The 72,089-nt window shown below is 36.3% G+C and overlaps 1 protein-coding gene across 1 annotated transcript; it reads right to left on the reverse strand.

Annotated features, from left to right (window-relative positions):
* Positions 1 to 24,240: 24,240 nt before the first annotated feature.
* Positions 24,241 to 49,060, reverse strand: LOC132303177 (probable glucan 1,3-alpha-glucosidase). Its single transcript, XM_059800331.1, has 6 exons — positions 47,308 to 49,060; positions 37,175 to 37,448; positions 36,959 to 37,094; positions 28,012 to 28,222; positions 27,696 to 27,902; positions 24,241 to 25,094 (listed from the first exon to the last, which is right to left on the reverse strand). The coding sequence occupies exons 1-6, from the start codon at positions 48,880 to 48,882 to the stop codon at positions 24,726 to 24,728; spliced, it is 2,772 nt and encodes a 923-aa protein (XP_059656314.1). The 5' UTR covers positions 48,883 to 49,060; the 3' UTR covers positions 24,241 to 24,725.
* Between the last annotated feature and the right edge of the window lie 23,029 nt (positions 49,061 to 72,089).

The raw sequence follows: 72,089 nt of genomic DNA on the forward strand, positions 1-72,089 counted from the left end.
CTTAGAGCTTGTTCATGCTGAGCAGAGACGGCTACTCCTTCTTCCGACAATATAGGAATTTCTTCATGATTTAGCATTGGAGTTCTTCAGTTGTTGTTTTTCAGTATTGGAGTTTATTGGGGTCCACCAAATAGATTCCCGAGTTGCATAAAAAAAATGGAGAAGTTGAATGTATCAGAATAATTTTCTTATTTATAAAATTTTATTCTAACGCTTCAGTTTTGGATTATCTTCTTAGTTTCGTTTCAGCAATTTTATTCCTGTTTATCTTAATTGTATTCTGTGTTCGTTTATTGCTAATTGATTTGATATCCTCGGGTAATCGGGCGTGGGCCTGGCCAACCCGCATCCGAAAATTCAGGGGTTTTACATTAGCTGTTCGTAGACCAATTGTCATGAATCACAAGGGAAATAAATTTGTATCCAAATGGGATGAACCATATGTTGTTCGCGAAGTTTATACTAACGACGCATATCTCATTATTGATGAAGATAGAGTAAGAGTGGCGCCCATTAATGGCAAATTCCTAAAGCGCTACTACTCATGAAGGCTATGCTCCTAATCGTATGAGCTTAAACTGCACTATGCTCTTGGCCCGCATGAGCTAAAACTGTGTACGGCCCCAATAATGACAAAAAAACAAAAAAAAACAAAAAAAAACAAAAAACAAAAAAAAAAGAGTTTATTTTTAACCAAACTACGTTATTGACTTGATCCCTGTAAGGGTATGTAAGCAGCTTAGAGGTTTGTTCCAAGTTCAGTTATCCTGAAAAAAAAAAAAATAGTATACTCCTAGCCCGCAAGAGTATAAACTGTGAACGGCGAAACCAATAAACAATGACAACATCTTTGTTAAAAACTAGAGATAATAAATCATTTGATTTATTGCTGAGATTCAAAGTTACAACTTTTGGGGTTTGAAAAAAAAAACAAAAAAAACAAAAAAAGGATGATGATCAATATTAAAATTCCATAGCTCTGATTTTATCACGTTCTTGCCGTAATATCTCTTCTAGTTGTTTCACTACTTCAAGATCATGATGAGAGATGACATTAGCTTCTTCCACTAATTTTCAATCTTCCCAAAGTTGGGTGACAACTTCATTCTTCTGAGATAACTGTGCATCCGCCGTCGATATGAGGACTTTAAACCCCTGAGTCTCTTCCCTAGCTTGTTGCAACTCCTTCACTAACCTGGCTTCTTTAACTTCGGCTTCACTCAAACTAGATCGAAGTGGTTATATACGCTTAGCACTATTATCTTCTATAGACCTAGCGTTGGTGAGCTGTGTATCAATACTGACCAATCGTTGGGATTGAGAATCTGAAGTCATCATACAAGCATAGGAAGAAGATGTAGCAACATAATTGGCCGCATTATTCGTATATGAGTCAATTCGCCTCTTCAAAGCTGAATGGTCTCTAGGGAGTTTTGCGAGTCCCTCATAAAGTGTTTGAAGTTTAAGCGCTTGAGACAATATTTTGTCAGTAGGAATATCGCGTATGATACCCTTTATGAAATCAATAAATAATAAAGTAGCACGGCGATGAACACCAAGAACGATCTCTTCCGCATTGAAGATTGACGTTTCGGAGGGGGCAATGTGATGCAAGGGTGGACCCTGTTCTCTTATAGGCAAGTAAGGGATAGCCATATGATCTATACCAACCTTTTCAACTGCCTCCATAGTTTGACTAGTCACTTCAGCAACCTCCAAAACATCCGAGTGTTGAATAGCTCTGCTTCTTTGTAGTGAAACCTCTGTACCTTTTTCCTATCACAATTGCCAATGCTAAGGTAGACGGTCCATAAATAGATTCTTCACTACATGTTGGGTTAGCAACAAAGACGACATCTTCCCCAAGAAATCCCTCATTGCCTTTTGTTTATTAAGAAAAAAAAGTGATGGTAATTCGCAAAAAAAAAAAAAAAAAAAAAAAAAAAAAAAAAAAACTGTATAGGTTATGAACTGCTAAGTACCTCATTAAAAAATTGATCAAGAGAAGTGGCAACGCATTCCTGTACTGGATCAAGTCTCACTTTGTCAGTGAAATGCTTCAAGTTACGATCCTCATCGCAAGCTCTCACATCCTCATCTGAATCCATTGCTAACTGACGACGGCGACGGTTATTAATTAGTGGTGGGACATCTTCTGCTATCTAGTGATGACTACTAGACCCTCCAACAACATCATAATTATTATGAGATTTGATGGTTGCCTTTGGCAATGGCTTAGATGGGAGGCTTGACTTCAACCCCTTAATTAAAACCTTCCTAATTTTAGTTGGTTTCTCTGATGGAGAAATCGTGCGTTTAAGTTGCTTTGAGATAGTTTCTTTCTATGTAAATGGATCAACATAGACTTTGGCCCACCATTCAGCATATGCTTTCATGACCCCAAATTTCTGAAGATTGGAGCTCGAAGGAAGCAATACCTTACACCCAGTATAGAAACAGGTGGACAATCTCCATAGTTTCATAACCTCTTCTAATTTACCAGTACGAATGTCTCTCTTCAACTTCCCTGGGACATCTTGAGGAAAGTGAAATTATCTGTTAAACCTATGCGGACTGTAAGGCTCAATGATGAAATGGTTACCTTGGCACAATGTCAAATAACTCGACCGAAGGGAGGCAAAATATTCAAAGATTGAGAAATTTTACTGGCTATATCATCCATAAATAGTCGCTCTGGCTTAAATGTTTTAGATAAATGAGATAATTTGACACCTTCATAAAATCTGAACAAATTTTGGGCTTCTGATTCATCGAAGTGCTTCGCTGACCCTTCCCCTTCGAACTGTAACATTTGACGAACATAATTGTGCTCTAGAGAAATAAAATGCGTGTTGAAATATTCGGCTAGCCATCCATACACATAGTGAATGGGAAATGACACCATTGAATTCCATGGGGTAGAGGAAGAAACAATATCGTTCAAGCCCTTGTAAATGCTGGCCAGGACCGGAACAGAAAGACAAAATCTATCACCATCCGCAATCATGCTGGCAACTTTGAAAACTCTTGGGCGAATCATATTTTCAAGGCTGGAAGGCAGAACGAATTTGTATAACCAACAAGCTACAAAGGCAACTAAATAAGTTTTCTTTTTCATCCCCTGTTCTATTCCAAGGCCGGTGAATACTTCATCCGCTTGCAAAGTCCAAGTATGAATGGTGGTGATCATTCCAGAAGGATGATTATGAGTCTATCTGGGACATTGGGTTTTGTTCTTTGATGCTTTTCTTTTAGATTTTTCATACTTTATTGGGCCTTTAAACCAAAACTTTACCCAATCAGAAATCTTCTCAGTTTGCTTCGTTGTATGCTGTTTACAAAGATGGTGGAAGGCAGGAAATAAGTACCGACAGTAAGGAGGAAGGAAAGGTTTACCGTCTTTATCTGAATCTGATAACTCTTTCACAGAAGGGATAACTTTTTCGTATTGTTTGCCAGAAAAAGGAAGACCTTCTATCACATACAAGTCACGAAGAGAAATTGACAATTCGTCTATTGAGCAATGGGGGGTGTTGGTAGAAGAGCACCAAGATTCAAAGAAAGCTTTAAGAACAGGCCCAGGGCGATCATATGTGAATAACGAAACAAATACTGCACTATATAGTCTTTTTTCTTTAAGGAATTTAGCATGGCGACCCATAACATCCTCTGACCATTCCCAATATCCATCAGTATAGGATAAATCAAGGATCTTGAAGGAATTTCCCCATTTAGCTCCTTTAGCCGCATCCTATGACCCAAAAGTGAAAAATGTTCTGGCACCTTTATTGGTTCGTGAAGTGCAAAGTGTAAAATCAGAACATTTGAAATCGAGCTTATCCCATTATTCTGATTGTAGCCAAGGTTGGAGAGCTCACAGGAAGATATGCGGGACCACTCTAGCAAATGATAGTACGAAGGATAAGAATGAAGCGGTTTCAGTGCAAAGCGGCCAACAAGAGAAGTTCTGACATCCAAAGTAGTTCCTTTCTCTATAGTGTCGTTCTCTCGCTCCAAAATGGTGATAGTATGGGGCTTGAAACTCTTGAAAAACATCATGGTTGACTAGCACCCCTTAAAAATAAATAAATAAATCAAAAAATCAAAAGTGTGGATTGGCATGCATGGAAGATTTTGGTTCCAAAGGAACAATGAATCCTTACTGACTAGATGCGTTCCGAAGGAACAATGGGTCCTTACGGACTAGTTGTGTTCCGAAGGAACAATGGGTCCTTACGGACTAAATGCGTTCCGAAGGAACAATGGGTTCTTACGGACTAGTTGCGTTCCGAAGGAATAATGGGTCCTTATGGACTAGATGCGTTCCAAAGGAATAATGGGTCCTTACGGACTAGTTGCATTCCGAAGGAACAATGGGTCCTTACAGACTAAATGCGTTCCGAAGGAACAATGGGTCCTTACAGACTAAATGCTTTCCGAAGAAATAATGGGTCCTGATGGACTAAATGGGTTCCAACGGAACAAAGGGTCCTAGAAGGACTAAAAGCATGAAAAAAACATGATTTGAAAAAATAAATAAATAAAAAAAAATACCAATTATTTGTGTGTGTTCAAGCAGAGGTTGCAATCCAACACAGTCTTCAAAAGTTGTGATCTGACAAGTCTTCAAAGATTATTGGAATTGATGTCAAACCCTATAATATTGAGGGTATATATAGGCAACAAGATATCTCCAAGTTGTATTGGGATTTGTATAATTCAGTTCAAATAGGAAAGTAAAATTCCAATCCAAAGTTGGATAGAAAAGTAAAAGAGGAAATCTTACAATTCAAAGTTGGATAAAAATAAAAAAAAAAAATTAAAAATTAAAAAATGAAAGTTGGATACTTCAAGTCCCACTTGAAAAAGGGTATAAGTCCTGTCAAACTTGGGACTCGAAGTGGGGGCAATTTGTTGGCACTAAAATTTAATGGGCTTTGGTTTTAACAAATGGACCCATAAAATATGGGCCTAATGTTTATTTAAGTTATTTAATTGGTCCAGACTTGGTCCACTTAAATTTTTTAATTAGCCCAACCCAGATGATTAAATGAAAAGATAATTATTCCTAATAAAATATATGTAGAATAATTATTTTTAAGGATAATTATCATAATATAATCGGCCCGACCCAGTTATGATCTTTTCCTTAATTAGGAGATGACACGTGTCATCATCTTATTAATCCAAGAAGCCTATAAATAGAGGCCTGGAGGAAGAAGACGGGGGTACAAAAAATTGAAGGGACACATATTCAGAATTCAGAAGTTCAGAAATCCAAAGACTCAGAAATCCAAAGACTCGGAAGTCAGAGACACAAATTCAGAATCCAAACCCAAAAGCGAAAAACATCAAGCACATCCAACGACTGCCGTTCTTCATCAAATTCTACGGTGATTCAAGAACAAGCTCGTGCAGCCCTTGGATCCAACCAACAACAAAAAGGAGATCAAATCAGAGGACCATTCTTTTTGTAAAGAATATTACAAAGGATTGCACTCCATCTTTGTCAATTAATAAAATATTATATTTGCCCATAATTTGTTTCTATTGCAAACTTACAAAATTTGTGTGTACAATGGCATTGTATTCATGGCATGACATTTGCTTGTTTTGAACTTGAAATGAGATTGTATTTTTTTTTTCCGGCTTAGCATGACCCCACTCCCTATTGCTCTATTCATTGTTTGGATTCATAGGGTCACAAGAGGTGTGTCTTAGGCACCACCTACTGAGCTTTATGCTCACCCTATTATTTTAACATTTTTCAGGACATGGGAAAGAAGTGGCGGATGACGTTCCACCACATGCCTAATTTGGATTAGAAGATCATTTTGCTATTTTTGTATCTAAGTCTCACTTGTTTTGTAAAACTTAGTATATTGTATTCTGTACGAAGACTCATGGACTCTTGTTATTGTAATTATATTCATGGACTGTAAGTAGATGTAATTGGAGTAAAATTCTAGTATGTGAGCATGGGACTATGTATAAGACAAGTACTCCTTTATTCTAGATGAATGGGATAATGATGATGGGCTATTTTGAGGAGGTTGTTGATATTGTTGTATTGGGAATGTTTTATATTATTTGCATTGTGTGCTGGAACAGGTTAGATAAATTTTGAAAGTCCCCCTTTTAAGCAGAGGTTATGCCGATTTTTTTTATTTTATAATTGGTATCAATTTAGGATCGTTTCACTTTTGGCTAAGATCAAGTGAAGTACTAATTTTTTTTGGGTCGGCCTTTTGGATAACCTTTCTTGGCCTTTTGGTTAAGAAGAGTTTCAATATTTCAGTTTTTATAAACAAAAAATTACCTAAAAATTATTTAAAGAGTTTAATTCGAATTACAAATTACCTAATAAAATTTATAAAAATTAATTTTAAAAGTTTAATTCAAATTACAAATTACAAATCTATACTATTATTAAATGTAAATTATTACCTAATAAATTTCAAATAAAATATTTATTAAAATTCTAATTTGAAATATATTTCAAATTATAGAAAGTATAAAAATTATTACCAAATAAAATATAAAAATTACTACCTAATAAAATTCAAATAAAATATTTATTAAGAATTTAACATGAAATACATTTCAAATTATAGAAACTCTAAAAATTAATTCCTAACAAAATTCAATTAAAAATATTTATTAGAACTCTAACACGAAATATATTTCAAATTATAGAAATCTAAAAAAAAAAAAAAAAAAAAAAAAAAAAAAAAAAAAAAAAAAAAAAAAAAGAAGAGTTTCTATAAAACTCTAAAAATTATTACCTAATAAAATTCAAATTACTTATTTTTTCTATTTGTTGTTTCTAAAAAAATATTCTTTTTATATATAAGTCTTTTTTTCCTTGCTACACGAAATATAAGAGAATAAATACAATCCAAAACCACTTTTTTTTTTTTTTTTTTTGGTTCTAAAATTAAAGACGCGTTGTTGTGGAAAATGGTCATTTGCTGCATTATCAAATGATATCTTTTGAACAAAATATCAATTTTTTCTGTTTGGGTTTAGAGGTGAAAAAAATGACTTGATTGGACTTAAATCGAGAGTCAGTCCAATTAAATTTAGTCATAGATTTAAGGCAAAAGCAAACAAAAGGCAAACTTGGTTTTGATTTGTCCAAAACTTCGTGTATCAACAATTATTACTCTCAGGGAAAAAAAAAAAAAAAAAAAAAAACAACAACAACTATTACTCGTGCACATGCGATGCACGAGATGAATGTTTTGTAACTTTTAGAATTTTTATTTTCATACATATTTTAATTGTTTATAGTTTTATAAAATAAAAAAAATAGGCAAAATAGTTTCAGGCCAGAATGCCTTAGAGAATTGTGTAAATTAATAGTTTGTCGTGCCTTTTAAGTATCTTTTAAATTTTCTAATATATTTTGTTTTTTTTAGGTGACAATTTACAAATTGTTGACACCCTTTTGGATTTTATAATATTTAGAATTTTTATAGAGTATTTATTTATTAATCTTTTGTAACTTATAAAATTCTTATTTTCAAATATTTTTTAATTGTTTATAGTTTTCATTCATCCATCAATGGAAAACCTTATTTTGTTTTTTTTTATGTGACGACTATTACTCTCTAAACATTGTTGATATGAATTCATTTAATACCTGACAATATCATACAACGAAAACTATAAACAATTAAAAAAATATATGAAAAGCAAAATTCGATAAGTTATAAAACATTCACCATGTACATCACACATGCCTTTCCTAGTATATATATATATATATATATATATATATATATATATATATCTCCCATCTCTAGTTCAAAATTATCTTCAATATTGTTCTATCATCATATTTACTGAAAAATAAATAAAAAATAAAAAAAACACAACACTACTATCATATCATCGTTTAAATGTTCTCATCAGATACGGCAGTATTTCTAATGCACAGTTGAAATTCTCTCATCTAATACTGCATTATTTCTAACATTGTTAAAACGTTGAAACTCTAGTCTACACTATTTTTATTATCGTTAAAACTCTCTCGTCATTATTTACAGTATTCCCAGTGAAACTCTGTAGTTCCCATCATAGTTGAAACTCTCTCATATATTATTTATATATATATATATGCATATACTGGCATAGCCACAGAGGGACAAGTGGGGGCAACTGCCCCTACTAAACTTTTAATTTTTTTAAATTTTATATAGAAAGATTTTTAAATTTATATTGTTGCCCCTTCTAAAATTTAACAGTGCACGCATAATATACTATATATATATATATATATATATATATAACCAAAAGTTCATTCACGAGACGAAAATAATCGTAACACAATTGTAAATATATATAATATATCAATCAATTTATACTTTCCCAAAAAATATGATATTTTTTTCCACTTTTCCAAAATATTATATTCTTTACTACTTTCCAAAAAAAATATTTCATCAAGATATTCTACCACACTTTTTGACTTTAGCATAAACAAATAGATTATTTCTATTACATCTTCATCTTCAACATTTTTCAAAATCCAAACAAAGCAAGCCAACAATCATTTACTCAATTGTACTGCAGTGCGGCAGACAGGTAATTTGATATATATTTTTTTATCATCTAAATTTATTATTATTTGATATTATAATTTAAATTAGAAAAATTATTAGTTATTACTATCAAAATTATTTTAGGGCTTGTTGTTCTTTTAAATTTTAGTTTGTGTTTTTATTTTTTTCACATATGTGATATATTAGAACAATTAGGTAACTATATTATTCTCTGAAACGGCAATGAATAATCTGAAAAATCGTTGTGAATGTACTAAACAGAAATATTGTAAATTAATGTTTTAATTTTTACATATATTGTTTTGGTTCAAATTATATATATACATACATATATACATATATATATATATGTATATATATATGTATATGATATACAAATATATTTCATATGTTTGATCTAAATAGGTAAATATACGAAGTAGTATACAGACATATTTATAGGGTAAAATGGTACAAAATTATATTTCCTTTTCAATTCTTTTTTTGAATTCTAGTTTATTCCAAACACAAAAATAAAATTCCTTTTTGATTCCAATCCATTTCCTTTTCCAATTCTAAATCCAAATCCCAAATAATTTGGTTCCAAACATAGCGTCGTCTCCTTCTCATGCACTACTAGTAGTAGAAGTTGCGTCTCATTGTTAGACACAGAAGGTAGGTTGCTAAAATGGAAATTTTGTTGTCGTCGGTGCATCATAGGAGCAATCAGCAAGTATTACTTCTTTTGTACGTTTCTGGCAATGATGTATTAGGGTTTTGCAGGGTGTTGTGAAATTTGTTCTCTCCTTTTTGTTTTTATTATCATTAAAACTCTTTAGTCATTATTTAAAACTCTCTCGTCATTATAATATTTAGAATTTTTATAGAGTATTTATTTATTAATGTTTTGTAACCTATATAATTCTTATTTTCAAATATTTTTTAATTGTTTATAATTTTCAATCATCCATCAATGGAAAACCTTATTTTGTTTCTTTTTATGTAACGATTATTTCTCTCTAAACATTGTTGATATGAATTCATTTAATATCTGACAATATCATACAACGAAAACTATAAACAATTAAAAAAATATATGAAAAGTAAAATTCGATAAGTTACGAAACATTCACCACATGCATCGCACGTATCTTTTCCTAGTGTGTGTGTATATATATATATACATATCTTCAGTCTCTAGTTCAAAATTGTTTTCAATATTGTTCTATCATCGTGTATTTACTGGGAAAAAAAACTACTATCATATCATCGTTTAAATGCTCTCATCAGATACAACATTATTTATAATGCTCAGTTGAAATTCTCTCATCTGATACTGCATTATTTCTAACATTGTGATACTGCATTATTTCTAACATTGTTGGAACGTTGAAACTCTGGTCTACACTATTTTTATCATCATTAAAACTCTCTTGTCATTATTTACAGTATTCCAAGTGAAACTTTGTAGTTCCTATCATAGTTGAAACTCTCTCTGTGACGACCCTGGTTTTTAGGCCAGCGTGTCCTGTGATGAACCGTAAGGATGATCCGATAACATATCCGAATGCAGAAGCAAAAATAGAAAACAAGACTCTAAGAAGTCAAAGTGATCTTCCATGAGGTCGTGGAACTCAATGAGAACTGATGCGGAAGCAAAAGGTCAGAAATATGACAAATAAGCCCCCAGGGGCAAAATGGTCATTTTTAAAAAATGTGGATTCGGGTGCCACCGAGAACACCGCTGGAAAGACAGCGAAAAATTATCAAATCTAGACTCAAGAATCACCTGATTCAGAGTCCGGATGAAGAAGATATGAAACTCCAAAGTTTCATAAAAACCAACTTTCGGGTTTCAAAACAGTGCGGCAAGGGTAATTGACAGTGGGTAAAATGGTCTTTTTAGACAAAATTAGATGCAACTGAGCACACCAATAGATAGACTAGGAAAAATTAATGAATCTAAACTCAAGAATCACTTGATTCGGAGTCCGGATGAAGAAGATATGAAACGTCAAAGTTTCAAAAAAACCAACCTTTGAGTTTAAAATCAGTGCGGCAAGGGTACTTTACAAGGGGTAAAATAGTCTTTTCAGATAGAATTAGATGCAACCGTGAATACCGTTGGATAGACAAGCAAAAACTAATAAACTTAGACTCAAAAATCACTTGATTTTGAGTCGGGACGAAGAAGATATAAAGCCTCAGAATTTCAAAAAATTAGACTTATTTTCCGAGTTCAAAAATCTGGGCAGGAATAGTGTTTTGACAGAAAGCTCCAATTAAATTTTTTTCCAGAACCGAGGCTAAAAACGGACCCTTAAACAAGTTTTTCTGGAAAAACACGAAGAAGAAACCCCCCTTAAAATCACGTTTTCTACCCGACTATGCAGAAGAAACCAAAAAAAATATGATGTAAAGTCCCTAAAATGGCCCTTGAACAGCCTAGGTCAAGATGGACCCAAAAAGCTGCTACAAGCATTTTTTCCAGAAACAGCCAGAACAGAGAGTAAAAACGGGCTAGTAGATGAATTTTTCTGGAAAAATACAAAGAAGAAACCCCCCTTAAAATTAAATTATCTATGTGGCTCACGAGATAATTAAAAAAAAATGCAATGTAGAATGCCCGAAATGCCCCTCCATGAAATCTGGTCATGGAGGTCCAAAAAGCTGCTAAAAAAAACAGAAAAGCTGAACTTTGCGATCGATTTCCGGCACCAAGACGATATTTTATGGAAAAACACAAAAAAGAAATCCCCTCTAAAATCACGTTTTCTATTCAACCATGTTGAAAGAAGGAAATAAAACTGATGTAAAAGGTCCAGAACGCCCCTAGATCAGATTATGCAAAAAAAATGCGAAATGAATTCACAAGAGGCTCAAAACGCAAACGATAAGGTTTTGCCCGGAAACGACTATGCACGCAAACGTAACTTACCTATTTGGACGTGCTACAATGGTCCACGACTTAAAAACATAGCCGATGCAAAATCCGACCCCCCAACGGGCAAAAAGGCAAAAATGGACTTAGAATGGAAAACATGGAATCCAAAAATGTAAAATGGAGTCAAATGACCGTTTGGCCCTTAGCTACACTTCATACAAGATTAATAAGACCCTATGAAAAAATGAAAATGGAATTCCCACATCCGGTGCAACCATGGTGAAGCAATGACTTGCGATTTTTTAAGGTTTTCATAATAAATCATGAAGTTAAAAAGTTGTATAGAATACAATACACATGTCATTGGCCTCCGGCCTCATCTCATACATGTCAAATACATTGAAAGGAGTGTACTTAAGTACACATTACATACATGGAATCAAATAAACATATTTTGACATATAAGTCTATAAAATGATATTTCATGCTAACATTTGCATGAAATGGAAACTTGAAAGCTACACGACATCCAAGGAATGCTAGGCTTCACGAACCAAGTCTTCGTACCTGAAATATGCCCCAGTATCGTAGGGGTGAGTAACATAAAGCTACTCGTATGAGATGAACATGCATCGACCTAGCATTTTACAAATTTATCACCTTATGGTGAAACATGTTAAAGGGGCTCATGCCACCTAATGTCTATGTCCAAGTGAGACTCGGGGAGCATCCTAAGCTACCTTAGAGTCTAAGCAACAAAATCATGATACACATACGTGTATGAAACGAATCATGGTTGGGATAATCCAAAGAACACGACAAGAATAATGCTTGAGCATAGATTAACATGAATTGCATTTTCAATACAATTGAACTAGGTTTAGAGTAATCCATACAACATGACAAAAGCATATTTGAATACAAGTTAACAAGAATCACATTATCCATGCAATTCAACAACAAAAGAGCATGTTATACAATGCAACAAGGTTTAAGTTCTCAAAGCCATTAACTCAGAATCTAAAGCACAAAATAACAGTAGTGGTTCATGCCACCTAACGTCTATGTTATAAATGAATCAATAGGATCAATCCTAAGCTTTATTAGAACGTCAAAACAAGATTTTCAATATCGATGCAATTTAACCAACATTGGAACTTCCAATACAACGCATAAAGCACAATTTCGCAAAGTTAACATCCTGTAACTTAAAATGGAATGACAAATAAGAAACAACAAGTTACAACATCATCTAGTTATCAACTTAAAAATGAAATGCGAAATCAAACAAAGTGGATACTCGGATGTCACGCCGGATCAGACCGACAATATAATTACTTTAGGGTTGCTAGCCCATGGGTAACCTCCCTATGTGCGCACTAGACTATATATAGAGGGACTATCCCCTATACTAGAACCACGTCCTAGCCATAGTCAAACAACGACATCCCCAAGTTTCCAAAATCAACAAGTTGTGTAACAACGCATATATCAACAAGAATATGCAAGATAATCAACTATCTACGAAGCACAACCAAATTTGGAAACCTATACAATACATGATCTAAATCCGCAACAAATATGATATGATGAATGTCGAATCTTCAGTGTGCGATTCGTTACACGCTATGCATGAAAGATGTTAAACACGAAGTGTGCAAATCATTACACAAGGCGACAATATATTCAATAAGGAAAACATATTCTCATGAATATAAACATAGCAACTATGTTATCCAATGTTCAAAACATAACCAAATGAATATACAACAAGTCCAAGTCCATGATTTTGATATAGAAACGACTTTCAAACACAATTAAATCCATGGCTCAATTCGATAGAATTTAATTAAATAAAAATAATTAAATTCCCTAGATTCTAATTCAATTCCAAATAACCTCAAATTAATACATATTAAAGAACATGGCATGGTCATTACCTATATCCATTCTAAAAATCAATTAGGTTATTGGAACAACAAAGTAAAACTCTAATTAAATCATGCTAATTTAATTACCAAGGTTCTAAAGCAACTTCAAATGGTCCACAATTAATATATACTAGTAAACAAGTCATGGCCAATACAAACATCAAGTTAAAACCTTAATTAAGCTAATGGGACCACAAAATAGATTTTAATTAATTCTTTTAATTAAAATCTCTAGATTTTCAAATTTAACCAAATGCTCTCAAATTAACCTATGTTGGAAAGCATGCCAAGAACTAATGTAATATCATATTACAAGTTTATTTCATTCAATTTAAGACCATATGAATTAAACTTTCACTAAAGTTAAATATAAATTAAAAGTTGCAATTCTCATGTAATTAATCCCAATTTAATATATGTGAACAACTATACCTAAGCTTAATTTTCTAGCATGTCACAATTCAATTCCAAGTTGTATATCACCATGAGGATTAAATCTTAAACAAGGAAATTAATTAAATGAAAGGTTTCAAAACCTCACCGAATATTCTAAATCAAATATAGGTGAAGTTAAATGGCATGTAGATCAAGAATATCAAGTCGGAATTCAAATGGAGTGAATAGTGCACTCGGAGCAAATTAATTAATCAAATTAATTAATAATTACTAATTTTCAAAACACCTCCAATTACTTTCAAATTCAACTATGTTGAAGAGCATGCTAAGGCCTAATATAATATGCTAACACATATTAATTTCAAGCTAGTTAAGGCCATGTGAATTAATCTTTCACCTAAGATAAATATTAAATAAAATATTTAATACTTATTCAAATGTTCCAATTTTAATACACGACAATGAGCATATCAAGGGGTAATATAAAAGCATGCTACATGTTTAAACCAAGTCATGAGCAACCAGGAAAATTAGATCTCGTACAAGAAAAATAAATAATAAAATCTCTAGATTTTATATTTATCATGCAAACAAGTAGTATAAGCATCACAAGCATGCTATATAACAAGAATTTAAACCTAAAACATCCCCTACCTTAATTTGAGATGAAAATCTCAAATGCCATCAAAATGGAACGGCTCCGAATCCGACGAAACTACTAGGTTTTGTCGGGGACAACGCCGTGAACATAACCCCCATGAAAGCCCCATCAAAATCATAACTTGACCTCAAAACCAAACTCAAGAAATGGTCAAAACTGAATTCTAATAAGGGGGAAAGGTAGAACACGGCGAGGGGAACAACAAACGTTAAGGCCGAAGACTTTCCATCAAGGAAAAGTGAACCAAAAGAGGAGAGAGAAGATGGCAGCACCCCTTGGGCTGCCATGGGAGCTCCAGGTCGTGCATGAAGAGGGGAGAAGATGAAAAATGAAATATCTCACCCCCCTTTTATAGAAATCTCAAAAAGTGCCTCGAACGGGCCCTGCCGGGTCCGAAAAAGTAAAATTTGAGCAGACGCGCTCAAATGGAAAAACTTTGTGAACAAAAAAGATTCAAAATGATAAAATATGAATAATGGAAGAAACGGCATAAAAAACTGAGTCCCGAGCAGAAAGTTATGCCCAAAACAAGTTTGGCGAAAACCGGGGCCAGAAACCTTGAAACTGGAAAACATCGACCAGGAGGAAATTCCAAGAGTACACAACTCGACAAAATGTGAAAATGAATCCCGTACGAGGATCCAGGCTCAAAACAAGACATTTTGCAATAACTTTCATTAATTGCACAATGGCCCCTCCAAAAAGTGAAAACTGCACTTATGGCCCAGAATGAAAATATCTTCCAAAAATATTTTCTTAAAAACCCCTAAAATAAAATATCTTCAAAAGATATTTATGAAAGACACCCCAAGAAAAGAAAATAATTTCAAACAACTTTGCATCCATGCCCCTATGGACACCGGGAGCAACCAGAGTACTTTCTTGCAAAAGTAAAGATACGTATTTCGTAGAAACCACTCAAGATGAAGGCACGTGAAGTCAAAAACCAACTCCGAGCATGAGAAGTGAGGTTGTGCCAAAAGCTGACAAACGGAGATAAGACAGAATAGGGAAAAGGACGAAATAGCGCATAGTGTCGAAAAACGAAAAATGTGAAAATGACTCGGTCCTCAAAGGAACTTGTCAATCCATGGAAAAGAGTCTCAGGAACCAATTTCGAGCACTCGATATGACACTAAGCGACATGAAACAGAGCTCAGAAAAGAAAATTAAACGAAAAAAATTCATTCGTAAAATTTCAGGAAAAAAGGAAAGGAAGGTAAATGACCAGGTCGTTACACTCTTATATATATATATATATATATATATGCTTATAAATATATTTCATATGTTTGACCTAAAGTGGTAAATATACGAAGTTGTATACATATATATTTATTGGGTAAAATGGTACAAAATTATATTTCCTTTTCAATTCTTTTTTTAAATTCCAGTTTATTCCAAACACAAAAATGAAATTCCTTTTTGATTCCAATCCATTTCCTTTTCCAATTCTAAATCCAAATCCCAAATAATTTGGTTCCAAATAGAGCGTCGTCTCCTTCTCATGCACTACTAGAAGTAGAAGTTGCGTCTCATCGTTAGACACAGAAGGTAGGTAGCTAAAATGGGAAATTTGTCACCGTCGGTGCGTCGCAGGAGCAATCAGCAGGTATTACTTCTTCTGCACGTTTTGTATTAGGGTTTATGGGGTTTTGCAGGGCTTGTGAAATTTGTTCTCTCCTTTTTGTTTTTATTATCGTTAAAACTCTCTCGTCATTATTTAAAACTCTCTTATCATTATGATATTTAGAATTTTTATAGAGTGTTTATTTATTAATGTTTTGTAACTTATATAATTCTTATTTTCAAATATTTTTTAATTGTTTATAGTTTTCATTCATCCATTAATGAAAAACTTTATTTTATTTCTTTTTATGTGACGATTATTACTCTCTAAACATTGTTGATATAAATTCATTTAATACCTGACAATATCATACAGCGAAAACTATAAACAATTAAAAAATATATGAAAAACAAAATTCGATAAGTTACAAAACATTCACGACGTGCATTGCACATGCCGTTTCCTAGTGTATATATATGTATATATCTTCAGTCTTTAGTTCAAAATTGTCTTCAATATTGTTCTATCATCGTATTTACTGAAGAAAAAAAAAACTACTATCATATCATCGTTTAAATGCTCTCATCAGATATGACATTATATATAATGCTCAGTTGAAATTCTCTCATCTGATACTGCATTATTTTTAACATTGTGATACTGCATTATTTCTAACATTGTTGAAATGTTGAAACTCTGGTCTACACTATTTTTATTATCGTTAAAACTCTCTTTTCATTATTTACAGTATTCCCAATGAAACTCTGTAGTTCCCATCATAGTTGAAACTCTCTCATATATATATATATATATATATATATATATATATATATATATGTTTCATATGTTTGATCTAAATAGGTAAATATACGAAGTTGTATACATATATATTTATAGGGTAAAATGATACAAAATTATATTTCCTTTTCAATTCTTTTTTTAAATTCCAGTTTATTCCAAACGCAAAAATGAAATTCCTTTTTGATTCCAATCCATTTCCTTTTCCAATTCTAAATCCAAATCCCAAATAATTTGGTTCCAAACAGAGCGTCGTCTCCTTCTCATGCACTACTAGAAGTAGAAGTTGCGTCTCATCGTCAGACACAGAAGGTAGGTCGCTAAAATGGGAAATTTGTCACCGCCAATGCGTCTCAGGAGCAATCAGCAGGTATTACTTCTTTTTCACGTTTCTGTCAATGATGTATTAGGGTTTATAGGGTTTTGCAGGGTCTTGTGAAATTTGTTCTCTCCTTTTTATTTTTATTATCATTAAAACTCTCTTGTCATTATTTTAAAAAATTTTGTTATTATAATATTTAAAATTTTTATAGATTATTTATTTATTAATGTTTTGTAACTTATAGAATTATTATTTTTAAATATTTTTTAATTGTTTATAGTTTTTATTAATTCATCAATGGAAAACCTTATTTTGTTTATTTTTATGTAACGATTATTACTCTCTAAACATTGTTGATATGAATTCATTTAATATCTGACAATATCATATAACAAAAACTATAAACAATTAAAAAAATATATGAAAAGCAAAATTCGATAAGTTACAAAACATTTACCACGTGCATCGCACGTGCCTTTTCCTAGTGTGTGTGTGTGTGTGTGTATATATATCTCCCATCTCTAGTTCAAAATTGTCTTCAATATTGTTCTATTATTTACTGGAGGAAAAAAATAAAAAATAAAAAATAAATAAAAATAAAAAAAAAACCTACTATGATATCATCGTTTAAATGCTCTCATCAGATATGGCATTATTTCTATTGCTCAGTTGAAATTCTCTCATTTGGTACTGCATTATTTCTAACATTGTGATATTGCATTATTTTTAACATTGTTGAAACTCTGGTGTACACTATTTTTATTATGATTAAAACTCTCTCGTCATTATTTACAGTATTCCTAGTGAAACTCTGTAGTTCCCATCATAGTTGAAACTCTCTCATATATATATATATATATATTTAAATATATTTCATATATTTCGAAAACGCAGACACTTAGGAGGTGCCTAGTGGTCTATGGCATTAATGTGATCTAAATAGAACTAGGGAGAGACCCTAGTGTAGTTGAGCTACCTAGGCCCGAAACGACGCCATGGAGGTGTTATGTGGTCGGGGATAGCTTGTCAATCCTTCTTTCGTAACGCTATAGAGGTGTTATGGGTCAAGTTGCATTAGCAGTTTAGAACGGTGAAAAAAAAATGTTTCGAAAATAGGAAGTGACATTGGCATATCATTTCATTACATTGACATCCATTATATACATAGGGTTGGATGACATGTTTTATAGTTGTTGATGATATTATTGTCGTTGTTGTGTTTTTTCCCCAATTGATATGATCTCATTTACTTTTACCCTATGTTTTGTGTGAATTTACAAGATTATTAAGAGGTGTGTCTTAGACACCTCCTACTGAGCGGCTGACTCACCCCATCATATTATTACATTTTTTAGGTTGAGGGAAGGAAGTGGCAGATGACTCCTCCACAAATTTGAATGGGTTAGTGGACTATTTTTACATCTTTTTTATTTGTGATCTCATTTTTTTTTTTGTAAAAGCTTTGGGATGGCACGTTTATCGTGTATTGACGTTGGAATTGACTATAGTGCACTTAAACGACCTCGGGTCTGGGTAAAGACCCGGTTATCGATTCGGACCCTGGGGTTCGGGTCATTATAATATATATATATATATATATATATATATATATATATATATATATATACGCATATACATATATATTTCATATGTTTGATCTAAATAGGTAAATATGCGAAGTTGTATACATATATATTTATAGGGTAAAATGGTACAAAATTATATTTCCTTTTCAATTTTTTTTTTTAAATTCTAGTTTATTCCAAAAACAAAAATAAAATTCCTTTTTAATTCCAATCCATTTCCTTTTCCAATTCTAAATCCAAATCCCAAATAATTTGGTTCCAAACAGAGTGTCGTCTCCTGCTCATCCACCACTAGAAGTAGAAGTAGCGTCTTATCGTCAGACACCGAGGTAGGTCGCTAAAATGGGAATTTTGTTGTCGCAGGAGCAATCAACAGGTATTACTTCTTCTACACGTTTCTGGCAATGATGTATTAGGGTTTATAGGGTTTTGCAGGGTCTTGTGAAATTTGTTCTCTCTCTTTTTTGTTGATTAGACCGATCAGTGCTTATCTTCTATGATTATTCTTTGAAAATTAGTATCAACATGTTTGTTTTGGGCTTCTTTTTTAAGTTCCTATTCGATTGAGAAAATTCAGAAGGTAGCCAAATAGGATTTTCATTCTGTTCCTCTATCCTTATACGCATGTGTGTGTGTGTATATATATATATATGATTGTATTAATGTTATATTACTTCTTCTGTTGCAAGGTGAGTGCGTCTGTTTTCCATCTCTCAATTCTTCTGTCAAATTGCTCGATTTATGAACATGAGCATAAGTTGCATATTTCTGTCAACATACACACACATTGTTTTGTATTTGTTTCTTCATTTGTAGATTATAATATGATACAAATTGTCTTACAGTTGCAAAATAAATTACTGTGATAAAGTGATATTTATATATGTGTGATTCTTCAATAACTTAGAAAAATAATGATTAGAATCTTATTAATTGTTGTATGGTGAAATTGATGTCTTTGTTTTCCTTAATGAGGTTATCTATCCTGATTCCAGAAGTTTCTATTTGCTCATTTATTTGGAAGATAGTGTAATTCAGGTGTTGTGTGTATGCATTTGCATATAGACATATATCATAATGGAATTGGATTGATTTCTTCATTTTGTAGATTAGGATTTGATACAAATTGTCTTTTGATAGCAGTAGAACTATTTGACATTGATATTGATATGTGGAGGGTTCTTCAACTACCCAAATAGGATCATTAAATGTTACTCTTTGCTGATAAAATGAGACTCACGACTTGTCTTTTGAGCTTTTAATATCTGATCCTAATCATCTGTTCGTGACATCACAATTTTCTAGAAATTGACAATAAGAGATACAGAAATAATGATGTTAGAAGTTGTAATCCCACTTGAGGAGAAGAGAAGTTAGAGATGAAATATGGCGTTCATATTCACATGGATGCTCTGATGCATGCTTGTGATATTGTTGTGAGATGCTCCGATGGTTAGTTGGCTCCCAATTATGACTTTTTCTTCTTAGCATTATTGTTGCCGTCGTCGTTAACATTTTTTTTCCCTATAAAATCCTTCCCGTTTAGCATTGTTGTCCAACAAAGCAGAAGCAAATGGCTGCAGCTAAAAGGTGATGGTGGTTCTGCAAAAGAAGGCAGTCGAGCTGCTGGATGGCGCTTGTGCTAGGCTGAGACATGATCTTGATGTAAATGTGGAAGAGAATTGCCTGGATGAAGGTGAATGCTTGCTTTCTGGCACTCTTCGTGAGTTAAATGAAACCATAAGAGAGAAGGATTTGGGCAGTCAAAGTTGGATTCCTCGTGTAAGTGCTTGATCCTTTTTCTTTTGAATAAATTTTTTCTCTTCCCCTTTGCGACTTGTGCTGCTTATAGGTGAATCATTAATTTATGTGGTTTGGGTGTTTCTGGTTCATTGCTCCAGGTAAAAGAAGAATATATTGGTTTTAGGGATTTCTGGGATAGATTTGCAGAAAAGTGGAAGCCTCTACTGATGCAGTAGGGATCAGCAGAAAGAGCTCGAGAAAATTTCATCATGGTACAGTTGCGCTCAGGGCTGATCTCATATATGCAGGAGGTGGAAGCTGCTAAGAAGAGGTTTCAATATTCTTCGGTGGTTCTAGACCTAAGTGACGATTTATCTTCCCTTGTTAATTCAACTTGCAAATGCGTCAAGGAAAATGCAACTGTTAAACCATATACTGTTGCAGAGGTGACCATATTTATCTATCATTTTCTTATTATCAGGCCATCATAAGCTATCAAAGGCTTTATTTTCCTTGGCTTCTACATTTTTCTGACATATTTAAGCAGTGAAACTGATAGATTTTTCTGAGGTTTCTGTGTAGGTGGCCAGCCTCATGATCAGCGTCCCTGCTTCATGGCTCCTTAATTCTTCAAAGCCGCCACTGCAGGGTATTGGACAGAGATTGCGGAAGAGGTTTGGTGTACAAGATCATGTTATTGATGCAGTCTCCAATGCCTTGTTGAGGTGTCTGCCTCATGAAAGCCGGCATCGCCCTATTGGATCATTTCTCTTCTTCGGTGGTGCTCCTTATGGCAGGCCAGAGTTTATTGAAGCTCTCACCGAAGAGCTGTTCGACTGCAAAGACCTGCTGGTAAGGTTTGAGATGTCAGATTACAGCGATTCACACTGTTCTCAGTGTGATTCATCCTTCCTCGATGTTCGCACCAAGTAAATAAAATTCAAGTCTGTTGAAGGACATATAATGTTGTTTTCTTATCGAATCGCCCATATCCAACACCTCCCTCAAGCTCTATCTTCCTTTCCCTCTCCTCTCTGTTTGTTTTTTTCTCTCTTTCTCCATGTCCAAACACTCTCTTTATGTAAGAGAATAAATACAATCCATAACCATTTTTTTTGGTACTAAAATTAAAAACGCGTTGTTGTGGAAAATAGTCAGGCATTTGCTGGCTTTGTCAGATATCTTTAGACCAAAATATCAATTTTTTCTGTTTGGGTTTAGAGGTGCAAAAATGACTTGATTGGACTTAGATCGAGAGTCAGTCCAGTTCAAATCCAGATCAGGGCTCGTCAATCTATGGGTTAGACCATAACTGGTCCAAACTATATATATATATATATATCTCATCTCTAGTTCAAAATTGTCTTCAATATTGTTCTATCATCGTATTTACTGGAAATAAAAAATAAAAAAAACTACTATCATATTATCGTTTAAATACTCTCATCAGATATGACATTATTTCTAATGCTAAGTTGAAATTCTCTCATATGATAATGCATTATTTTTAATATTGTTGAAACGTTGAGACACTCGTCTACACTATTTTTATTATTGTTAAAACTCTTACGTCATTATTTACAATATTTTCAGTGAAACTTTGTAGTTCCCGTCATAGTTTCATACTCTCCCGAGTGTTTGCATAATTATTTTTTGCTTTTGCAACCAATTTCCATTCATTTGGGGAATTGTTAAAAATTTTATGTGAATGAAACTTGCCTCCAAATTATTCATGTATATCGCGTTAGACCAACAATGTGAATGTGATTTGATTGTTCTATTTAATTACATATGGTTATGTCCAATGACAAAGGGGCATCATTTTGGCTATAAATATCCCAGGATGCCAATTGAAAAAATCATCCCATTATGAAATTCCATTCGTAAATTTCAGAATTCTTCTATTTATCTCTCACCATGAACAGTTCAAGCCATATACTCCGATGATTCGAACCACATGGACCCAAATTATATAGTTCTTGTTGTATGATAAATTGGTCGGAGCCAACTGGTGAGAATAAAACCTGACTCATTATTAATTTTTTTTTTTTTTTTTTTTTTTTTTTTTTTTTTTTTTTTTTTAGTATAGATGCATTTTTTAGAATATTATATAACCAAATTCATTTGTAATGCTGCTACGGGTAGGGCTCTAACCGAACCGATTTGAGCTGAGCCGAGTAGTGGCTTATTTGGGCTCGGCTCGAAAAAGTTCACGAGCAATTCGAACCGAGCTCGAAGCTCATTAACCCGTATATCATTCTTCTACTATATACATATTTGGAGACTTGGAGTACAAATTTACAGAGAAACACAAAGATAACACAACATGGCAACAATCATATACACATATTTAATTCAAAGATGTATTCAAGAAAAAATAAATAAATTACATATATCTGCCAAAAAAATTAGCTTTCTGCTGGTAGTGGATCATCGTATATATGTGACAGAGAGACACTATGAGAGAGATGGTGCATTCAATTAGGAAGGATGTTTTCTGTTGGAAGTCGATCAATATATGTGAGAGAGACCCTGCAGTCAGATTAGGAAGGACGCTATGAGCAGGGATGTGAAAGAAAGAAAATAGAAGATAATGTTAGATGAGGGTTAGGGTTTGTGTTTATATATATGGGGCCCATGGGTTTTGTTTGCTTATGGGCCTTAGTTGGGTTAGAGATAAACGTAATTCTCACTCGAAATGGGCTGGTATAGAATATAAATTCTCACTATCAGACTTATATCAGTATATATAATTATATATGTTCGCAAAAATGTTTACGAGTTTTGTTCACGAAGAAATGGGCTGAGTAGTGGGTTGTTTGAGTTTGGCTCGTTTTTTAATTAAGCATGAAAATTATGTTTGAGATTAATTTATTTATTAAATAAACGAAAACAAACCAAGCTCAAATAGTTTGTCAAAAGTTTGATTCATTTAAAATCCAAACTATCGTGAATGGAGACCGTTATACTCTGAAAGACAAGTGCCATGCAGGTTGTTCATTATCACAAGGAGCATAAATTGTCTTAAGAAAATAATATCCAATACTAATCTCGTCTAGGTTATTTATTATATTTTTATTATGCATGCTTAATTGAATATTAAATTAAATTTTTTTTATAATTATTTCTTATCAAAGTCAACTTGACATAATAAGGATAATAATAGAGATGGAAGAAAGAGGAATAATCTAGAAAAAGAGAACATCGAAGTTAGGAGAATATGATCAAGTAGGGAAAAAGGTTTTATTGGTGGTGGTTTATTTTCTTACCTCAATTTCACTATTTTTAATTAAACAAATAAATAATAATAATTTCAAAGTAAGCACTGGCCAATGAAATAGTGACGACCCAAATTAAAAATGGATCTGATGCAATCAGAACACATCGACTTTCTCTTGAAACTGTTTAAAAATATATCTTTCAATAATATCCCTTATGCACAATTTAACTTCCCAATTGATTTTTTCTCCAATGTAATTTAAGTGTGCTCTTGTGATTATTTTATTTTTCTCTTATTGCTTTAATTATGTTTTCACATACTTGAATGATCAATCGGATACAGGTAACTTTACACATAAAATCAAGAGATTCAAATTACTAATCCAACAAAGTAAAGTTGAATTCATAGTAAGAGGTGTGGACATCTAAGTTTTTTCAACCGTTTGATTCGGCGGCCAAAGAATGAAATTATTCTTCGATTAATCAGTCAAAAAAGAAATTCAAAACTCAATTGGGTTGACCCACAATAAATGAGTCCATGCATCAAATCAAATCACCCAATAAACTCAAAACACCCTTGAAAATGGGTGAAAATAAGTTATCACTAAGGATAATTTTTATTAATAAGAAATAATTAGCTTAGGAAATACACGCGCGCGCGCACACACATATATAGTTAACACAGATATAAATATAGAATGACATAATTATCAAGAAGCACACGTCACTATCATATTCTTGTAATCAGTCCTACTTGGGGTGAATTGGGGAAGCAACTCCTCTTCTCCAATTTCTCTCAATTTTACCCTCATTGTCATTTTCATCTCGTATCAACTGTTGATTGCAAAGAGTTTCACCTCAAACATTTCATAGACAAATCAAGTTGATCGTATGTTAGCTGAGACTGGTAAAATGTGAAGTTATACCATATAACAATTCTATAAAAATATTCCCAAACACAACTCGGTTGCTTTCTTGAATTTGCCACAAATTTTCTTGCAGTTGATAACAAGAACCTAGAAACAGGGTTTCACCAATTGCATGGAAATATATTGACAGTCTCCAGCTCTTACAAAATTTTAATGCTCCAATCATCTGCAATCCGGACGTCGGGTTTGCGGATGGTTAAAACAGCTGGGACCTGCCGCCCTCGAAGATAAAGTGGCCCACGTTCAATTTCAACCTTCTGGTTTGCTGGTTCAACAAGGGCGCTTGTTGGTCCAGGAGAGAGTCCTAGTAGAATGATCCTCTCAACAATGCAATCCAAGGAAAATTGGCTTTTGCCAGGGCCAGAAGCTGCCATTTTCGAAGATGTAAGCTTCCCATCAGAGAATACAAAATGACGATGGATGTAAGCCCCTTGCTCAAATTCAAAGCTCTTGCCATCATCAACATAGAGCTGACCTTCAGCTGCTTTCGAACTATTAAGAGCTATCACCTAAAGCAGAGACAAAAAAAATAAAAATAAAAGGTGAGAATTAGCAGACACAATTAGGTCACCTTGACAGTTGCAGTTCCTTATTATTACAGAGAACAAGAAATGTAAAGCCACATTGAATAGGGAAAGAATCAACTGATCCATAATGAACTCAGTCCATCAAAACAATGCCAGGTGTTAACCGAAATAAGATAAGAGTGTCCAGGTAGAACAAATTAAATTATTAAAAACAAACAAGCTAAAATTACATAGAGAGAGAGAGAGAGAGGGAGAGAGACTAAATTTTAATAATTTGACTGAAAAAGGAAGAAAATAACTAACTGGTCAGAAATGACAAGAAAACTACGGGCTTTTTTAATTCTCGAAAAACTAAAGAAATTTACTTTTCTTTAGTCATTAAAGCTTCTGTTGGGATTTTTCCTATTCTTTGTGGTATGCTTTCCCCGTCTGAATGCTTTCTAATACAACCTTACTTATCAAAAATCTCTCTGTGGATAAGTATTCATTAAAGAGCACCCAAAAGGGGGGCACGGCCAGAACAAACTGCACAAAAACCTATAACCTCAAGCTATCCATAAAATCCAAAAGAATCTCCACATATTTACAGTTAGAGCCCTGAACCCAAAATAATAGAGAACTAAGAACAGACTCCATCCCATCAACAGATCTCTTATTCCTCTCTCCATAAGGACCACCAAAGACAAAGCAGGGCGGACCTCCACGAAATTCTGACTTGGGAATGCACTCAACATCCATCTCAAGAGTCAATCAAGTTCCTTGTGGACTCTGGCATGGCCCACTGCATCCCAAAGATGGCACACATCTAATCCCACCCATTCCTTGCCCTAGGGCAAAGGAGAAGGAGACAATCCACCGTCTCCTCATCCCTCTTACACGTACAACACAAACAATAATCTGATGCCGCCTTCTCAGATTGTCAATGGTCAAATCCTCCCCAAAGCTGTCCAACCAAAAAAGCCACCTCCAGGGGGGAAGCTTTCAATCCCCAAATTCCTTTCCACGGAAAGTATGTCCCCTAAGCATCTATCAGCTGACAATAGAAAGAACAGACCACAAATCTACCCTGGCGTCCATATCCACTCATCCATCCCCTCCCTGGAGATAGTCTAGCTGCAAAGCATAGCCAGGAACTCAACCATATCCTCTACCTCCCAATCATGCAAAAGTCTCTCCAACTGCACGTGACACGTCAACCTCCCGTCATCAAGCAGTGCAGAACAGTAGTAAATCAATACTGAGTAGTAACAAAACAGTGCTGAACACATGGTCCGCCAAACCAGCCAGTTCAAGATGGCTTTTGGAGCCTCAGAGTCACACAAGAGAACCGGCCAGTTCGGTAGCAAACAGTGATTCTCCAGCCAAAGCGGCCGGTTCGACCCAACCAGCGGTTGGCACTGCCAAGTGTAGTGGCAATTAAAAAAAAAAAAAAACACTTAAGGCCGATGCCAAGATTTGAACCAAGGCATTAAGCTTTACATGCCAACACACTAACCACTAAGCCACACACTCAGGATACAAATAACCACTTCTTTAATATTCCATGGCATTTTCCATATGCTACTTTTATAACCACTTCTTTCACACCTATTTTTTAAGAACTTTTGATGTGGGAACAGCAATATACAAATAACAAGCATTTTGGTATATATTCCAAATTAAAGTATGTATTTTAGCATTTTAGTATATATTTTAGTATAACCAAATTAAAGTTCAAAATTTACATGAAGGTCCTGCTCTTAAAATAAGCATTTTAATAAAGATAATATAAATGAAGGTCCTATCCATATACGTTAGAAACTTAGAATATAAATGCAGGATACAACAGAAATTTATGTGTTCAATATTTGTAGAGATGTCAATCCCCCTAATGACGATCCACCCTATCCGATTAATTCTACCATGTGCTTTTGCCATCCTGTGAAAATTTTCCGCCTAGCAAGAGGGTTATAGAATTATGTCTCCAACACATCTCAGTCTCTTCTGATAAAATCAGTCGATCCAACTCTCCCTTTAACCTTGCCGCATAACTTTCTTTTACCTCAAAAATTCCCCAGCCCTTCCTTGCCAATGACCTCATTAATATTTTGAAGAATCTGGGCCTTCCTCATCTCCAACTTGAGAACCTTTTTTTAATTTTAGAAAATTCCTTTTCATATGTAACTTCAGTTCACTATTTTTTTTTCTTTTTTTCTTTTTTTCTTTTTTTTCCCTTTAATTTCTTCCATGTACGTAAAAAGTTAAAAGACGAATCTTCAAGTTCTATTTGTATTCTCCTCCCATTTATTTACATGAATAAGGGAATTTCTTCTTGTTCGACAACCAAAGGACGCTATTGTTACCAGAGAAAACAGACTAGGACCTCAAACTATACCAAAAAAGTGGCTGGTTGATTTCAATTAGTTCCAAAATTGGGTGGCAAAATATTTTTGGGCAGAGATTCGAGTATAAAGTACTTCAAAATAATATAAAAAGATGGCAAGGTTGAGATACAATAATATTCCCAAGTTTGGACATATTTAAGAGGGTTTGGGTGTTGCAACATGTCCTTAGGAGGGTAGCACTTGAGAATCAAATACATACCAGGGTATATGGGTCATTCATCATCTGTGTGGAGCTTCGACGAAACCGATCCTTCCTTGGAATGATGGTTCCAGCCCTTTGGAAAGAAGGAACACCCTCTTCTGAAACCTCTATTTTGTGGGTTGCACCTCCCTTGTATACAGTTCCAGTTTTCAGGTCGTACCAAGATTGTCCATTCGGGAGATAGACTGATGCATGTTTAGCTCGCTGGTTGAAGTCAAGGATGCATTCAAATTGTGACACAAATTAAATAGATAAAAAATGGAGAAGATTCATAAAAAAGCAAACCAAGAATAAATGACTTAAAGCACAGCACCTCAGTATAAATTCCTTGCACCAAAATACTATTTCCAACCATGAAAGCCTCATCATTTCTGAAAGTAGCTTCGTCAGCAGGAAACTCCATCCAAAGTGGTCGCACAACTGGAATGCCACTGATATTCGCCTCTCTAAATAATGTGTAGAAATATGGAAGTAACATGTAACGAACATGTATAGCTTCCCTTAGAAGTTCTGTGTTTCGCTCTCTGTATTCAATGTAAACCTTACTTTAGCATCAATTACAATAAAGATAACAGATTGTGTAATTCCAGTTAACATCCATTCATGCAAAACTGGTAGTTTTGTATGTACTAGATTCTGTTTTCATAAGATATTGATGTAACAGATACGAACAATCACAAAGTAATAATGCTGCAAACAAATTAGCTTTTCTTAGGCAAAAGCACAAGGAGAAGTGCTTGCCCCTGGAGAAGTGCTTGCCCCTGTGGGCCAACTTCAAGACACAAGTGCCTCAGCCTTTCCGTTTATAGATTTTTTCCCCCTAAATGAAAAAATATTGTATTAATATGAAATACCTTCGCATCAAAAGAGGCGAACTACAAAAGAATCCTATCCAAACTCCCAAACGATTAGGACAGCACAACAAATAAATAAATAAATAAAGAGAGAACAAACTTAACAAGTGGAAACAAATCAGCAATCAAATAAACTTAAGATCAGTTACATTACTTTTCACTCATACATTTATATTGAAATAGATTATTACCTAAAAAATTGTATGTGTGTGTGTGTGAGAGAGAGAGAGAGAGACAGAGAAAGTAAATAACAAATTATTTAACATGCATAACATTTTTTACACACAAGAAGGGTGTTGACAACCATCTACCTTATAAGCTTAAGCTGTTAGAGAGAGTGCAACTTTAATATTTATATCCTTCCACACGCCCCCTCAGGCGTAGCCTTCTTTTTTGGTCCAATACATGATTTTCAATTTTAATTAGGGTGACAATGAGGTTTGAACTCGAGACCTTTGGCTCTGATATTATGTTGACAACCATCTACTCTGAAAGCTTAAGCTGTTAAAGAGGGTGCACCAAAACATTTATGTCCTTCAACAAAGGGCATGCTACATCTGTTAAGCAATATATATTGATTAAATTTCCATCATTGACTAAAATATGAGAAGATTGTATTATAAAAGTAATAAAATAATAAATAAATAAAAAGAGTAAGGAAATTTTGGACTTGTCTCATCTGCCACGTGATTACAACTTTACCATCCAACCAAGACAAGTATCATTATAAAGATTGATCCAAGAAACCCCCAGCAAAAGCCAAATATGGAGAATTGATGAAATATGGTCAAAATGTCAAAAATAAAAATAAAAGAAGAAAAATACATGGAGTAGGGAACAAATCAGAGAGAAACATGGATAACATAATTATATAAAGAACCAACATATTTGGTCACTTACATTATATATATATATATATATATATATATATATATATATATACATATATATCTTTTCATCTCACTAGCGAATGTGTAAAAAGGTGCATAAGAAATGTGTTTTCCCATGCTGTGACTCATGAAGCGTAGGTGACTATATTACTCTGAGGCCAGCATATTAGCAAGTCTCAGGTAATGCAGGATTAAAATCCAATCCATCAAATGAGGCACCCAACTGAACCACTTCTAAAGATTGACTGCTCACTGCTCCAAACAAAAATGAATACAGGCTACTAAAGAGAAAAGTATATATAAAGCCATAATATTTGTACATTATTTCGCATCATGTTTTTCAGATAGTCTTACCCTACATTCTTGTCAGCCTTCTGCTTATCCATGTCATAGTTCAGATTACCAAACTGCTGCTTTTTTCTATTAAATTTATCTTCAACATCCAGCATCTTATATGGTTTCCTCGTTTCCATGTTTGGAGACTGCCGTTTCATGAGGGAAAAAGGAAAGGAGAAGGAAGAGGGGGGAAGGGGTGGGGGATTTGAGAAAAACCACAAACCAGCTTTTCCTTTTGCTTATCTTGGAACAAGAAGTGGGTGGTAATTACAAGCAAAACCATCATAGATTCAAAGGTAAGAATTGAAGGCACCTTCATTGTGCAGAGAACTGAATTGATTGATTTAAAATATAATGGAATGCATTTCACTTGAAATAATGGGAGGTTTGGTCCCATACTGTATTCAGTATAAGTGTATAACAGATGGGTACGGTGAATGATAAAAAGCTGAATTCCTTTGTCATCTCAGAAGCAACCTTTCCTAATAAGGAAGTCTCTGACCATACCCCCATAGCTGTGAGAATTTGCGATTCTATCTCTAGTGGCCACAAACCTTTTAAGTTGACTATATAGCAGATGATCAGCAATTTCTTCTCTATAGTCGAAAGGGTGCTGAGTGGAAACAAAGGGTTGATGGCTTCCCTATGCTTAAAGTGTTCAAAAAATTAAGGCTACTGAAAACAGAACTAAAAAACTCAAATCTCAATCTTATAAGATCTGTCTCACAAAGTCCATATGGCCAGGAAGGATCTTGCAGACATTTGGAAGCAAGTGGAATCAGTCCCTTGTTCAATTAATCTCAGAGTCAAGGAAAGAGAGCGTCTCAAGGATACTAACATATTAGCTATAACTGGACATCTCTTTCTGAACAGAATTCCTGAGTCCAGAGGTTGAATTTCAAATATTAGAACACACTTTCTTCAAGACATTAAAAACCAGAAGAGCAATTAAATGAATTACCTAAATTGAACAGCCAGATGGTAGTCAAATTATTAGTAGCAGGGATATTAAACAAGATGTGGTGAACTAATATCAGAAACCCCTGAATGAAGATAATGCATATCATTCTTTCATTTCTATGAAAGACTGTTTCTGAAACTAACTATGGCCCAGGATGATCATCGTCCAGAGAAATTACGTCTGAGGAGAAAAATAATGCTCTTTTTGCCCTTAAGGATGGGATATCTCTAGGACCAAATGGTTGCAAAGCCTCATTCTTTAGGAGAATCTTGAATATTACTGGAATATTGTTACCAGTGCCATTCTAATCCTTCCTCCCTTTCAAACTATAGACCTTTTCATGTTGGAATACCTTTTATAAGTGCTTTACTAAAGTACTGGCTGACAGGATTAAACCTATTCTTTGTCATTGTATCTCCCCAAAATAATCTACCTTTGTGCCCAATAGAAGAATTCAAAAAAATTGTTGTTGGCTCGGGAATTGCTTAGAAATTACCATAGGTCATTGGATCCTCCTAGGTGTTGAGAAAGGCCAATGATACGGTTAGATGTGACTTCATTCTAGCTTCCCCAAACCAATCTCCTTTACCTTAACCGGATTACACGTGCATAATCTCTCTCTCTCTCTCATAATGCATTGAAAGGAGAGGTCCTTTAGCTTATCCTGGAGATGCTCTCTCTCTCTCTCTCTCTCTCTCTCTCTCTTAATGCATTGAAAGGAGAGGTCTTTAGCTTATCCTGGAGATGCAAGAGCTCAATATTTCTCATCCGTGCTTTCCAGATTATTTACTCATCTTCCCAGCAGGTCAGATGAATTCTATTCAAGCTATTAAAAATTCATTGCAACACTTGTATGAGATTTTTGGCTTTAAAACCTAATGAGATGAAAGACGTGTTCGGTGAACCTAGTAAGAGTTCTTTGCTTGTGGAACTCGGTTTCAAAGAGATTGTCTTGCCTAACTAATCTGGGAGTGCCTCTAATTTCAACCAGACTTGAAGTGGCTAATTGCAGACCTCTTTTATGAAAAAATGATGGCTAGAGTTCACGACTGAACTAACAATTTCCTCTCCTTTCCAGGGATGCTTTACAACTTAAAAATGCTGTTATGTTTTTGTTCAGGTATATTGGGCTTCTGTGTTCATTCTTCCTAACCAAGTCACATACTCTATCCAATAAATTTTGAGGATATCTGTGGGGAAGGGATCCTCTCTCAAAAATGTGGAGCTAAAGGGCCCTGGTCTGTTGTTGGGTGTCAAAAGATCTTCTCCTGTGTAATCAAGCAACATTTTTTTGACAAGGTTAAATTAAATGGCGTCCAAGAGGGCAGCACGCCCAAAAGAATACACAGAAAGCCGACGACGGCCAAATATAATCTCAAGCTATCAACAAAATCCACAAAGTCCCTCACAGATTTACAATTTTGCCCATTTATCCAAAATCACAAATAATAATAATAAAGAACCAAAAATAATGTACTTAAGAAACGAAATAGGAGTCTCATCTCCATTAAAGGATCTCCTATTCCGCTCGCGCCACAAGCCCCACCATAAACAAAGTGGAGTGGCCCTCCAAGCATACCTGCCTTGGCTCTCCACTATACACCCTCTTCAAACCTCAATCATGCCCACCGTAGAGCCAGGGGACAACCAATGCATACCAAACATTGTAAAAACATAGACCACACATCCCTCACCACAACGAAGAAGAAGGTGGTTCACTGACTCCTCCACCTTCTTGCACATGCAACACCAGTTCACCACAATCTGTCGTCGCCTTCTAAGATTGTCTAAGCTGAGGATCCTCCCAAATGCAGCTAGCCAAGCAAAAAAAGCCACCTTCAGAGGGGCTTTCGATCTCCATATGGCATTCCATGGAAAGGAGGGGCCCACAGTCCCCAGAAGGCTCTTCACTTCTTTTCTTTGCCTATGATTAAGCCCTTTGGCCTATGGCACACAGGCCATAGGTTTATATCCTTCCTCGTTACACTCAAGAAAGTCTCATCCCTCTTCACTTCTCTTGATAGCCATTGGAGCTGATTATTATATCAACATTTACGTGCCGCGTGAAAAGAGCAAACACCAAAGATCCCTATCTGGGAACCCGACCAAACCATTTCATCCATCCCATCTCCCTCCACCACCTGTCTATACAACAGTGTTAAGAACTTTGCTACCTCCTCAAGCTCCCAATCATGGAACTCTCTTCGAAACTGCACGTCCCTAGTCAACTGTCCATTATCAAGTCGACAACCAAGGCCTGTTGTCCATAGAAATCCTGAAGAGGTTAGGGAACCTACGGGCCATAACAGTGTTCCCACACTAGAGGTCCTCCCATAACCTGACATGTCTCCCACTCCTGACCCTAGAGCAAATGCATTTGGAAAATTCATCCCAACCCTTCAAGATAAGCTTCCAAATCCCCACTCCTGAAGGGTACCTCAACTCCTTAGACAACCATCCTCCAACCTCCTCCAGGGGACCTCAACTCTCTAGACAACCATCCTCCAACCTCCTCCACGCTCCAACAAGAACTGATCCTCCTCCACAATCTGGTCCTCTCTCCCAAATCTCCAAAGCCACTTGCCCAACAAAGCCTTGTTGAACAAATCCAACCTTTTAATGCCTAGTCACCCTATTTGGATACGGGTGCACATTTTCCCCCAATTGACCGAGTCGTATTTGAACCCATTCCCCATACCACTCCACAAAAACCTCCTCTGAATCACCTCAAGCCTCTAGACTACCAACATAGGCATCGGAAACAGAGACATAAAATAGGTTCGAAGATTCGAAAGAGTAACCTTCATGACAGTTATATGCCCCTTTCGAGAAATATTGCTTCTTTCAACCTGTAAGCCTCCTCTCAAAACGCTCTACCACTACATCCCAAATGGAAGTCCTCCTCGACAAAGCTCCCAACATAATCCCAGATAAGAGGCTGAGAAAGAACCAACCCCACACCTAAGAATGTCGTGGATCTCCTCTACCACCCCCATTGGAATCAACTCACTTTTCCCAATGTTGATCTTCAAGCTTGAGACTACCTAAAAACATACCAACACACATCTCAAGCATCTCAACTGATCCTCCATTGCATCATAGAAGACAATGGTATCATCTACAAAGAGCAAATGGGAGATCATCAACTTATTAGGGTATCCGCCCACCCAAAAACCCCGAATAAATCCCAGACCATCCGCCCTTCTCATCAATCTGCTAAGAGCCTCCATGACAATGATAAACAGAAAAGGAGAGAGCGGATATCCCTGACGCAACCCTCGAGAACTGGAGAAGATTCCAGCTCGAGAGACATTCAACAAGACTGAGAACCGAACCATTGAGATGCAATAGTGGATCCATCTCTGCCATCTATGGCCAAACCCCATCATCTTCAGTGTATGCATCAAGAAGTCATAGGCCTTCTCAATGTCTAACTTGCAAACAATTCCTGGCACTCCACTTCTGATCCTGGACTCCACACACTCACTAGCAACCAAAACCGAGTCCAAGATTTGGCGACCCTTAACAAACGCATTCGTAGTGTTCGAAATCACTTCATTCATAACCCTCCTCAAACAAGTGGCTAAGACTTCAGCAAGAAGATTATAGACGATACCAACCAAGCTAATCGGTCTAAAATCCTTCACCTCGACACCTCCACTCTTCTTTGGAATAAGGGCAATAAATGATGCATTGAGGCTCCTTTCGACTTGCCCTCTGCATGAAAGACACTAAATACTTCCATCAACACTGTCTTGGACCACCTCACAATTCTGTTGGAGGAAGGCCATCGTGACACCATCAGGCCCTGGGGCTTTATCCCCATCACAACTCCTCAAAGCCTTAACCACCTCCTCCTCCCTAAAAGGTCTCTCCACCTAATCCCTATCCTCCTCTGAAATGCCCAAAAACTCAAGCCCATCAAGCAAAGGTCTCCAACTTGCAGTTTCCAAATATAGCTGCTAGTACAAAGACAAGATCCCCCTTTGAATGTCTTCCTCCCTACTCAAAAGGCTCCCATCAATGTGAATCATGTCAATATGATTACTCTGTCAATGATAGGTCACCATCCGGTGGAAGAACTTCGTATTTCGATCCCCTTCCTTCCACCAAAGTAGCAATTTTTGCCTCCACGAAATCTCTTTCAACGCCGCAATCTCCCCAAACTCCACCTTACACTCCCTCCTCCTACTCATCTCCACATCACTGAGGCTCCCTTCCCCCTCCTTTCAGTCCAACTCCGAAATTTCCTAAAGGATTCTTTTATTGCGTCATTCAGTGTTGCCGAAGACTTCCTTGTTCCACTTCTTGATATCACCCTTCAAAAATCATAGCTTGTTCGCCAAACGGAAACTTGGGCTACCCATAACCTTACAACCCATCCGCCATTTCCAAACTCTCTTCTTGAAGTTCTCTCCTTTAAGCCACATGTTCTCAAATCGAAAAGGGGTTGTCCCTCTCCTCAAACCTCCACAATCCAATAGAATGGGAGTATGAGCTGATGCCGGTCTCCACCAAGCCACATCTAGAAACTTCCCCAATTCCTCGAAAATCAAGGACCTATTCAACCTAGACCAAGTAGGGGGTTGTCTGCCACTCGTCCAGGTGAAGTGGGCTTCCTCCATTGAGAGATCAAGCAAATGTTGAGCATCAATAAAATAAATAAACTCCATAGTAGCCATAGTCTATCTCCCCCTTGAAGGACTCTCACTAGGCACCTTGACATCATTGAAGTCGCCCCCAACACACCAAGGGACCGTCTATCTCCTTCTAACACCCTCCAACTCATCCCACAAGCCTCTCCTCTCCAAATCCCCTACCAGACCATAGACACCCAAGAAAACCCAACGAGATCCATACTCCACCAAAGAAAACAAAGGGAGATAGATGACCTCCCTTTCCACACAGAAGCCCATCTTTTATCCTAAAGCACCACAATCCCCCCCACCAAAGCGAGGTTCCCACCGCATCAAGAGACTCCCAACCAACAAACCTACCCCCAAAGACATCTCACCATCCCATCCGACAACATTGCTATTTTGTTTCTTGCAAGCACTTAGAATCAATATAAAATGATAAATAAAATCAACAATAAAGAGGTAAAGAAGATACTTAGAAAGATTGAAAAAAACAACGCAATTGGTCCTGCTAACATACCTATAAAGGCGTAGGAAATGTAATTTAAGGCAGGAATTAAGTGGCTTAAGTGGCTAAAAAAAGGCATGATTTCAAATGAGTGGAATAAAAGCATAATAGTGCCAATTTACGAAAATAAAGGGCATTTACAAAAGTTTAGTAATTTTAGATTGATTAAATTAATCGTCATACAATAAAATTACAAGAACAGGCTATAAAACAAATATAAAGAGAGGAATCTGTGTTATTTGATAACCAATTTAGATTTATGCCAAAGAGATCATCAATGGAAGTTATTTACTTAATAAGACAATTAATTGAACAGTGTAGGAGCAAGCAAAAAGATTTACATATGATTTTATGAACTTAGAAAATGGATATAATAGGATCCAAAGAGAGAACTTGGAGAGGAAAAAAATTCCATATACAATGATAAAGATCGACATAGCTTCCTTTGGAGCTTTTGGCTTTTATTGTGATCTATGTGCATAGGAGGTATGACACCCTTAGTCTTGTACACTTGTTCATATATATGTAATCTACCCACTTTTTTTTTCTTTTCTTTTTTTTTTATTTTTTTTTTATTTTTTGAAAGGTAATCAACCCACTTGACAAGAAACAAAAACAAATAAATAAATAAATAAAATCCAAGGCTAAGTACGCCAACAAATTCTGGAGCATCAAACTTCCTTACTCCAAAATCTGCTATAAAAATAAAGCTCTTAAGACAAGTATATGGAATATCTCAACTTTGGAAAGAAAATATTATATTTGAGTAGAACAAGTAAAGAACACACAGACATAATAGATGCATATACATATATATATATATATATATATATATATATATATATATATATATATTTCTTAGTTGATACTCACACACCCATGCCTCCACGGAGGCTTGAACCCTGACCTCCCTTTGAGAAGGAGGGGCTTGGTACCGCTAGGTCACTCGCCCGTTTATATATATATATATATATATATATATATATATATATATTATATGTACAAACAAACTACTAAATACTATATTTTACAGTTGAAGATCTATATCATGTGAATGAGTATAGGATATCCTACCCAAATAACCAAGGTTCTCGTCTTTTGGTGTCATGATGAGCATGGCCCCTAAAAAAGGGATAGTAGGCACCTAGTTGATACCAACGAACTAACAATTCGGTATCAGGATTGCCAAAAAACCCACCAACATCAGCACCTGTATAATAAATTCAACATGATTATCTGTAAGAGAATCTAACTAGCTATTTGTCGAATAGAAAGAGGAATTATACTAACCAGAGAATGAGATTCCAGTAAGACCAAGTGTCAAAATCATCGGAACTGAAACTCTGAGGTGATCCCACTCCGCTGTGTTATCTCCTGTCCAAATTGCTCCGTACTTCTGACTTCCAGGAAAGATTGCTCTCGACAAAACAAAAGGCCTGTCCTTTCCATCTCCTCGCTTTACAAGGCCATCAGCTGTAGCCATGTGAAAGTAGTACCCGTAGGCATTATGTAACTCTCGGTGCTCAACACCTCCATAATGTAACGCGTCTCTAGGCATTGTCACCTGATTACAGGAAAGTAATTATGTAACAGCACTAGGATAAGACAATTATAGCAAGATTAAAACTTTCAGCACTGCTTTAAAACTCTCCATCAATAACCTAACGTGATCAGAAATTCAGAAAATGTGTCTTGTACATGACTTGAATGATCAAGAATAATTTGCTGTACATAAGATCAATGATTCAGCAAATCACATCCTTCTCTCTCTCTTTTCTTTAATGAAATTTAAATAAAAGTGATAACAATGTCTTAAGTAAATGCTAATTAGGTAATGATTATTCATGTAATGATTATTGCTGATGAAGCTATCATCTTGATAGTGGGAGATTGACTGTGTAGTTCAAGAGGTTGCAGGATTGGGAGATTGAGAACACTGTTCAGTTTCTGGCACTTCAATATCATCAAAATGTGAGCGGGGAGGGGGTGGATGAGTGGGTTTGGGTGGGTTCTAGTCATGGGAGACGGGGAGGGGGTGGATGAGTGGGTTTGGGTGGGTTCTAGTCATGGGAGACTTGAGGTGCAGTCATTCTACAGTAGATTGATGGATACTCAGGAAAACTCCTTCCCCTGGAAGGCTATCAAAGGTGGCCTCTTTTTGGATGGAAGGCAGTCCTAGGGAAGATCTTGACGATTGAAAACCTAAAGAAGCGTTGGATCATCGCCAATTGGTGTTGTGTATGCAAGAGGGATGAAGGGTCAGTAAACCACCTCCTCTTGCACTGTTCAACGGCTAGGGACTGCTGGGCCATGCTTTGTACTATTTTTGGGATTCATTGTATCATGCCGGAATCCATGAAGAGCTCGATCGAGGTTTGGAGAGGTCTGGTGGAATCCCGAGCTGAAGGTGTCTGGAGGGTTACACCCGTAGGATTGTGGTGGGCTTTTCAAGGAGAGAGAGGAATAGAAGATTCTTGGAGACTCTGATAGGGGTGTTGAAATGCTCTATGCTTAGTTCATTATTCTTTTGAGTTCAAGGGAGAAAGTGTACGTCTATAAAGAATCTTGTCTTTTGTGGATGGTTTGAAGCTACAGGTTTTTGGTTCGTGCAGTTATATTTTGGATGCAATCCCCTTTTGAGTTATTTTAATGTATCTTTACTTATCAAAAACATACATGTAATACTGGGGAAGACAATTCATTAACTAATGTTCTTTTGGATCGTCAAACATATGAAGTGTGGGATTGGACACAACTTGTAGGTTACTATCTCCATCACAAAATAAGTCTCTCTTCACTTTTTCAGGATGTCCAAAAACAATTGTTCCTTTTAACAAGTCAAAAGTAAAAAATTAGAAATTTCCTAAATTATCATGAGTTTATAAAATAAAATAAAAAAATTAAATTAACAATGTTATACGGAGTATTTAAATTTTGAAAGTGATAGTTCTAAAATTTCAAACTGAGAGTTGCATTAAATGCATTTTTTTTTTTATAAAACTAAGAGTTGAATCAATTGCATGTTCCCCTAAATGCTGAATGATTTGGAGATTTCCAAAAGGTGCCCTTAATTTGGGACGGTACACATTATGGTGATAACCCTAATGGTTACAAGGATACATCCTGTTAGGGTATAGGAATGTACCTTCGTCTATTTTAGACCATCTAGTTAATTAACTTAGTTTTGGTACCTCCACCTGGGATACATGGCAGTTAGGGTTTTGCATCTGGTACCATGGTTGTCAAAAGCGCGCCTAGGCGCAAGGCACCTACAGGCGCAGCAGTTGCGCCTCACAATAGCCCAGGCGCAGCGACCTCCACTAGGCGCGCGCCTGGGATTATGCGGCATATATTTTATTTGTTTGATTGTTTGTAGTTTATATTATTATATTTAGTATATATATACAGCTTTGGAAACTTAAAAGCAAAAAATTGGAATTTTGTCATCTTGTGAGGCAACATATCAAATCAATAAAAATCAAGCTGCAGAAGAAGAAACGTGATGTAGTGGGAAAGAGAAGAGAGAGAAAGAAATAAAAAAAAAAAGAAAAGACAAGAGAAGAGAAGAGAAGAGAAACAGAAGAATTTGGAATCTCTGCCTCCTTCCTTCCGACGAAGCCACTACCCAGGTCAGTAATTTCATTTAAGTTTTTTTTCCCCCTCCTCTTCTCTCTCTCATCTGGTTTTTTTTTTTTTTTTTTTTTGCCCTTTTCTGGCTCTCCTTTTTTTCTTCTTTCTCTGTTTTTTTTTTTTTTTCCTCCTTTATGGGTCTCTGTTTTTCTTTCTTTTTCTTCGGGCTCTGTTTAGTGGCTCTATTTTTTTTTCCTCCTCCTCTTCTCTTCTCTTCTCTCTCTCATCTGGTTTTTTTTTTTTTTCCTTCTTTATGGGTCTTTGTTTTTCTTTCTTTTTCTTTAGGCTCTGTTTAGGGTATCAGACTATTTTTTTTCCTCCTCTTCTCTTCTCTTCTCCCTCTCATCTGGTTTATTTTATTTTTTTTAATTTTTTTCTGGGTCTCTGTTTTTCTTCGTGTAGGGTCTCTGTATTTTTTTTTTTCCTACTTTCTGAGTCTTCTCTCTGGCCTAAAATGTTGCTGTGCTATGATGGACTAAATATATGCCCTTCATCTAGCCGCTGATCATTCCAATTTTTTTTTATAAAAAAAATGCTGCTATGCTATGATGGACTAAATATGTGCTATTTTTTTATTTCTTTATGGGCTCTGTTTGTTGGAATTTGCTAGATTATTTAAATTTTGAATGTTTGTGCCTGAATGTTGTTTATTATATATGGTTAATTGGTTTATGTTTTGCTTCTTTTGAATCTTTCTTATAAATAAATAGCTTTATTAGTTTAATTGTTCTATTTTACTGGTTGCTTTATTGGTTTAATTGTGATATATTTAGACTAATTTAGAGTTTTTATTATTGGATGTTCATTGTTTAATTGTGTTATCTTTGCTAAGAATTATTGTTTTAAAATTTTACTTGTGCGCCTCACATCACTCAGGCTCGTGCCTTGTCGTGCGCCTCGCGCCTAGGCTCCAAGGGACCTCTAGCGCCTCGGTGCGCCTTGGGCTTTTAATAACTATGTCTGGTACTTAGGCTTCATGATTTTTGCATGTTTGATTAGAAACATGGAGAAAGACTTTAGAAGCAAGAGGCCTAAAAATTAGGAAAACTAAAACATAATATATAGAATGTAGATTTGATAATGTACCAAAAGATGACAATATTGATATTATGATTCAAGACCAAAGAATTACTCAAAATAAATGCTTTTGCTATTCATGATCAATATATATATATATATATATAAAGATTGTATTACAACAGCATCAGGAGATAGAGGTTGATACCAAAGTAGAATTGGAGCAGGTTGGACAAAATGGAGCCAAGCTGATTGTATCCTATGCGACAAAAGAATATTTAAATAAAGGGCAAACTACAATGACCTCCCCTGAGGTTTGGCCTAATTACAAACAAACCTGAAGTTTGGCATTTTTTTACAAATACCTCCCCATGTCAAATTTTGTAATGAATTTACTTATTTACGCTCGTTATTATATTGTTAAAGATGATCAAAATATCTTAAAATAAAAATGACTATTTTGCCCTCAACCATACAATTACATGTCTTCCCTTTTCTTTCTCAATCTCACATGTCATCTCTCTCTATCAGCGCCGCCACCGCCATGAACTACGTTGAACCTATCGCCATGAACCACGCCACTACCGTCGTGATCTAACCTTGAACCTAGTCGCGAGATCAACCTCTCCGCCACCGAGTGCGAGATCTTTGGCATAGTCGTTTTGCAATACATATCGAGGGATGGGGGGTGGGTGAGGACGGTGGTGGTGGCGGCATGGATTGTGGTATTTTGAGACTGGACTTTCGGCAACCACCATGGTTGTGGAGTTTATTCGCCTTCGCCGGAAACGATCTGAAGTGGCAATGATGACCTGCGACGAAAACCTATAGTGCTGATGACAATCTGTGGCGACGATCTGCAACGTGATCTATGGTGGCCGACGCAGCTTCGGCCCACGGCAGCGGTGGCACGACTGTGATGTTGCCCCTTTTATTTGGCTAACAGAGAATACGCGAGAGAGCTCCTTAGGGCCTATTAGGAATTGGGTTCAATTCCTTTCCCTTGCATCTTCTAATAGTAGCTGGGACATTATTTTTGGTCCTCTTTAGCCTTCTTTAATTTGTTGCCCTCTTTGATTTGTTGAACAAAAACTGTATTAATGTCGGTTTGTTCCACAAAAAAGGGTGGTCGGTCGGTGGTGGTGGTAATGATGATAATGGTGACCCTAATCCTAACCATAATTGTAAAATTAAAAGTGTAATTTATTTAATTTAATTATTTTAAATAATAATAAAAAAATTATTTTATATAAATAAATATGATTTTAATTAAATATAATTAATAGCCTTTTAAATTTATTTTAATTACATTTTAATCATTGTAATTGTTTTAATCATTTTAAATTTATTTTAATTGCATTTTAATCAACGTAATGTTTGGTCCACTAATCAAAAAAAAATCAATGTAATGTTTGGTCCATTGATACAAGTTTTTGTTGTAATTTAATGGCACTATAAGGTTAGTAGGGTCTTTTCAATTTAGTTGAAGGGTATTTTGGTCACTTCAAATTAATTTTCTGGCAAAAAATACTACTTTTTGTACGGAGGGGAGGTCTTTGCAAAACGGGGCAAACCTTAGGGGGACACGTTGTAAAAAAAATGCAAACCCCAGGTTTATTTGCAATTAGGCCAAACCTCAGAGGAGGTCGTTGTAATTTACCCTTAAATAAATTAAAAGAAATTTTCTATACAATGGTTATTAGGCCAACTTTATTGTATGGTAAAGTGTTAGGCGTTGAAAAAAATAAACCAACACCACCACCAACAATCACTTACAATATAGGTAAATTACGTTTTAGGAATTTCGATGGTGATGACTCAACTGGTAGCAGTGATAGTGCTGGCGGTCATGGATTTTATGATCCTTATGTTGATTATGTGGTTACAGCTCATTAGGATTTGTTGATTGTTGCTTTTATTTTTATCAACTTGGTTATCACTTAGCTTTGTCAGAACAGGTGCTCTAATTTTTTGTATTATAGGGGACTTAGTCTTCAAAGCAAATATAGTGTAAATTTTATTGCTTTTCATAATTAATGAAATTTTTCGTGGAAAGCAGTCTGTAGAACTTATTATCAGGTGGTCTAGGGTGACAGGTGGCGACTTTCAATGTAAAGCGATGTGGAGAACTAGAGCCCCTACCTTTTTTTGATAAGTAAAGAACTAGAGCCCCTCTCAAGGTGGCATTCTTTGGATGGACAATGGTTCAGGGGAGAATTTTTATGCTTGATTATTTGCTGATGAGGCGGCAGATGGTGATCAACCGGTGTTGTGTTTTGCAGCCTTGCAGAGGAATGAGGAGTTGTGAGTCACCTTCTTTTGCATTGCCCAATGGCTAGGAATGTTTGGGCTATGCCTTTTTCAGTCTTTGGGGTGCAATTGCTTTAGTCAGCTTCCAGTCTTAAAGGGGTGTATAGAGGGAAGACAAATTCGAGATACATGGAGAACAGCCCCTCTTTGTGTTCTGTGGAGCTTGTGGTGTGAAAGAAATAGGATATCGTGGAATCGCCCACATGTGTGAAAAAGTATTATATTCTGAGTTTATTTTGTGGGGTTATAGGGAGGTTTTTAAAATCAATAAAAGATTTTGTAGATTTTATGGATAGTTTGAGGTTGTAGCTTATTTGGTTTAGTTTTTAGTGAACAGTTTTCTGTTTTCTAAGAACTGAAAATAAAAAACTGAAGAAACTTTGGCTGCTTAAAGTGTGTCAGAAGGTGGGAGGGATGGGTAGGACACCTAGGGCACCTTCCAAAAAAGAAGAGGAGGTTCAGAATCTTATTTCGTATGTTTACTATGAAGGGATGAGTGAGGGGTCAAGGGAAAGGGGTAGAGGGTTGAGGAGAGGGAAGAGTAATACATTTGTTTCCTCATGAAGTTACGCATTATTTCATGGAATGTCCATAGTCTAAATGACCCAGATAAGAGAAAGGTGGTGAAGTTGGCAATTCGGAAGTGAGATGCTCTGTGGTGTGTTTACAAGAAACGAAACTTGTTACGATCTCGGATAGGATGGTTAGGAGTCTTTGGGGTGGGAGATTTATGGATTTGGTGGCTTTGGATTCTACGGGTGCTTCGGGAGGAATTCTTGTAATGCGGGATAAAAGATGGGTTTCCAAGCTTGATGTGTGGATGGGACGCCTTTCCGTGTCTTGGTACATTTTCTATGAAGGGGGATGGTTTTCAATGGGTTTTTTCGGGAGTTTATGGCCCGACTAATGATGGCTTGCTTCAACAGTCGTGAGCGGAACTTGGTTCGATCCGGAGGAGATGGACACTTCCTTGGTGTGTTGGAGGGGACTTCAACGTCATTCGGGCACCAATGGAGAGGTCATCAGGGGGAAGGTGGACTTCGGACATGGAGAAGTTCTCAGGGTTCATAGACGATTTTCAGTTGATTGATTTACCACTGGAGGGTGCATCCTTAAGTTGGTCTAGTGGTCGTTTGTCTCCTACGCTCTCTCACCTTGATAGATTCCTTGTTTCTGGAGATTGTGAGGAAAGTATCCAGATGTTGTTCAGGCGGCGTTGGCTAGACCAATCTCTGATCATGTTCCCTTGATTTTGGATTGTGGTGAATGCGCAAGAGAAGCACTCCATTTCGTTTTGAGAATATGTGGCTTCGCGCAAAGGGATTCTCTGAAAGAGTTCGTTCTTGGTGGGAAGGTTATGATGTGATCGGTACCCCGAGTTTTATTTTGGCAGGTAAAATGCGGCTTTTGAAGGAAGACATCAAGAAATGGAATAAGGAGGATTTTGGGAAGAATTGTGCCTTTTCTGAGATTGCAGTTATTGATCGGAAGGAGGGGATGGTTGACCTTGAGGAGACTTTGAGGAATAGGAGGGTGGAGTGGAAGGCAGAAATTGCAGAGATTGCCACCTTGGAGAATTCTTGGAGGCAGAAATCTAGAGCCTTGTGGCTTAAGGAGGGGATAGAAACACGAAGTTCTTCTATAGGCTTGCAAATGCTCATCGTAGAGGTAACCATATTGGGAGGATTTGTGTGGAAGGAGAGATGTTGTGCAAGGAAGAAGAGGTCTGTAGGGGGGTTGTCTCTTTCTATCAGAAGTTGTTCACAGAGACTCATAGTTGGAGACCTTTGCTTGGGGGTCTGCAGTTCGATACGATTTCTAGTGCGGAATGTGTAGGTTTGGAAAGGCCTTTTTCTGAAGAGGAGGTGTTGAATGCACTGAAGAGCTGTAATAGAGAGAAAAAAAGGGGTCCTGATGGTTTCACTATGAGGTTCCTTTTTCAGAGTTGGGAGAGGTGATGGGTACTTTTCATGCTTTCCACTCTCAGGACCATTTTGAGAAAAGTTTGAATGCCACTTTCATTGCGCTCATTCCTAAGAAGAGGAGGGGGGTGCAGGACTTCAGGCCTATTAGTTTGGTGGGATGCATTTACAAATTAATAGCCAAGGTCCTTGCGTTGAGGTTAAGGGATGTCTTGGATGGGGTCATTTCGGATTCTCATAGCGCTTTTGTTGGAGGCCATCAAATTTTAGATTCCGCTCTTATTGCTAGCGAGTGTGTGGATTCTAGACTGTGCAATGGGATCCCATGCATTTTATGCAAACTGGACATTGAGAAGGCTTACGATCTTAGTTGGAGCTTCCTTCTCTATTTATTGGAGAGGATGGGATTTGGTGAGAGATGGATCGAGTTTTGTATCTCTAGTGTTCGTTTCTCAGTCCTTATGAACGGCTCTACGATGGGATTCTTTAGTAGTTTGAGGGGCTTGAGACAAGGGGATCCACTTTCTTCCTTTTTGTTCCTCGTTGTGATGGAAGCCCTAAGCAGATTGATGAGGAGGGTTGTGGATTTGGGCTTCTTGCGAGGTTTTCGGATGGGCAGAGATGTTTCTAGTTAGTTGGAGATATCCCGTTTGATGTTTGCATATGACACTTTGGTTTTTTGTGATGCGGATGAGTCTCAGATGAGGTACTTGAGTTGTCTTTTGACATGGTTTCAAGTTGTTTCCGGCTTAAAGGTGAACGTGGGTAAAAAGTGTCTTGGTTCCCGTTGGAGAGGTTCCGGAGATCTCCACTCTTACCGACATTCTGGGTTGCAACATTAGCTCTTTTCCTATTTCTTATTTGGGGTTGCCGCTTCGGGCGCCGTCGAGGCGAGTGGGATGTCGAGACCCTGTTGTGGAAACGTTTGAGAGGAGATTGGCTGGGTGAAAGATGCAATATCTCTCAAAAGGTGGGAGAGTCACTTTGATGAAGAGTACTTTGTCGAGTCTTCCAACCTATTTTCTCTCTCTTTTTCAGATTCCTTGTTTTGTGGCTGAGAGGTTTGAGAGGCTACAACGTAATTTCCTTTGGGGTGGGATGGAGGATGAGTTCAAGTTTCATTTGGTTCGTTGGGATCAAGTTTGCACGCCAATTCGTTTTGGTGGTCTGGGCGCATTAGAAGACTGGTACCTTTTAATAAGGCCTTTTTGGGCAAGTGACTATTGAGATTTGGGGTTGAGAGGCATAGACTTTGGAGAAGGGTGGTTGCAAGCAGATTTGGGGAGGAGAGAACTGATCGGTGTTCCAGGGAGGTGAGTATCCCTTACAGTGTTGGGGTTTGGAAGTCCATCCAGAAAGGATGGGATGAATTCTCAAAACACATTAGATTTCGAGTGGGGGATGGGAGGAGGATCCACTTTTGGGAGGATACTTGGTGTGGTGATCATTCTCTAGCCATCACTTTTCTCAGGCTTGCTAGGATAGTTGTGGACAGACATGCTTTGTGACCAACTGCTATTGTCTTGATAGTGGGAGAACTGTTTGGGACATTGGTTTCTTGAGACACTTTCAGGATTGGGAGATCGAGGATGCCATTTGTCTTTTGGAAATGGTGTACAGGTTGGAGTTTACGGGCGACGTTTCTGACTCATGGGTGTTGGTTCCTTCTTCCCAGAGTTGTTTTGGTGTTCAGTCTTTCTACAGGTGCATTACCGAAGCCCATGGGGAGTCTTTCCCATGGACAGCTATTTGGAGATCCAAGGCCCCTCTCAAAGTGGCTTTTTTTGTGTGGACATCGGTGTTAGGGAAGATCTTAAGCCAGGACAACTTAAGAAGGAGAAAACAGGTAGTGGTCAATTGGTGTTACATGTGTAAGAGAGATGGGGAAACGATTGATCACCTTTTTCTGCATTGCCCCGTGGCTTGGGATTGCTGGGTCTTACTGTTGAGTTTGTTAAAGGTTCAATGGGTTATACCCAGATCCCCCAGAAATTTGATTGAGGCTTGGCGAGGTTGTATAGTGGGGGCCCAAGTCCTTGATTTTTGGAGGGTTACGCCTCTTTGCATTTGGTGGTGTTTATGGCAGAAATAGGAGGTCCTTTGAAGGAAAGGAGATTCCTATGGGGGAGTTAAAATTCTCTATTATTAGCACTCTTTTTTGTTGAGTAATAGGGAGATATTGTAAATCCATGGAGGAGATAGTTGATTTTTTGGACTCTCTGAGAGTTTAGAGGCCCTATTAGGCCTTGTGTATTTTTTGAGGGATGCGTTCCCCTTTTGAAGGCTTCTTTATACAATCTTTACTTAAAAAAAAAGTTCCTTAAAATTATTTTCTGAAAACAATTTGTTCCGAGTCCTTGAGATATGTTTTTTAGAAAATTAAACCAAACAGGTGTTGTTCTTTGGGTGCCATTTGAGCTTTTTTTAATGAAATTTTACTCATTTAAAAAAATTCTTTTGCCCTCTGGAAAAACAATAAGAATTTGTGATGTCTTTAAGAAAATCGAATGCAAGAAAAAACAAAACCAAATGCAAGTAACATACCTCTGGACCATTGAAGACAGAAGGTTCATTCATGTCATTCCAGATGTACAGGGAAGGAGTGGAACCAACGTAATTCTCATACGAGAACTTCTCAGCCCACCATGACCGGATTTCGGGGTTTAACATATCAGGGTACGAGGAGGAACCGGGCCAGCACCACCCATCATAATCCTTGCCAGTTGCATCCTTAACATAATACCCCTTCTCGGTAGCCTCTTTATGCAAGTGGAAAGACTCATCCCTTTTCATATGAGGATCCACAATGGTAACCATGTGCCTACCCTTTGCAGCCAACTTCTTCTGCATTTCTTCTGGGGTAGGGAAAAGCAACCTATCCCATGTAAAATACTTCTTCCCATCGGTGTGCTCAATATCAAGCCATAAAACATCATAAGGGATATCATGTTCATCAAACTTCGAATCAACATTAGCAACATCCTCCTCATCCCTATAATTCCATCTACATTGATGGTAAGCCGTTGCAAATAACTGTGGCAATGCCGATGTTCCAGTCACACTAGTGTACTGCCTAACAACATCTTTTGGCCCAGGACCCAGAAAAAAGAATGCATCAACAATACCAGCCTCACTCATCCATAGAGTATCAATCCTGTTCTGATCTGAAGGGAGGGAAATTGATGACTCCGAATTCCAACCAGACTCAAGAACATCAATTTGCATTTCAGCTGCATTCAACCAGAAAAACCCAGAAGTACCCCGAGCTTTACCGTGGGAAAGCATAAATGGTATGGACCCATAAATCCCAAATGGAGAATCATGAATATATTCAAAGACATCCAAATTAAAGAGCCGATATGGCTCCGATTCTTCAACACCAGGCCCTTTTGTGGGTTTCAGAGCTAGACTGGTGGCATGTTCAGGAATACCATAAACAAAATCAGCCCCATAAAAGGACACATCAAAGCTAATTGATTGCGGTCCATAAGGCCTCGTATCAGTATGCGTTCTAAACCTCTCTTCCCAATCATCCCCTTCATTTTTAACCCTCAATTGTTCAAAGTCAAACAACCCATTTGAATTCAGCGAAATTACGCGCTTACCTCCTTTTTCTCGAACATAAACCTCGAACGGGTCGTGTCGAAGGACCGCCTCGTACTCATCTGATAAATAAACAACTGAAGAATAATCCGAATCACCATCGATCGTTTCCTTTGAAACCCTTTGCAACCAGAGCTTCTTGTTCAAGAATTCCGGCACAATCACATCGGGGACTTGGAACCGCTTTTTCGGGGGATCCAGACTCGGGTCTTCGTCGATCTTGAGCCGCAATGTACTATCCTGGTACACGGATAGAGTGAGAATCAACGGCTTGATTGGCTCTTCATTCTCTTGTGATGGGTTTTTGGAAATGAGTTTGGCGGTGAGATAGCCGTCTGCGACAGCGACATCGGTAGCTGTGAGCGCACATGAGCCGGGTTTTCGCAATCGGGCTCGCTTGCAGAATGGAGTTTGATTGCAGTTTCTGAACTCCTCCCTTTTCCAAGATGAGACGGAGCTCAGGTGAGCCACCAAAAGAAGAAGATACAGTAGATGATGCAGAGATACAGTTCTCATTGTGTATTTGTGTAGATAAATGGTAATAGTTTACATGTGAGTAGTGGAATTCTAGGGTTTTTGAACCAAATAAAATGGTTGATCAGGAAACCCTAAAATGGAGGAGAGAAAAATGTCTTGACTGTGCGGGTGAAGTGGTGTCAGAACAGACAATCTGCTGTTGAATAGCTTAAGGCCTATTTGTGATTATTTTTCAACCATTAAAAGCGTTTTATTTTAAAATCTAAAAAAATTGCGTTTATCGCCCCCAACTTTGATTAAAACTCTCAAAAACAGTTTTCTGTTACGAGAATTGCACAAAATCCAAAAATTTAGCTATTAGTTCCGTTTGGATGTGTTTTTGTAAAATAGTTTTTTGGAAATTGGAGTTACAAAAGTAGACCAGTCAATGGAGCGGATTCGATCCGATTAGTCGGATATGGATTGAACAAAAAATCTGATAACCTGGTTACGATTCGAATCCGATAATCCGCTAGCTTAACAAATCGGATATGGATTATGTTGATCCGATCCGATAAAAATTTGATCCGATCCGATTGAAATTATATATATAAATAATTATATATATATATAATTTTACACATATATATATATCAATACTCCTATTAGAATTGTATTAAAGGTAACCCAAAAATTCAAAATAATAATAATATTATATAAAAATATTGTGGTGTTCTCATCCACATGCTAATAAATCTCTTAGTACACATACTAATAAAATCATACTCTTTATAATTATATATGTTAGTAAATATTAATTTAATCCGATTTCGAATCCGATCCAATCCGAGTCCGAGTTAAATAGGATATGGATTGGGACATTCAGTCCGAGAACCCATTAGTGATCCGAATTCGATAATCCGTTTGCTTAACAAATAGGATATGGATTTGATTGATCCGATATGAATTCGATGAATCCGATCCATTGACAGGTCTATACAAAAGTACTTTTTAGACAATTTCTAAAAGGTGTTCTCAGTTTCTCAAAATTGTTCGTGTGTAAAAACACAAAGAAAATTTGTTTTTTTTTTTTTTAAGGTAAAAAATAAATCGTATTTAGATTATAATTTCCTAATCCAATCCTCTTGCTAATAATGGTCTATTGGAAGCTGGGCAATATTTATTACTTTTGGTAAATAATTAATTTGGCAACTAAAATAATGAAAAGAATGTTGTAAAAAGGATGTTGCGTACAGTGTAAATTTGTGAGAATGTCAATATGTTTAATATTTTGTGTTTTTTCCTAGTTAATATGCTCAATATTTTTTTCAGTGCAATCCTCAATAAATTGTTTGTAAAGTTTTTATTCATCTTTATTTGGCAATGCACTAAATATATCTAAATTGTGAGATGTTATGTTAATTTTTTAAGTCCCATGTTATGTACATTTTACATTTCACCAGTTAAAAATACACGTCGAATTTATAAAAACTTTAATAAAATTCTTCTTCTTCCTTAAAAAAAAAAAACTTCAATATTGTATTTGTGCAATTTTTTGTTAATTTAAAAATATTTAAGAGTAATACACATCTAATACTTATAATAAATTTTAAAAAATAAATAAAAGAGTAATATGCAATATTCTTTAGTTTTCATGAAACTATTTTCAGTATATACAACCAAGTAGTTTTATGAGTTTTTGTTTTCTGAAAATTATTTTTGTACTTTTCTCAACCAAGCAAATTTTCAAACCGAAATTTGGACTCTGTTTTGGTTCTCTAAAAACTTTCTTGAAAACAGTTTTGAGAGTTGAAAACCAAACAATATTTTTTGGGTTTTTCCAAAATAAAAGGTATAGGTTCAAGTCCAACATATGAAGTATTAGGGCATTCATTTGATCTGATCTAGAAATGATTTGATCCAATTCGATCGATGCCGATAAGGAATTCGTAGTTCACAAATTGGATTGGTTTTTAGCCTCATGGTTCGATTGCGAATTAATAGATAAGGAATCCGTAGTGCAGGGATCTATTAACGGATGGAGTCTAAAAAAATCGATTCAATTCGATCCATTCAAATTTATATAATATATATACACACACACACACACTATTTCTATTTTCTTTATTTTTTATATTATTTTAAGTTTTACTAACTTTCAACCCTACTAAATTTTAACCCAAAAGACCTTCTAACTCATAAGTTTTACTCATGTTTTGAAAATTCATCTCTTAAGCCATGATTAAAAATAATAATATTGGAGTATTTCGAAAAAGCCCCAATGAACCAAGAAGATGGATGAATTGGTTCTTTTACAAAAACTTATTTCAACACTTAATTAAATTTCAATGCAGATAAGGCTCACACATTCAATCATATGTGATCAGTGATTTTACAAGGAAAATCTCTCTCAGCTAGAAATCAAAAACCTTGGTTCATGGCCTCAGCCAGTATAAGCTACACTAGTTGTAATGTAAGTAGATACACACTCAACTGTCTCTTACTCTGCACATACCCTAGCTCACAACAACGCACACAGGCACTCCCCTTGTCCTAAGCAACCCTGCTTGGACCCTATGAGCTCTCACAACTCTCAAAATATATTGAAAATGGTGAATAACAATACTATTTAAGCTATTACAAAAGGTAAGATTGATTACACAACTTAAAGTATCAAAGAGAAACAACAAAGCTTCATTCTGCTAAGGGGTAAATCTGGAAATTTGTATCAACACATAATAGAACTTGGATCCCACAGCCTTATATCAACATTATATACATGCTCAGATGATAATCTCAATGGTATATGGAAGGTATATCACAATCATAGTTTAATAAGGATTAATTCTGCAGAAAACCCTAAAAGCTAGGGTTTCAGATGTCAAAACCACAAAATGACCATTTCTTTGTGCACAACTCAACTTGAACAACCTTGATTCAACTATATAAATTTGCACAGATGATAAGAGTGCAACTCACAGCAAGATATCAAGTGTACGAACTCATATCAAAAGTATAAACCAGAAAACACAAGCACAGATATAGGTTTGGGACATCAAAAACTACTGCAGCTAAAATATGTAAACAAACATGATTTTTGCAGATGTAAAATGGTAAAACACACTTGCCTCAACCTCTGGAAACCTCTGAAATGGACTCAAGTTTGGAATGACCCTCTGAACCAGGCCTCTGCACCCAAAAACCAACAATATACAGCATTGTCCATCATTTTCAAATGCACACTCACACTATATGGATTATTAAGTTGAATTAGCTCACAAATTGAGCTCAAATCTCATATATTTTTCATTGTTCTTGGTGTCTCGAGTGTAGTCACAATGTAGCTCACAAGTGTGCTCATACAAGGCTTAGGAGCCTTGTAATGACCCAGTCATTTTCCTCCTTTTTCCTTTTTCAGTGAATTTTTTTTTTTTTTTTTGGTCTTTTTCCTATTTTGTCTTTTCCCTATTTCGTATTTTCTCGTTTATCATCTTTCCTTGTATAACCTCACTTTTATGCTCAAATTTGATTCCGGTAGGGATGACAACGGGGCGGGGATCTCATTCCCCATTCCTATCCCCAGCCAAAATTTTCACCCCCGTCCCCGCCCCCATACCAGTTAAAAATTTCAATCCCATCCCCATCCCCGCCCTCGCCCCACCACCATCTTCCCCGCCCCTGTCCCCATCACCCTCGCCCCCGATTAAGTTTTGCTGCTTCTCAATATCACACATATACATGAAGGAAAAAATCACAGATAAATTCTCAGTTCCAATTGTTAAAAAAAAAAAATCTCAACAAAATGATTAAAAATCTCAGTTCCAGTTCCAGTTGTAAAAAATGAAAAATCTCAACAAAATGATTAGAAATATCTAAACAAAATCTCAACAAAATGATTAGAAAAATCTCAATTCCAGTTGTAAAAAAAAATCAAAAATCACAGTTAAATCAAAAACAAAATGATTTGATCTATTGCATATAAATATATACACACACACACACACACGCATACAATCATCTCATAACAGTGAAGTCCTTAGTGATGGAAAGGGAAGAGAAGACACATAGAACAAGAATTTCTTCAACCACTTTCCAAAAATAAAAATAAAAAAAAAATTTCTTCAACCGATGCCTGCGAGGGGGAAGAGACGATGTCGGAGACGGATTTGGAAGGACGGGGAAGAGCCGATGCCGGAGAGGGATTCAGAAGGACGTGGAAAATCCGATGCCGGAGACGGATTCGGAAGGACGGGGAAGAACAGACGTGGTTGTCGAATCTTAGGAGAAGAAAGAGAGAAGATGAGGAGGAGGAGGCGACGATTTGGGTTATTAGGATAAGGTTTAAGGGTTTCAACATATATATATATATATATATATATATATATATATATATAAGCGGAGCTCGAGGCATTTGGGGCGCAATTTTCAGCTTTCAAAAAGTAACTTTTGACTTTTGAGGCATCTGTGACTGTTTATGAATAGTAAGTTACTGTTCCTGTCGTTTGTGCCGACGGTTACTGTAGATGAATAGTTCTTTGTCGGGAGCACTGTTGAAATAGTGATTCTGTCGACAGTTACTGTAGAAATAGTGACTTTGACTTGTTACTGTAGCAATGTTGACTTTTCCCCCTTTCTTCATATTGAAGATCAGGGGGTATCGGCCTAGGATACTAATTTTTGGTAAGACTAGTTGGGTTGACACGTTTATTGACTAATCGACTAATCTCTAGATTAGAAAAAGCATGTTCAATTTGTTGAATATCAGAGGGGTAACTAGACTTCTTTAATGGCTTTGCCTTTCTCCATGGTTTTGAGAAAAGTCTCAATCTGGAGAATGACAGAAGGATCAGGAGGGCTTTGGGAAGGCCTTTTCGCTGTTTAGGCATAGAAATAATTGGTGACTCAAGTTGGGTTGAAGTGACAGGAGGAATAGAAGACTGAGTGAGGGAAAGCTCAATCTTATCAAGTTGAGTTCCAATAGTATGCAAATATTGATTGGTAAAATTGTTTTGTTCAATTATTTTTCGTGTGTCATTATCAGTGACTGTGGTGGTGACTTTTAAAGGAAAGGCAGGGATTTCTGTTCCCATGTGATCTAGAATTACTGAATCTAGAGGAGGATGGGAGGAGGAAGTTACTGATTTATCTGGTTTTTTCCACTTGACTTTATTGAGGACATTAACTTGATTATAACAGTTTTCTAGATAATAAAAAAAATTGATTTCTAGTTGATGCTCTGTCATAAATCTTTGCCAATGACGGAGGATTCTTTGTTGTTCCTTCTCAGTATGATTTTTCTGGAAAGTTTTTCTTTTTTCTTTGTTTTGCTGAGAGGAATATTCATTATGTAACTTGGGAAGATTATATTTAAAAGGTTTACTAATAGTGTTTAACGAAGGATCTACTAGGTTGATATTACCAATGAAATCAGAAGGGGAAGGTGAATTAGGTGCAGATTGAGACTTGGCTGGAGGAGTCTGCTCATAACAAGGATGACTAATTTGTTCTTCAATGTGAATGCCTTTTAACTTAAGATCTTTGAACTGAGGATTAAATCTTGAATTTTTTCTTTCAAGAGGAGGGACTGAGTTACTATCTTTGTCATGTTCTAGTCTGGAGGAAGTAGAAGGACGAGAACGGGTCAGAAGGCGTTGTTCATCAAAGCTTATTCTTACCGTTCCGTCAATATACTCCTGGACTCTATCAAGACTACAGATATCATTTTGTATTTTTAATGGATGATTTTCATTTTCAAGATTGGTAAAGAAATATCTTTCCAAGTAATGGTTTTTTTGAGTTGAATATTAGCATCAGCAGAACTACTCTCAATTAATAGAGTATGGCCCTTAGCATCCTTTTTTATGACTTTAATGTTGAGATTTGTTCCTCTTGTCTTATAATAAATTCGGTAGATAAAACCTAGAGGTTGTGAACCAGGGAGCATTTTGTAACCAGAAGTTTTAATGCTAAGGGTTAATGTGCCTTCTCTTAATATATATATATATATATATATATATATATATATATATATATATATAGTATAGGCTAGTTTAGTAAATATAATAACATGGGCAAGGGTATCTTAGTAATTTCAAACTTAATCGGCCCGGGTTTACCCCATCCCCGCCCCCGCCCCCGGACCCGGCGGGGATTCAAAACTTGTCCCCATCTCCATTTAGCTAAAAGGATCCCCATCCCCGCTATAAACGGGGCGGGGCGGGGTGGGGCCCCGGCGAGGATGAGGAATTTGCCATCCCTATATTCCGGTTTTGCATACATTCATGATAATTGATTTCCATAACATTTGTATTTTTGCTTTTGTAGAAAATACATTCTAATTGCTTACTTTTTCGTAAAGGGCATGAATGCATACTTAATTGTAATTATTCTTGATTTTTGGAATTTCAGTGTAATTATGTAAAATAATTATTTTTCGTCTTAGGGACCTTTTTGCAATTAAATTTAGAAGATATTTTGAAAAGGGACTTTTTTGCAATTTTTGGAAGTTGTGACAAGTGTCACATTCTCATGGTGCCACTTGTTGGCATTTGGGTGGGGAGACTTGGGAGCATAATCTATTGACATTTGGAGGGTGGAGATTCACCCACTTGTTAGCCTAGGATTAGTGCACTTGTTGACTTAAATGGTTGATAAGTGTTAGCTTAGGATTAAGCCTAGGAAGGAGCCTTGGATTTGTGACAAGTGTAGGTACCAAAATAAGTCTTGCATTGTGTGTGTGTGTGAGGTAGTGTAAGAACACATAGTGAGTGGAGGATTTCTAGACCTTCCACTCACCATTTTACACTTTATCTTTTTTTATTTCATTTGTTCTTCATAAACCTAAACCTAGCCATCATTGGAGGAAAGCTTGGTTAATAGCTTATTCCTTCATTTTGGCCTCCTTCCACTCACCTTAAACAAAAAAACCTTAGGAGACAAAAGTTTCCTCTTACTCTCCTCTATAAAATTCTAGAATTGTTTTCTATTTTTAAGCTTGGTTACTTGGATTATAGAGATTCAATTCTCTATTGAGGTAGGGGTGGTAATATGTTTATATTCTAAGTGTTTTATAATCCTTTGGAGTTTAATATATATTGTGTACATGGTTTTAATATAATAGTCTTGCATATTATAGGAAATCCTTATGATTGACTTAGGGTTTATTGATTTAAGCATGTATGCTGTGTATGTATCTTGTGTAGGATTATTAATGTTGTATAGAACTCTTATTGATTTGAATTACTATACTATTGTGATGATAATTCTACATTCTAGTTGATTACTATTGGTAATTGTAATTATTTTAGAAGCTTAATACTATAATGTTGTAATCTAGTATATAAAGCTTATTGTTGAGGCACGATTTAAATTGTATTGCACATTATATCATATTAAAGACTTGTCATTTATTATGCCATTCTAGACTTGGAACCCTAAGACATGGTTTGTGTGGTTTCAAAATACTTGTGCATGGAAGGTGGTATATATGCCTTAATATTGTGTGTAAGTTTTGAACTTGATATATTTTGGATTCTCTTGGGACATTGTTACAAGTGACAAGGCTAGAGTTTGGATCTAGTGCGGGAGGTATGAGTTCTTCCCATTTATAGTGCGCACTAGGGTGGTATTCCCAGCGGGTTAATGCCCGGAATACCTGTTTAGTTCTTGGCTTTATCCAAGATTTGATGTCCAAGTATTCCACTAATTGATTTCGCATTCATTTTACAAGTTGACAACCAATGCTTAATTGTAACTTGTGATTTTGGTTATTGGCGAATTAATGTTGTTAAGTACATTGATATTGTTATTGTGTTATGATGGAATCATTGTATTAGTTTAAGATGATCCCTTAGAACACCTTGAACATAGAAGCTAAGTGGAATGCTCCCTTGTATTCGTCTATATTGATCTTGCAATGATATTGAAACTTTAGGGTATACGCATATGCTTCTTCCTACGAGTAACTTGATTACTCACCCTAGCGGTTTGGGTTGTTTTACAGGTAAAGAGACTATGTTCTTGGATACTTATCATCCTTAGAGGTTTATGAGCAATTTGAAGCATTTTTGTATATTTAACATGCAAATGTTTAGCATGCTTACTTTTGATGTTATATTTTTGCATACCATGGGTGTATGGTATTTTGGAAGCTATTGTGACCTCCTTGATGTGTAAAGATGCTTAAGTTACTTTTGACATTATAAGCATGTTTAATTTTGTACTTGTGTTCACTAGGTATTAAACTTTCGCTTTAAGATGCATTTTAACCAACTTGGAGGTTTGGCATATGAAATCCTTCTAATTAACATGTATAAGGACATAAGTTGTTGTAATACATTCATTTATTCATTTTAAGGTTGTTGACATGCTCACATACTCGAATATCATTAAAAATCAGTTTTAAACTTTCATTTTTGAACCAATTCATGAGGGGATTTGAAGCATGGGTTAAACCTTAACCCATTTGGCATATAGCAGGTCTTACAGCAGCTTTTCAAGGTGTTTCGGTCGTCCAAAACTCCATTTTGGTTGACCGATGGCTTTTGGAAAATTCATTGCACAGTAAAAATTCATTTCCAGTAGGCTTTTTCACTGTTCAAGACCTTTCGGTCGAACGATGGCCTATTTCGGTCAAACGATGGCCTAATTCGGTCTACCGAAACAACCTCCTCTTAAAAATCATGTTTTTAGCAAAATTATGCCCAGTTCGGTTGTCCAAAACTCTATTTTGGTCAACCAAAATAGCTTGCATTCACACAGCCTCTCTGTTATGTTTTAGCACTGAAGTTCTAACTCAAAGGGTCATAACTTCTTTGTTTATAATCCAAATAGGGTGATTCTTGAGCCTAAACTCAAGGATTTTGAGTCAGCTTTCCAATGGTACCTATGCCATTCTCAGATTCCAATCACAATGGGAGTTATTCATGTTTTAGTAAGATAGTGTCAGTTTTCGCTTAAATCAGGAAGGGGCAATTTTGTGGGATTCTTGGCCAATGTTCTTGGGAACTCTTGGAATGCTGTGAAATGATTAGATTAGGTTGTATTCACCTAGTTTGACTTGTTTAGAGTCAATTTTCTCCTTTTAATTGTGAATTGACCATTTTGCCCTTAATTAACGGATTTAGCCCGTTTTAACTCCAGTTTCCTCTTTCGCTTTCCTCAAGTTCTGTGACCTCATGGAATGTCACATTGGTGTCTTAGAGATGATTTATATCTCAAAGGACTATGGTTTCATCTTTTGCTTCCGCATTTCAGATCCGTTATTGGGTAAACTTTCGGGTCATCACTGACGCATTGGGTTGAAAAACTTGGGCCGTCACAAGGCTCACCTCTATAACAACGTATATATAGTGTACATATATCTGTAGTCCTACCCTAAAGAGGAAATACACCTGGCACTATCCACCGATGATTGGTCAGAGAATATTACGACATTCCCTAAGCAAAAGGACCACAATACCATTGCCACCTTTGCAAATTTGTCCTATAGTGAGCATGCTATTTGACAGCTTGTATATATGTATATATCAGCAATATATATTAAGCTTAGCCACTAATAAATGCATAATATACCTTATTTTCTCACACTAGGACCACACAACATGTGTCACATAGATGCTCATCATTTGAAATGACCAAAATACCCCTTATGAGGGACACTTGTCAAAATATACAGAAATCTGTAGTTGCAGTTATGTATACATGATCAAATTGAATTTCTGTGCAATTCAATACAATGTAGTATCTCAGGCAAGTGTACAATGACCATATTGATCTGTGAAAAGACCTATTTGCCCCTAAGGACCTCTGTAGCCAAATATCACATATGGAGACAAAATATATCATAGAATGGCCTACAAATGTTCTGTAAGCACAATGTAACTTCCTTAAGTTGTATGAAATGTTATCTCGTGAATGTAAAATGACTATATTACCTGTATGTCACTATGATGCACTGAGCACACTAGAATTATGGATCATTTATTGAAATGGACCTGAGATGACTTTTTGACATTTAAAATAATAAACCCTAACTCAAATGTGGGACCAACAATCTCTCCCTTTTCCATTTGAATGTCAAAAACCAAACATTGCTTGAATATCAAAGAAGCACTCAAAATAGAAGCAATGTACCATCGAATCAGTCATAAAATCATACCAAATGATATGCATATCCTTGGTTTAGGTCCATTTCTCCCCCTTACTGACATTAAAAGTCAAAAGGTGAAAGGACCAACAATGTAAATGTGATACCCCTCGATTTTAAAGGTCAGGTTGACATTGGCTCCATTTTTTATCATTCTTGAATGTGGTTTGGGTTATGTGATCTTTTGTGATGCTTCACAGGAAGGTTTGGGTTGTGTCTTGATGCAGACAGAGTGGGTGGTTTCTTACGGGTCTCGACAGTTGAAGACTTACGAGTTAAACTATCCGACACATGATTTGGAGTTAGCAACAGTTATCTTTGCCCTGAAAGGGTGGAGACACTTTTTGTACGGGGAGAAGTTTGAGGTTTTTCCGATCATAAGAGTTTCAAGTATCTCTTCTCTTAGAAAGATTTGAACTTGAGTCAGCGTAGATAGGTTGAGTTCATGGAGGACTACGACTTTGAGTTACAGTACCATTCGGGTAAGGCCAATGTAGTGGCCGATGCATTGAGTAGGAAGTTACGGGGAACACTTGCTAGCATTTCCGTCTACAGATGGAAGATGCTAGAAGAGCTTATAGATCTTGGTTTACAGTCTTATGAGGATGTTTTACTGGCTATTTTGTTTAGCTTTGTGGCTCAACTAGCATTTGTTAACAAAGTTATTGAGGCACAGTTGGAGGATGGGGAGATGAAGGCCATCCATGTTCGAATTTTAGGCGGTGATGATGTAGAGGGTTGGACCTTACATACAGACGGCGGTCTCAGGTACAAGGGGATGATGTTTGTTCCTTTGTCTTGTCGTGAAGACATTCTTTGGAATTTTCAGCACTCTCAGCTCGTAGTTTATCCTGGTGGTACAAAGATGTATCACAATCTGCGGCGACAGTTTTGGTGGCAGGGCATGAAACGAGATGTTTCACAGTTTGTGGCTCAATGCCTTACTTGTCAGCAAGTGAAGGCAGAGCATCAGCGATCGGCAGGATTGTTGCAACGATTACCAAAAGTTGAGTGGAAGTGGGAACATATCACTATGGATTTCGTAACGGGACTTCTGAGGTCTCAGGCAGGGAATGATGCCGTTTGGGTCATAGTTGACAAGTTGACTAAGACAACTTATTTCATGCCCATGGCAGTGATAAATAGTGTAGAGAGACTGAGTGAACTGTATGTGAGGCAGATTGTTAGGCTTCATGGGGTTTTGGTATCCATTGTTTCGGATAGGGATCCGCGGTTCACGTTGATGAGCGCTGAAAAATGCGCAATTAAACCTCTTAAGCTTAGGTATTCTAGGACCTTTATCTATCTTATTTTTTCGTCTTAGAATAATTTCATAATATTGCCCTTTTTAGGTACTTATCCCTAAAATAAGTTAATTCAGCCAAATAAGAGCTTAAAAGAAGCAATCCCAAATTGAATAGAAGAAAGGAGCAAAGTGGAAGCAAAATGAAGCAAAGTGTGAAAAATCAGCAATTTCGATTGATCTCAACATTCCTTCGATCGATCAGAGCAACATCGATCTAGACACTTCAAGATGGATCCAAGCCTTTGTCCTTATCCAAAAGAGTCCACCATGTTTGATTGATCCAACTTATCTTTGATCGATCGAAATTATTCGATCTTATCCACACCTACCACCCCACCTACCACTTTTGTCTCTTTCCCAAAATATCCCAAAATATCTCAGAGATTTGTCTTTATTCAAAAAGGTGCCGCCAATGATGATTGATCTCTGCAGCATTCGATGGATATCACCTCAGTTCGATCGATCGAACCTCCTCAAGTCCGAAATAAAATAAACTCCAGCTCATTAAAAGTTGGCTCATAGTGCAATTATTGTAAGGACCCTAGTGCACAAATCCATACCATTGGGTGTGACACTTGAGCCTCCTATATAAGGATTTTGAGCCATTCATATCAAAGGATCTTCATATCTTCAATACACATATTATATCTCATATCTTGGAGAGGAGGCTAAAGACTAGAGAGCTTTTACACATCTTTAGGAGTTCTTCTATTTTTCTAGGGTTTTTATCAAGAAGGAGGTCATGCCTACCATGGAGATAGCCCTTGAGGGTTGTATGACTACTTCAATGAGTGGTTAGACATCTACTTGGGGCTAGAGTAGCCCCTAAGTTTGCTTCTTAGACCTAGTGTTTTGTATATTTTTGGGGGATTTTTTTGTATTAAATGTTTTGATCTTGGATTTATATACATATCTTGTGGTTTCTACTTGATGTGTATGGATTTTAGTGCTTTCAATTGATTTTCTAACCATATGTCTATCTATACTAGAATAGATGATTCATGTGTTTTTCTCTAGATTTAGTGGAGTTTATGCATGTCTATGTGTATGGATGAAGTTAATCTAAAAATGGTCAAAACATAGTGCTTAATTGAACACTCTTGTAATTTATTTGATGGTTTATACTTGTTTCTTGATGGATTGTGCCACACCTTTAGCTTACTTAGTTTAATGTCTATTTCTTTAGTGTAGTTGTAGTGTAGTTGCTTTAGATTCATAGATAGGTGAACAATATATTCTTGTTCTTTGGTGTTCCATACTTATGAATGTAAATGATGTATGCTTCTAGATAGTTGTGTGTGCATAAATTGTGGTTTCATTGAATGGATTTTGGTCTCATTTGATAGGTTGTGATTTCCATTTGAATTGGTTAGACAATTTATACTTATTTGCCATCCATGCCTAGTTTCAATTAATGTCACACACACACACAAATTACAATTCAATTTCCCCCATTGATATACAATTGCTAGTGTCTAGTGGAGTCAAGCTTAGTGATGAGCTCTAGTAGCCCAAGTCCTCTCCTCTATATCTTTTTCCCTACATTCTAAATTGTTATCTTTTACTTGCTTTAATTTCAATTACATTGTAGTTTAATCAACAATCCAACCATCTTTTGATCACTCGACCTACTAACCCTATACCTTGTTTCCATTGCATGCACGCCCACAATCCCTTGGGACGATCCTTACTCACCCTAACTATATTTTTAGTTAGAGGTAGTAGTGGCTTTTATAAATTTAAAAGTTGGCCATATTGCACACTCACACTCTTAGTGTATCTTTAAACGTTGGTGCCATGACGACACACCAAGTTTTTGGTGCCATTACCGGGAATTCAATTGGCAACGCCGTGTTTTGGAAACAAATAGGAATTAGTACTCTTTTGATCGTGTCTTTTCTTTATTTTCTTTTTTGTTACTTATTGTGTTTGTTCTTGATTGACAAGGTGCATTGAGCTAAGAGAGTCAAGCAAAGGGAATTAAAGAGCAAAAGAAGCCAAGTGAAGCTAAGCAAAAGCACAAAAAGGAGCTAAAATCTAATTTTTTTTTGCAAAGCATAATAAGGCTTGGAAATTGAAAATGAATTGAAGTTGCTTAAGGACCCTTTGTGAGATCTTTCTAACTCAATCTCTAGTTAAATCGTCGGCCTGCATGGTGACAAGTTTTTCATTTCATAGATAGATCGTGAGCCCGTGTGGAGGCAATTTAATTTTCTTTGCATATTGTTCAAGCATGGGAGTATGGGATCAATGTAGGTGAAGGATGTTTGTTGATTGTTTGTTGCGGGGGAGAAGTGTTTGCTTAGTTAATTTCATTGTTGTCTTACTTGATCTTTGTGCGGTCATAATCAACCCTTCATCATTCTAATGGAAAATATAGAGGGTCATCTTTGTTATTTAGACCCGAATTTCATGGAACACCCACCTTGTAACCAATTTCCTCCTGGAGCTCAAGCTCCAATTCCTCCAATGATCTTTCGTGATCATTACAATCTTCATGAATATCATTCACCATCTTGCATCTTGCTTCCTAAATTTGGGGCAAATAATTATGAAATTAAACCCAAGACAATTCAAATGTGTCCACTTTTCTATGGCTTAAATGATGAGGAACCTTACAAACATCTTGATGAATTTCTTAAGATATGTTCCACCGTGAAATACATGAATGTCCCGGAGGAAGTTCTTAGGTTACTTTTCTTTCCTTTCACTCTAAAAAATAAGGCTAAACATTTGTTCTACAACTTAGGGGCAAATTCAATAACTTCTTGGGTACAAATGCAAAATGAATTTTTAAAGAAATTTTACCCCGTAAGTTTGACCAATGTTATGCGAACTTCTATTCGTGAATTTTCTCAAGGGGAAGGAGAACTTTTACATGAGGCTTGGGAAAGATTGAATGAATTGCTAAGGAAATGTCCACACCATGGCATTCCTAAATGGCAAGTTATTCAATATTTCTGTGAAAGTCTATCTGACATTCATAAGGACATTATTGATACATCATGTGGAGGATCATATTTCGGAAAACATGAAGATGATGTTTGGCACCTTTTTGAGAAAATGAGTGAAAATTTATTGCATAAGTCTCACACTTTTCGGTTGAGTCATGATTCTATTACCAAAAAGAAAAATTTGAAAGTGTGTCAAATTGAAATGCCAATGGAGATTGTTGTCGAGGTCAAAACTCTCACTCAAAAACTTGATCAATTTCTATTGAGTCAAAAACCGGCAACCCAATCATCTTCTCTTCTTAATTATACTCATCATTCTTGTGAGCCATGCATGAATTGTTCAAGTGTATTGCATACTGCTTCTAATTGACCCTATGGACATGTGTTTGATGAGCACTATGAACAAGTCAATGCCGCATTTACTCATCCTCTTCAAAATACTTATGTACCGGTATGGAATAAACAATCAAATCCTTTTCAAGCTAAAAATGTTCAAAACTGATACATTCCTCCTCATCAAAGAAATAGAGGTTCATAAGGGTTTGTTTCACCTTCTTCTTTTTATCATCAAAGCATGAATCATTTCTCTCATCCTCAGGCTTACAATTCTCAAAGTAGCTCTAATCATCTTCATGCACTTTCTAGCAATTCCACATTTGAAGATAAGGTCTTAGTGGCTTTGGGTAGTTTGGAAATGAATACAAATTTGTTGCATTCTCATTCTCAATCGATTTCAAAGCTTGAATCCCAAATAGGAATGATAGTTAATGCATTGAATGCAAGAGAAATTGGTAAATTACCTAGCCAACCCGAAAGGAACCCAAAAGCCCAACATTTTGTGGAAGCAAACTCTACATCGGGGTGTCTTTCCCAAGAACAAGTGCAAGCAATTAACACCTTGAGAAGTGGTAGGCAAGTTGACAATAGGGTTGAACAACCAAGTGAAGTTAGTGAACCGGTACAACCAAAAGTTGATACCCGTCTTGTGCCCAATTCTATTACTACTTCCTTGGATAAAAATGTCACCAGCAAGAACTTATAACCCTCTTTGTTGTGGGAATGGGGCGTCAACCCAAACCCAATAGTTTGTGATACCAAAAGATAATGGTGTAGAGCTATAATGAATGTGGCCAAGTTTTACATTTAGAAATTGCCACTACTACCTTTCATTAAAAATATAGCTAAGGCAAGTAGGGATCGTCCCAAGGAATTGGTGGGTCGTATAAGGTTGAGGAATCAAGATTAGGGTTAGTAGGTCGAATGATCAAAAGATTGGTTGGTGGTTGAATTACACTAAGATGCAATTTAAACTAAAGTAGACAATTAAGTGTAATAGAGAGAAAATAAGAGAGGGATCTTGGGGTTTAGAGATCACCACTAAGCATAGCTTTTCTACACCCTTAATAAATGATTAATGAGGGGGAAAACATGTATTGCAACATTGTGTGTGTGTGTGGTTGTTTCAACAAGCATGGATGACAAATTAAACATATATTGTCTAAGCAACATGGTGGATATCACAATATATCAAATTAAGCCATTAATCCTTTCTTTAAGCTCAATCCAAACACATCACAAGGTTAGATATATGAGTTACTTGCTTTCATAAGTATGGAACATCAAACAACAAGCATGGATTGTCCTCCCATTTAACATCTAAACTACAACTACACTACAATTAAGCTAATGACATGAAATTAAACTAATTAAACTAAGGGAGAGGTACAATCCACCAAGAAATGAGTATACCATCAAATAAACCACAAGAACATTCCATTAAGCACTATGTCTTGACAATCTCTAGATCTATAGCATTAATACACATAAATATGCATTAACAACACAAGAAATAGAGACAAATACATGAACATCTATTCTAACATACATAGACATATGGATAGAATGAAATGATCAATTGGAAGCATTAAACCATACAAATCATTGAATAAACAAGATTTATATATATAAAAGTGTCAAAACATGTATCACAATATAAATCTCCTCAAAAATACATAAATCAAGATGTAGAAAACATGCTTAGGGCTAACTCTAGCCCCAAGAGGATGTCTAGCCACTCATGGATGTTGTCCTCTAACCCTCAAGGGCTAACTCCATGGTAGAGATTGCTCCTTTTCTTGGTTGATGGAAGAACTCTAAGCTTGTGTCTCTAGCCTCCTCTTTTCTTTTCTTCTTCACTAAGAATATCAAAATTGTGCCTCTCAAGTGTCTAAAAAGTCTCTCTCAAAAAGTGGCTCATATTCCTTATATAGGTAGGTCAAAAGTCACCCCAAATGAGCTAGGCTCGTACACCAATATTCCTCTAATGATTGGATATGAGACAACTTTTAATGAGCTGGAATTTGAATTTTCTCGGGATTTAGGAAGTTCGATCGATCGAACTTGTGGTGAGATCGATCGAACATGGCTGAGATTTATCGAATTGAAGCTGAATCGATCCTCTATGGCGGCGCCTTTTTGGATAAAAAAAAGTTGAGATATTTTGAAGATATTTTTGGGAAAAAGACAAATGTGGTAGGTAGGGTGGTACAAGTGGATAAGATGGAATCTTTTCGATCGATTGGAAGAAAGTTGGATCTATCAAACTTTGTGGGATCTTCGGATAAGGACAAAAGAGCTTGGATCCATCTTGAAATGCTGAGATCGATGAACGTTTGATCGATCGAATATATTCTGAGATCAATCGAACTTGCTGAATTTCCACCACTTGCTTCCTTTTGCTCCCACTTTGCTCATTTCTTTGATTCATCTCAAGATTGCTTCAATTATGCTCTTATTTAGCTGAGTTAGCTTATTTTGGAGATAAGTACCTGAAAATAGAAATAATACGAAATCAATCTAAAGCGGGAAAATAAGATAGATAAAGGTTCTAGAATACCTAAGCTTAAGGGGTTTAAATGTGCACTTTTCAGCGCTCATCACTCTTCATCATCTCCTCAAGTTGCAAGGTCTTATGAGCCAAAAGCTCCATTTCTATATGCATTAAGAGAAACTTCCCCTTTTGGGAGGCAAGAAGGAAAAATCTATGACATGATGGAAGTCTTCAAGCAAGTCAATATAAATCTTCCTCTTTTGGATGCAATTAGGAAAATTCCACCTTATGCAAAATTCTTAAAAGTTTTTGCATACAAAAGAGGAAGAGCAAGGGACAAGGCCCTAAAAAAGTGTTTCTCATAGAGCAAGTGAGCTCCATCATCTAATATAACACTCCACCTAAGTTCAAAGATCCCGGTGCTTTGACCATCTCATGTATAATTGGAACCCATGAAGTTAGTAGAGCTCTTCTTGACTTAGGGGCGAGTGTCAATTTGATTACTCACTCCGTGTATGTCCAACTAGGTTTCAATGAGTTGAAGCCAACCTCGGTGGTGCTTCAATTAGCCGATAGATCCATTAAAACTCCTAGGGTTATGGTTGAGGACATTCTCATTAAGGTTAACAAGTTTTACTTCCCGGTTGATTTTGTGGTCCTTGATACCGAACATGTTGCTAATCCTACCAACCACATTCCAATCATCTTAGGAAGGCCATTTTTTGCCACCGCAAATGCAACTATCAATTGTAGATCCAGGGTTATGGACCTTTCTTTTGGTAACATGATGGTTAAGCTTAATGTATTCAATGCAAGTCGACATCCCATTGATGAAGATGAGTGTTGCCTCATAGATGTCTTAGATGAGATTGTGGAGGAGTCCATTCCTTCTATGGTTATAAAATACCAACCGAGGACAATCTTTCATCTCTTTTAGCCGAGGATCCTCTTGCATCTTGTCTCCTTGAAGTGTATGAAAGTTGTGGGTTTAACAATGAAGGATTAATGAACGAGGTTAATGATCTAATGGAATCCATTGCAATTTTGGATTTTCCACCTTGGAAAGCTCTAAAAGAACCTCTTCCTCCACTCTCTAGCACTTCACCGATCCCATCTTTGGTATCTCTACCCACTCTTGAGCTTAAAACTGTCCCTCCCGATCTTAAGTACGCCTTTCTAGGCCCCAAAGAGACTCTTTTGGTCATCATCTCTTCAAATCTTGAAAAAGATCAAGAGAGTTCTCTTTTGGACATGCTTAAAGAAAAAAAGGAAGCTATTGGATGGAGTGTGGCAGATCTAAAGGGAATTGACCCTTCCATTGTATGCATCACATTCTTATAGAAGAGGATGCAAAACCCTTTAGAGACGCCCAAAGGAGATTGAATTCTAATATGAAAGAAGTGATTAAAAAGGAAGTTATTAAGCTCTTAGATGCCGGTATCATTTATACAATCTCTGATAGCAAATGGGTGAGTCCAACTCAAGTAGTTCCCAAGAAATCGAGGATTACGGTGGTTGAAAATGCAAAAGGTGAGGCAATTTCTAAGCGTACCCCCAATTTATGGCGTGTATGCGTTGATTACCGCAAATTAAATGCCGCCACTAGAAATGATCATTTCTTTTTGCCATTTATTGATTAAATTCTAGAGAGATTGGCTGGACAATAATATTATTGCTTCCTTGATGGCTATTCAGGTTATAATCAAGTAGCCCTTGACCCCTTAGATCAAGAGAAACCACATTTACTTATCCTTTTGGCACATTTGCTTATAGACGGATGCCTTTCGGTTTGTGCAATGCTCCCGCAATATTCCAAAGGTGTATGATGTCAATTTTCTCGGACATGGTGGAAAAGTATCTTGAGGTCTTTATGGATGATTTTTCTGTCTTTGGGTCTTCATTTGATGCATGCCTCAAAAATTTAAATTTGGTGCTTAAAAGATGTTGTGAAACAAACCTTGTTCTTAGTTAGGAAAAGAGTCATTTCATGGCTTAAGAAGGTATTATTTTGGGTCATGTCATCTCAAAAAGGGGAATTGAGGTTGATAAAGCAAAAGTTGAGCTTATTTCTGAATTACCTCTACCTTCAACGGTGAGAGAGGTTCGCTCCTTTTTAGGTCATGCCGGCTTTTATTGCCGTTTCATCAAAGACTTTAGCAAGATTGCTAGACCCTTGTGCAATCTTCTTACCAAGGAAGCACCATTCGTCTTTCATCAAGCGTGCCTTGATGCTTTTCATAAATTGCGTGACTTGTTATCATCTGCCCCTATTATGCAACCTCCTAATTGGTCATTACCGTTTGAAATAATGTGCGATGCTTCTGATTATGCCATGGGAGTAGTTTTGGGGCAAAGGGTAGGAAAACTTCCATGCGCTATATACTATGCAAGCAAGACCCTCTCAGAAGCTCAATTGAATTACTCCACCACCGAGAAAAAATTACTTGCCGTAGTGTACGTTCTTGATAAATTTCGGTCCTACCTCTTAGGGTCAAAAGTCATTGTCTGTTATGATCATGCTACTTTGAGGCATCTTTTGACCAAGAAAGAAACAAAGCCTCTTTGATAAGATGGATTTTGCTTCTTCAGGAATTTGATTTTGAAATCAAAGATAAGAAAAACACCGAAAATGTGGTTGCCGATTATCTTTCAAGATTAGTGGTAGAATCTTCCTCGAGCCCACCAATTCATGATTCATTTCCGGATGAACAATTATTCCAAGTTTCTAATGAACAAATGCCTTGGTTTGCAGACATTGTGAATTTTCTAGCAATTGGCAAACTTCCGACCAATTGGTCAAAGCAAACGAAGAAGCGTTTCTTTGCTAATATCCGGAATTACTATTGGGAAGATCTTGTTTTGTTTCGATATCGTACGGATCAAATTGTGAGAAGGTGCATTCCCGAGAGTGAAATTCCAAGTGTGCTTGTGTTTTACCATACCTTTGCATGTGGTGGGCATTTTAGTGCGAAGAAAACCGCCTTGAAGGTGCTTCAAAGTGGGTTATTTTGGCCCACCATCCATAGAGATGCGTACAATTTTTGCAAGGAGTGTGAGAGATGTAAAAAAAAATGGGTTCAATGTCGAGAAGAGATATGATGCCCTTGACAAATATTCTTATTGTTGAAATCTTTCACATTTGGGGCATTGATTTCATAGGTCCCTTTCCTATGTCTTATGGATATCAATATATTTTGCTTACCGTTGACTATGTTTCTAAGTGGGTAAGGACTTGTGCTACGAAAACCAATGACCACTCCGTGGTTGTCTAATTCATCAAATCCAATATCTTTACTCATTTTGGTATGCCAAGAGCAATGATTAGTGATGGAGGAAAGCATTTTTGCAATCAATTCTTAAGGAAATTATTTCTTAAGTACTCCGTTACTCATAAAGTTGCCACTCCCTACCATCCTCAAACAAGTGGCTAAGTAGAAGTGTCAAACCGGGAAATTAAACATATTATTGAGAAAATGGTTAACACAACCTGGAAGGATTGGTCACACAGATTGAATAACGCTTTGTGGGCTTACCGAACGGCATATAAGACTCCCATTGGCATGTCTCCTTATAGACTTGTGTATGGAAAGCCTTGCCATCTCCCGGTTGAGCTAGAACACAAAGCTATGTGGGTAATTAAAAAGCTCAATCTTGACCTTGACAAAGCCGGAGAGAACCGATTACTCCAATTAAATGAGTTGGAAGAGTTGAGACACAATGCCTATGATAATGCCAAACTCTACAAAGAGAGAACTAAAGCTTTTCATGACAAACACATTATGAAGAAATCTTTTGAGTCGGGTCAAAAAGCTTGGCTTTTTAACTCTAGGTTAAAACTCTTTCCCAGAAAATTGCGAACCAAATGGGAAGGCCCTTATGAGATCATCTTTGTTGCGCCGCATGGGGCGGTTGAAATTCAAAGCTTAAAGAATGACAACACATTCAAGGTGAATGGGCAAAGGTTGAAACCCTACATTGAGGGGCAAGTTTTTCAAAGGCATATGGAAGCTGCCCTTTTGGTAGATCTAATCTATGAAGAGATTTAGTAATACATTCAATGTTTTCAATGAGATGTTCAAATTCTTCCTTAATTGTTCCTATTCGATTGATCTTGGAATACGTTCGATCTATCGAACATCATCTCTGCATCCAATCATCTCTCAGTCCTATCGATCGAGAATTTCCTGCATATTTCAGCTCTCTGTGTATCAATCGAACTTCATTTCAGATCGATCTGAGTCTTCCAAGATCGATCGAACTTTCTCTTCGATCGATCTCAGTTCCATACTTAGAAAATTTTTGGATCTCTACATATTTCAGCTCTCTGTGTATCAATCGAACTTATCTACAGGATTTCACCTTTTCGATCGATCGAAATTTAGATCGATTTGAGTTCAGATTGATATGAAGCTACTTCAAAAAAAAAAAAAAATCTCTTGATCTTTTAAAGCAACATTCCGTCTAGCTAGAGACGTTAAACTTAGCAATCATTATTCATATTTTCTTGCATTTTGTTTAATCTTACTTTCATTCAAAAAATATAATAATTATAAAAAATAAAATAAAATAAAATAATAATAATAATAAATCCTTTTTACCATTATGCCCTTGTGTGTATTCATGCTTTCATGTTTAGTGTCGGGCTTGATCTTATATTTCTTTCATCTTATATTGCCTTAGAATGCATGATTTGATTATTCTTATCCCATTTGATATTTGATGTGAGTTTGCTAGTGTGGTTATCCAAATAGCTTGTTGATTCTAAGTTTGGGAGAGACCCTTTTCATAGTGGATCATTGCCGGACGTCATGTTTTCGTCACCATGGTATACTCTTTCCATTTTTTCCATTGTTCTCATTGCACATTGAGGACAATGTGCGGTTTAAGTTTGGGGGTAAGGTGACGTTGTTGCATTATATTAAAGTTAAGCTTTAAATGCATGATTGAGATTGGAGATCCATGTTTGCTATGACTTTGATATTTTTGGAGATCTATGTTAGCTGTGATTTTGATGTTTTGAGGATTATATTGCTTAAAATTTAAAAATTGCTTGACTTGAGAGTCCAATACTCCTTGTAAGCCTTGTGAATGCCATTTAAGAGTAAATTTTTCGAAAGATTGATATCATGCTTGCACTTTTAGTCTACATCATCCTGATTTTGTGATTGTTTTGAGATTCACTTTAGGATTCTACATTAGCACAGGCGCACACTAGCATTCATTTGTGGGGTACATGCTTTGTTGATTATTGAATTGGTTATATCCCAATTGAGCTAATAGTGCATTGAAAGCTTTCATTTTGATAAAGGTGGATAACAAACCCTTTTCATTAAGTATCCGGGATTCTAGCCTCATCAAACACTGAATTTCTCGTGCTGAAAGGTGGAGGGCCCAAACTCTAGGTTAATAATTGAATATTGAAAAGAAATTAAAAAAAAAAAAAAAAAAAAAGAAGGCTGCAAAAGCAAATAAAAAAAAGTGAGGACTTCTCCTAAAAGGTGAGAAGTGGGAAATGATTAGATGGAGGTTGTTTTGATTTGTAGCGTAGTTGATTTGAGCTTGTAAGTCCTTAGGGGTGTTTCAACACCTAGTGCCCTAAAGCCATCCGGTTTGGGAGTCATTGACCTAACGCTTGACCTCATGAATCGCTAGAAAGCTTAATAGATCAACACATTGCACTATGCTTCCATCCTTGATCCTTAGGGATAGAAAAAAAAAAAAAAAAAAAAATTGAGTGAAAAGAATAAGCGCACATAGAACAATAAAGCTTTAATAAAAGGTCCACTCTTTGTCTTGATGATCGGGACTAGATTTGAGTGCTAGTTTGAGGGTAAGGATGTGATCATTTATTTAGTTGGCTTAGATAACAACATATTTGATGCTGGTCCACTCAAAAAGGATTCTAGAGTTATTTTGATTTGCATGTTCATTTTCTTGATGTGTGGAGGACCATACTTGTTTGCTTGATGTTGAAATTTTGGGAGATTGCTTGGAAATGGTTGAAAAATTGCATACTTGAGGTAGTTTTCT

The sequence above is a fragment of the Cornus florida genome, unplaced genomic scaffold (assembly GCF_030987335.1).
Source record: "Cornus florida cultivar Cherokee Brave unplaced genomic scaffold, ASM3098733v1 CherokeeBrave_3.0.0_Hap2_Chr04, whole genome shotgun sequence".
NCBI lineage: Eukaryota > Viridiplantae > Streptophyta > Magnoliopsida > Cornales > Cornaceae > Cornus > Cornus florida.

Coding starts and splice junctions, on each gene's coding strand:
- LOC132303177 (XM_059800331.1), bottom strand. CDS start 48,882: ATGAGAACTGTATCTCTGCATCATCTACTGTATCTTCTTCTTTTGGTG. Junction 37,095..37,174: donor TACTGGAATCTCATTCTCTG/GTTAGTATAATT, acceptor TTTATTATACAG/GTGCTGATGTTGGTGGGTTT. Junction 27,903..28,011: donor TGCAAGGAATTTATACTGAG/GTGCTGTGCTTT, acceptor GACTTCAACCAG/CGAGCTAAACATGCATCAGT.